This window comes from Bos taurus, chromosome 10, assembly GCF_002263795.3.
Source record: "Bos taurus isolate L1 Dominette 01449 registration number 42190680 breed Hereford chromosome 10, ARS-UCD2.0, whole genome shotgun sequence".
NCBI classification, from domain to species: Eukaryota; Metazoa; Chordata; class Mammalia; order Artiodactyla; family Bovidae; genus Bos; species Bos taurus.
In genome coordinates this window covers 59,304,928-59,377,016 of record NC_037337.1, presented here as the reverse complement: position 1 = coordinate 59,377,016, position 72,089 = coordinate 59,304,928, and the positions used below count along the sequence as shown (strand labels likewise).

General features: G+C 44.4%; 1 protein-coding gene across 3 annotated transcripts; it reads right to left on the bottom strand.

Moving 5' to 3' along the window:
* Window positions 1–16,957: 16,957 nt before the first annotated feature.
* On the bottom strand, window positions 16,958–62,450 carry TNFAIP8L3 (TNF alpha induced protein 8 like 3). 3 transcript variants are annotated; one of them, XM_002690926.6, is made up of 2 exons: window positions 62,219–62,450; window positions 16,958–18,478 (listed from the first exon to the last, which is right to left on the bottom strand). In XM_002690926.6, exons 1-2 carry the CDS (start codon window positions 62,268–62,270, stop codon window positions 17,916–17,918), a joined length of 615 nt encoding a protein of 204 aa, XP_002690972.1. In that variant the 5' UTR covers window positions 62,271–62,450; the 3' UTR covers window positions 16,958–17,915. The 3 variants fall into 3 exon arrangements, with proteins under 3 accessions (XP_002690972.1, XP_059746844.1, XP_059746845.1); XM_059890861.1 differs by lacking the exon at window positions 62,219–62,450 and adding an exon at window positions 49,434–49,611; XM_059890862.1 differs by lacking the exon at window positions 62,219–62,450 and adding an exon at window positions 24,534–24,651.
* Between the last annotated feature and the right edge of the window lie 9,639 nt (window positions 62,451–72,089).

The following is a 72,089-nucleotide window of genomic DNA, read 5'->3' as shown; positions in this document are numbered from 1 at the left end:
GGGATGCAAGACCCGTATCAGATAATTTGTAGATACTTTCCTTATTCTCTGAGTTTTTCACTTTCTTAATAGTGTCTTTTGAAAGCACAAAAGTTTTAAATTTTGATGAATCCAGTTTATCCCTTATTTTGTTTGATTGCCTTGTGCATTTGGTGTCATTTCTAGGAAATCATTGCCTAATCTAACGTCATGCAGATTTTTCATCAATATTTTCCTTCTAAGAGTTTTATAGTTTTTTATCTTAGTAATACTTCATTAAAAGATGAAAATTCCAGGACATATGCTAAAAAGGTGTGATGCTAGGACAAGTGTGTGTTGAGGTTGTCCTTGGCAAACCAAGGATATCTGGTCATCCTACCTCTGATGGACTGGGGGTGAGAGCCAGCTGGTATAGGCGAGGGTAAGGGCAAGGGTTGATCAAATTAATTTCTCTCCTGTTTATTTAAAGACCAGAGAGGACTCAACCTTTCTTTGATGCCTGAGGGTTCTGGACTGAGTTCACTGGGATACAGTAGCTTTCCTTAATCTTTTGTGTAATCTATAAAATCTTCACCCCCAGGCTTGGAGTCCTGAAGAAGGGGGTTACATGGAAATGGAAGTGGGAACATACCCAAAATCTACTTCAAATTTTTATTCAAACTGGATACCCTAGCTCCTGAGAGTTAGTGGCATTGCCTCCTGTAATGGCCCCTTCAGACTTAGAGATTGGTGGCATCTTGGGTTCATGTTATTGCTGATTTCTGGGGTGCATTAATATACCTTGTTAGGCTTCCTAGCCTACACCAACTTGATAATCAGTTCCCTGAACCAGATTCTCTCTGAAATGTCTGGAGTGTTTTCTGTTTTTTTGACTGAATCTTGATTGATTCAGAGCTTGCTTCTATTTTCTTTTTGCCATAATCCTTAGGTGCTTAATATTGTCCACTTCATTCCATGATGGTGATCTACTTATTGTTCTCTCCCTTTCTGAGTTTTCTGTATTTTATATACCCCATCCTCTGCTGCTGCTGCTGCTAAGTCACCTCAGTCATGTCTGACTCTGTGTGACTCCATAGACGGCAGCCCACCAGGCTCCCCCGTCCCTGGGATTCTCCAGGCAAGAACACTAGAGTGGGTTGCCATTTCCTTCTCCAATGCATGAAAGCGAAAAGTGAAAGTGAAGTCGCTCAGTCGTGCCTGACTCTTTGCGACCCCATGGACTGCAGCCTTCCAGGCTCCTCCGTCCATGGGATTTTCCAGGCAAGCATACTGGAGTGGGTTGCCATTGCCTTCTCCTCCCATCCTCTATCTCCTATCAAAACTTGCCACATCAGTATCTCATTACATTGTTTTCCAAGAAAATAGCTAGCTATTTGACAGAAAGCTATGCCAAGGTATTGGGGCATGATAATGGATTATTGTGTTATCCTTCTCAGAAATGTATGGCAATAGTTCCAGTGTTAGAATTTTAGACTCTTCCTAGGAACTCTTAAAATTTTACCAAGTATGTGGTGCTTTCATTAAGTTTGTCCTTTCTGCTGAGAGATTATCATTTTCTCAAATGGATCAGAGTTTGGGAAGCCAAAAATAAAACAAGATAAGCTCAGAGAGACCATTAGATTGGAAACAGCCAGAAGTTTTCTGTTACTTGCTTTTCTAAAGTGGGCTTCCAAGCAAAGTCTGCTGATCAATAGAATAGCTAAGTTCAATTTTCTAGGGGTAAAATTGTAGCATGGAGGAGGAATTTGGGTTAATGACTTGGGAGAGGGCAGGGATGGTTAGATGGAGAAATGACAGGGCAAGTCACTGTGTTTGAACACCAAGACAATAAAGTTCTGGTTCTTATAGTGAACAAGGATAGAAACCGAGGAAGCATAGGGGCAGCAGAAGCAGATGCGAAGCTTTGTGAATCCTCAGGGCAGCCCATGATAGGACTTGCTACAACCTGAGAACAACATGAACTACTCTTTCCCTGGGCAGGTGACAATGACCACAGCCCTTTCTGTGCAGCCTTGGCTACCTGCCTCTAGAATCAGTCTCCCCTTAAACAGTCACCCAGAAATTCCCCAGAGAAAGGAGGAAGGTCAAACAAAGTGACCTACAGTGAGGGATTCTTCCAAAGCTCTAAAAGACATTACCAAGACAGGCATCCAGCATAGTCATTTATGGCTTGTCTATCAGCACTAGCAGTATTATCTTCATATGAGGAGTTGACTTAATAGTGCTTTAGAATTGCAGCATCATACATATCTACGAATATGTTGTTTTGTCTGCTGTCATAATTTGTAGGCTCCAAGAGAGTTCTGACCAATTTTAGAAGTATCCATGTAAATGAATGAATATAATGATAACAAGATAATGAAAACAGAACAAAATAAGGTCAAGTATCACATTTACTCCACAAATATTATGATAGAATGAAATTGTTTAAGAGGAGGCTAAAGTAAATTTTGTGTGTGTTTGTGTGTGTGTGTGTGTGTGCAGAGATGGGATGGGGGAGGGATGATGATGTGTGTATAGCCACCAGGCTAAAAAGAGAGAAAGGATGCCTAAATAGGGAAGCACTTCCCCTGCTCTTGTTAATGGTGTTCATCTTTAGAAATGATTTGGTGGTGACCTAACAGACTAGACGCAGCACATTTATGTACGTATAATTTAAACTGGCACTTTAATAGCAACAAAAATATTACTTTATAACACTCAATGCTCTGTGACATGTCTGAAAGTGTGCCATTAAAGGAATTAATTCTGAAATGGAGTTAGTTCCCACCTATTTTCACTAAAAGTCATTTAGATGGAGATGAATAGTTTGAGGTTGACTCTGTGAGATGTTATTTAAGGGAGCAAATAAAGAAATGGGTAACAATTATTGCTCACTCCAGTTTTGTGTTTTTTGTTTTTTTTTTGGTCACTCCAGTTTTATGGAAAAAAAAAAAATTGCCTGGGGTCTGATCTATGATTCTTTCTTCTTTCCTTGAATTTGGAATCCTGTCTTGCTCCCAGTTACTTTTCCAGCTATTTGACACTCTCTGGGGAATGTTCTTGATGGCTTTGGTTCCCAGGTGTGTTGAAGGCAGATTTCAGGTTAGGAGGTTGAAGGTCATACCCAGGAGACCACATGCAAAGGTTCAGCTGCTGTTTGAATGTCCATATTGTACAGGTAAACTAGTGACAGAGTAGATTAAGAAATTACTGCTTAGTGGTTTGCTTGCAACTGATTTCCTCCAGACTTCCTCTCAAAGGCTCAAAGTGAACTCAGTAATATTATTTCTAGGGAAGTGTGGAAGTGAAGGTGGTAAGGGTATTGATTTGAGACTAAGAGAGACACCTGGGCATGGAAAACTGGGTTCTTCCATCTCTTGTTTCGTCGCTAAGTCACATCTAACTCTTTTGCCACCCCATGGACTGTAGCCCACCAGGCTCCTCTGTCCCTGGGTCCACCTCTTGAGACTTCTATATATAAGGTTGAGATGTGACTTTAGAGAGCAGGCGTCTGCCATATAATCTACTTTGGAAATAAGCAGCAACAGAGAGGGAATGAAAAAAAAGATCTAATGTACCATTTAGTCTAAAAGAAAAAAAAAAAAAAACTACACCTTTTAGCTCATCAATTCTTTAAATTTATTTTTATTTTTTTGTAATGTGGTAGCTCCAGGACCACTTTGGATAGTGAATACCAGTGACCAACACCTTTTAAATGCTTCCTGCTTGAGAGTTTGTTTTCTCTTGTCCCAATTTCAGTGGAAACTCAGTAACCTCTGGGCCCTTTTACAAAGCACAACTGGAGGCTTACAAAGAAAGAAGATGGAGTTAAGAACATTCACAAGTAAACCCACCCAACGACTGCTCTAACGGGTGGAGGTAAACACTCACTAGAAATTCAGGAAGGTTTGAAAGCTGAAGTAAAATGCATTGAGCTTATTATAGAACCTGGTGAAGCTCAAGGCACCAGTTCTGAGATAAACATCCTTATTCACATGCCACAGACACACTGTTTCCCTCAACAGAGAGCCTTGAGGCCCAGCACTTTTTATGCTAGAGCAAAAGATTTGGGTCAGAATCAAAGTTTTCAAGACTTTTTATTGAAGAAGTTAAAAGATTCGTTGGCCAGCAGCCAAATGTGGTCTGATTTGTTTGCATTTCCTCTGGGAACTCACAGGCAAGCGAGGAATTGGCTGGCCACAACTGTGAGGGTGACCCACTCCCCTGTGGGCCTTTTCTCCCTGGACATTTACAAGGTGGGGGAGGAGAGGCAGGGGGACCCTTTCCTTACAAAGGCCCAGTTCAGCAGCCCAGTCAAGCTGCAGTTCTCTTCAGGGTAAAGAGGCCTACAATCTCCCTTCCCTACAGCCCAGTGTTTACTAGTCCACAAATAAGACCAGCCTCACTCAGAGAGTGAATGGCAGCAAGGGGAGCAATGGGAGGCAAAATATCACCACTTCTCTCCACTAGTTATGGTCAGAGGACCTGCTCCAGGCTCAGAGGCATCAGACATGCGTGCTCAATGGGCTGGTTTTCCTTGTTTAAGATCTTGGAGATGTTGAGTTTTACAAAAAGAATTTTTAAAATAATCCTGTTGTCTGTAGTTAACTCAGAGATCTTGGGGGAAATTTGTCAACAGAATTTAACTTTAAAAAATGAAAACAAAAAACAAACAAAAAAACCCAACAAACTTGTTATGGTTTTGGAAGTTAGAAAAGAAGGTATGTGCACATAAACACAGAACATGAAAATCCCTCTCTCTTAGGAATTTGATCATGTTGGTAGAAAATTGGGCAAAAATGTAAAAGGGTACATGGTGAGGAGGAAGAGTTGAGAGATTTAAAGAGGTGGGTCCCTGGTTCTCTGGGACTGATGAATCCTGAAATGTGGCTGATGCCCCTTGTTGAGCAGAATTCATGACCTCTTTAATAGTCTGAACACCCAAGTAGGGGATGGAAATGGAAAACAGGAGGTAATACAGATATAGATGTGTTAGGGCATGGGGTGAGTAGGCAGGAAACCCAAGGGTGAATGTGCCAAGGAGGATTCTGGGAAGATGAAATAAGAAGCAACCGGAAATCTCACCACCTAGGACAACAATTGCACTGGCAGAATTTGTCTTGCGTAACTATTTTGAAACTCTGGAATTTATTGAATAAAGCTTGTAACTTCCAGGGGAAGACTTTAGGAGACTAGTATGCTTGTAAGGTCTGAGGTGGAGTTGGGAGGTGATAACTAAAGGGTACCAGGTTTCTTTTTGAAGTGATGAAAATATTGTAAAATTGACTGTGGTTATGGTTGCACATATCTGTGAGTATATCCAAAGCCACTGAATTGTATGTTATGTGAATTATATCTCAATAAAGCTGTTTTTTAAAAGGTGAGTTCATGACGTGGGGGTGCATGGAATACATCGTGTAAAGATATGTATTAAAGATGATTCAAACAGGGACACGAGGGGAGGTTTTGAGAGTTCTGTATAATGTCCCATTTGTTGGCAGAATGGCTTCATTAATATATTTAAAAATAATTCTGATCGTTTCCTGTATTTGGCTCAAATCAGTAATGACTTACTCATGAATTTGCATACTACCCTGTTATCTCTACAGAGATATCGATACATTACTGGGGTTGGACACGTGACCTTGAAATGTGTGTCTCAGTAGAGGATCAGTCCTAACATTGAATCCCAGTGGGCCCCTGGTGACTGGCTGACTACCTGGTCCTACATTGTGCAGTTCACTGGTCTTTGTAGTTTTTACTTTGCATTTTCTGACTTAAAGCCTTTCCCTTCTGTAATCATGAACTTAGATCTACACTCAAAAATCTTTTTTAAAAAACACTTAAGTATAGTTGATTTATAGTATTTTGTTAGTTTCAGGTGTACAGCATAGTGATTCAGGTTTGTTTTTTTGGGTTTTTTTTTTTTTGCAAATTATACATATTCAATTATAGGTTATTACTAGATAGTGAATATAATTACCTGGGATTTCTTTGGAAGGAATGATGCTAAAGCTGAAACTCCAGTACTTTGGCCATCTCATGCGAAGAGTTGACTCATTGGAAAAGATTCTGATGCTGGGAGGGACTGGGGGCAGGAGGAGAAGGGGACGACAGAGGATGAGATGGCTGGATGGCATCACTGACTCAATGGACGTGAGTCTGGGTGAACTCCGGGAGTTGGTGATGGACAGGGAGGCCTGGCATGCTGCGGTTCATGGGGTCGCAAAGAGTTGGACACGACTGAGCGACTGATCTGATCTGATCTGATACGGTATGTCCTTGTTGCTTATCTATTTTATGTATAGCAGTTTATATCTCTTAAATCCATACCCCTAATTTGTCCCTCTCACCCTCTCTCTCCCCTTTGATAATCATAAATTTATTTTCTGTGTCTATGAGTCTGTTTCTGTTTTGTTTATACATTCATTTGTATTATACTTCAGATTCCATATATGAGTGATATAGTATTTGTCAGGGACGGTCCTAAGATGGAGGAGGACTAGGACGGGGAGACCACTTCCTCCCTCACAAATTCATTGAATGAACATTTGAATGCTGAGCAAATTCCACAAAACAACTTCTGAATGCTGGCAGAGGACATCAGGCACCCAGAAAGGCAGCCCATTGTCTTCGAAAGGAGGTAGGAAAAAATATAAAAGATAAAAAGAGAGAGAAAAGAGGGAGGGATGGAGATCCATCCCAGGAAGGGAGTCTTAAAAAAAAGAAGTTTCCAAATACCAGGAAACACTCTCACCGGTGACTCTGTGGCAAGTCTTGGAACCTCAGAGGGCAACATAACCGGGAGGAAAAATAAATAAATAATTAAACCCTTCAGATTACGTGCCCAAAGGCAACTCCCAGCGGAGAAGCAGCGCAGACGCTTGCATCTGCCACTAGCAAGCGGGGACTGAACAGGAAGGTGCGGGCTGCATTGCTTAGGGTAAGGACCGGGTCTGAATGCCCCGAGGGCAATCAGAGGGAACTAACTAGAGAGAGCAACCCAGACTGTGGGATAGCTATCCCGAGAAAAGCCCTAACCTAAGACACCGCCAGGCCCGCTCACAGAACAAAGGACTGAGCAGAGCTAGCCGGCTGCGGACGGGCCCATCCCCCCGCCAGAGACAGGCAGGCGAGGGCAGCCAGAGCTGCAAGGGGGCAATTGCGGCCCCAGAGAGGCATCATCTACCAAACTGCAAGCAGGCTTCATTGCTAACCAAGACTCCTTGGGATTCTGGATGGTCGACATCCGCCCGGAGGATCGTACCCAGAGAGAAGCTCCCCTGAGGAGACACACGGCATGCAAGAGAAGGCACGCCTGTTGTACACCTAGAAAACCGAGCGGCAGGGACGGGGGAGGTGATAAGTCGCAGCCCCAACTGGGGCGACCATGCTTGCCAAGCACCTGGTCACCTGAGCTGCTCTGGCTGGGGAAGGGCACAAAATGCAGGCCCAATCAAGTCTGTGCCTTTGTGGAGTACCCAAGAACCTGAACCTGAGTGGCTTAGACCTAGGAAGTGCACTCAACCCAGGGCCTGCCTCAGACAGTTCCCGGCAGAGCAACCTAGAGCCTAAGTAGTGTAGACTGGGAAAGCACACACACCAGTGAGCGGGGGCAAACCTAAGTGTGGCCGAGACACTGGGAGCACTCCCCACAGACACCAGTGATATTTGTTTGCAGTGTTCCTCCCTCCCCACAGCACGACTGAACAAGTGAGCCTAAAAAAAGTGACCACCACCACCCCCTTGTGTCAGGGCGGAAATTAGACGCTGAAGAGGCCAGCAGACAGAAGCCGAAATAAACAGAGGGAACCGCTTTGGAAGTGACAGGTGAAATAGATTAAAACCCTGCAGTTAGCACCGACTACATAGGAATGGGCCTATAGATCTTGAGAAGTGTAAGCCAGATCAAGGAACTATCTGAAAATGAACTGACCCCACACTGTCCACAATAACACCAGAGAAAGTCCTAGCTATATTTTTACTATTAACATTTTTTAAATTTCTTTACATTAAAAATTTTTTAAGTCCTCTATTACTCCTTTAATTTTCATTTTAATAACCTACTATTACTTTGCCAAAAAAAGACCCTATTTTTAAAGCAAACTTCATATATATATATATATATATATCATAATTTTTGTGACTTTGTTTTTTTCTTTAATATTGTATTTTTGAAAATCTAACCTCTACTCTAGATTTTTAATCTTCGCTTTTTGGTATTTGTTATCAATTTTGTACCTTTAAGAACCCAATCTTCAGTACCCATTTTTACTTGGGAGCGAGATTAATGGCTGGATTGCTCTCTCCCCCTTTGGACTCTCCTTTTTCTCCACCAGGTTGCCCCTGTCTCCTCCCTCCCCCTTCTCTTCTCTACCCAACTCTGTGAATCTTTTTGTGTGTTCCAGGCTGTGGAGAGCACTTAGGGAACTGATTACTGGCTGGATCAGTCTCCTTTTGATTTCCCCCTTTATCCTCCTGGCCACCTCTGTCTCCTTCCTCCCTCTTCTCTTCTCTGTGTAACTCCGTGAACATCTCTGAGGGATCCAAACTGTGGAGAGCACATAGGGAAGTGATTACTGGCTAGCTTGCTCTTGCCCCTTTTGATTCCCCCTCTTCTCCTCCTGGCCACCTCTGTCTCCCTCCTCCCTCTTCTTTTCTCCATGTAACTCTGTGTACCTCTCCAGGTGTATCTCACTATGAAGAAACTTTACATAATTAACCTAGATGTTTTATCATCGGTGCTGTATAGATGGAGAAGTCTTGAGGCTACTGTAAGAATAAGACTGAAAACCAGAGGCAGAAGGCTTAAGTCCAAATCCTGAGAACACCAGAGAACTCCTGACTCCAGGGAACATTAATCAATAGGAGCTCATCAAACGCCTCCATATCTACGCTGAAACCAAGCACCACCCAAGGGCCAACAAGTTCCAGAGAAAGACAGACCATGCAAATTCTCCAGCAACACAGGAACATAGTGCTGAGCTTCAGTATACAGGCTGCCCAAAGTCACACCAAACCCGTTGACATCTCAAAACTCATTACTAGACACTTCAGTGCACTCCAGAGAGAAGAAATCCAGCTCCACCCACCAGAACACCGACACAAGCTTCCCTAACCAGAATACCTTGACAAGCCACACGTCCAACCCCATCCACAGTGAGGAACCTCTACAATAAAGAGGAACCACAAACTGCCAGAATACGGAAAGGCTACCCCAAACACAGCAATATAAACAAGATGAAAAGGCAGAGAAATACCCAGCAGGTAAAGGAACAGGATAAATGCCCACCAAACCAAACAAAAGAGGAAGAGATAGGGAATCTACCTATAAAGAATTCCAAATAATGATAGTGAAAATGATCCAAAATCTTGAAAACAAAATGGAGTTACAGATAAATAGCCTGGAGACAAAGATCGAGAAGATGCAAGAAATGTTTAACAAGGACCTAGAAGAAATTAAAAAGAGTCAATATATAATGAATAATGCAATAAATGAGATAAAAAAACACTCTGGAGGGAACCAACAGTAGAATAACGGCAGCAGAAGATAGGATTAGTGAGGTAGAAGATAGAATGGTAGAAATAAATGAAACAGGAAAAAAGAAAAAATAATTAAATGAGGACAACCTCAGAGACCTCTGGGACAATGTTAAATGCCCCAATATTCAAATTATAGGAGTCCCAGAAGAAGAAGACAAAAAGAAAGGCCATGAGAAAATACTTGAGGAGATAATAGTTGAAAACTTCCCTAAAATGGGGAAGGAAATAGTCACCCAAGTCCAAGAAACCCAGAGAGTCCCAAACAGGATAAACCCAAGGCGAAACACCCCAAGACACATATTAATCAAATTAACAAAGATCAAACACAAAGAACAAATATTAAAAGCAGCAAGGGAAAAACAACAAATAACACACAAGGGGATTCCCATAAGGATAACAGCTGATCTTTCAATAGAAGCTCTTCAGGCCAGAAGGGAATGGCAAGACATACTTAGAGTGATGAAAGAAAATAACCTATATCCCAGATTACTCTACCCAGCAGTACAGCAAGGATCTTATTCAAATATGAAGGAGAAATCAAAAGCTTTACAGACAAGCAAAAGCTGAGAGAATTCAGCACCACCAAACCAGCCCACTGCACCAGTTTACATTTCCACCAACAGTGTCAGAGGGTTCCCTTTTTGCCACACCCTCTCCAGCATTTATTATTTGTAGGCTTTTTGATGGTGGCCATTCTGACTTGTGTGAGGTAAAACCTTGTTGTGGTTTTGATTTGCATTTCTCTTACAATTAGCAATGGCACCCCACTCCAGTACTCTTGCCTGGAAAATCCCATGAACGGAGGAGCCTCATAGGCTGCAGTCCATGGGGTCGCGAAGAGTCTGACACGACTGAGCAACTTTACTTTCACTTTTCACTTCCATGCACTGGAGAAGGAAATGGCAACCCACTCCAGTGTTCTTGGTTGGAGAATCCCAGGGATGGGGGAGCCTGGTGGGCTGCCGTCTATGGGGTCGCACAGAGTTGGACACGACTAAAGTGACTTAGCAGCAGTAGCAGTACAATTAGCAACATCGGACATCTTTTCATTCACTGTTGGCCATCTGTATGTCTTCTTTGGAGAAATGTCTATTTAAGTCTTCTGTATTTTTTGATCAGATTATTTGTTTTTTCAATATTGAGTTGTATGAGCTGTTTGTAGGTTTTGAATATTCACCCCTAGTTGGTCTCATCATTTGCAAATATTTTCTCTTATTCCATAGATTGTCTTTTCATTTTGTTGATGGTTTACTTTGCTGTGCAAAAGCTTATAAGTTTGGTTATGTCCCATTTGTTTGTTTTTGCTTTTATTTCTTTTGCCTTGGGAGACTGATCTAAGAAAATGTTGCTATAATTTATGTCATATAATGTTTTGCCTATGTTCGCTTCTAGCAGTTTTATGGTATTTAGTGTGAGGAAGTATTCCAATTTCATTGATTTACACATAGCTGTCTAGTTTTCCCAACCCCACTTGTTGAAGAGATTGTCTTTTCTCCATTGTATATTCTTCTCCCCTTTGCTGTAGATTAACTGACTATGGGTACCTGGGTTTATTTCTGGGCTCTCTGTTTTGTTCCATTGAACTATATGTCTGTTTATTGTGTCAATACCAACTACTTTGGTTACTGTAGCTTTATAGCATAGTCTGAAATCTGAAAGGGGTAGGCATCTATCTTTGTTCTTTTTTGTCAGGATTTCTTTGGCAATTCTGGGCCTTTTATGGTCCTATATAAAATTTCAGATTTATTTATTCTAGTGCTGTGAAAAATGTTATGAGTATATTAACAGGGATTGCATTAAATCTGTAGATTGCTTTTGGTAATATGGTCATTTCAACAATATTAATTCTTCCAATCCAAGAGCATAGAATATTTTCCCATTTCTTTGAATCATCTTCAATTTTTTTATAAGTGGTTTATCGGTTTTAGCCTATAGGTCTTTCACCTTCTTGGTTAGGTTTATTCCTAGTGTTTTGGTTTTATTTTTAAGCTATTTGAGATGAGATTTAAAAAAAAAAGCTTTCTAACACAAAGGTCTTGAAGGGGTTCATTGATATGTCATCTCTCAGTGCATTTGGAAGTATTATTTCATTTAAATAATGAATAACTTATCTTCTAAGAAACCTACAGTACAGAAATGTCCAGAGCGTCTTCCCTTCTGTGGTGCTCAGAATGTGAAATTTTGGAGCTAGAAGGATTCTTGGAGATTTTGTGCAACGGTCTGCTTTTACAGTTGAGGAAACTGAAGCCCAGAGAGGTGAAGTATTAGGAAATCACCAGGTATTGGGCAAGCTGAGACTAAACCTCCTGACTCATGGCTGATTTCATGTTCTATATTTTCTGCTGCCTATGAAAGCTGAAAAGAAAACCCAAAATATTCATCTCCCCAGCCTTCCTCATCCCAGAATCAACAATCTGTTTCTAAAGTCAAGTTGTAACTGTTTCTGAATCACAGAGCAGGGGCAGCCCCAACCTATCACTGAGGTAGTATGACCCTCTTGGCAGGGATCCTGCTGCTGTAAGGGGTGCTGCTGCTGCTGCTAAGTCACTTCAGTCATGTCCGACTCTGTGTGACCCCATGGACAGTAGCCCACCAGGCTCCCCCGTCCCTGGGATTCTCCAGGCAAGAACACTGGAGTGGGTTGCCATTTCCTTCTCCAATGCAGGAAAGTGAAAAGTGAAAGTGAAGTTGCTCAGTCGTGTCCGACTCTTAGCAACTCCATGGACTGCAGCCCACAAGGCTCCACCATTCATGGGATTTTCCAGGCAAGAGTGCTGGAGTTGGGTGCCATTGCCTTCTCTCCTTCCATAACGTAGTCTAATTGCGGCTTCCCTGCTAGCCTCTTGCTCTGTGCCAAGCTCTGGCTCCCACCCAGCTCCTCTTAAGGCAGAGCCAAACCCCAGACTCCCTTGTCCCAGGAGCTGGTCCAGAAAGGTCTTAGAGTCAGCAAGAAGGAGCTCTATACCACAGCCTGGGGGGTCTGGCCACCCAAGCTCCGGCTTCCTGGGTAAGTGGCCAGGACTCCTCCTCTGTAGAGACATGCCCCAGCTCAGCAAACAAAGGACAAGGTAGAAGAAGGATAGGTTAGTCGTGGCACTGAGGAATATAGGAATATTGACTGTACCACCCCTGCTGGAGAGAGGTGTGAGAGTGCTTGCTCTGGCTTACCACTCTTTCTTCTGAGACTGGGAGGAATTCTGAGTGTCAGTGCCTTAAGTTCAGACAAGGAATAAGTCCCTGGGATCCTGGGACCACGTGTCTGACTAGGCCTCTGCACGCTGCAGGTGCTGCTGGAACTGGGAGGATGTGAACAGGTGCAGATGACTTCTCTTCTTCCCAAAGAGGCTTTGCAAGTTTTTTCCACTCTTCCCTTCCTTGGGAAGAGCAGTACCTGGTGTGTCCAGTGATGGCCTCTCTTGTGTCTTTGAGATTTATTATGAGAGTTCCCAGGATGGGTTGGTTAATTCTTTGATTATTTATGGTAGCTTTTTCTGGCCAGTTTTCAAAGGGCAGGCAGGACATGTGGGATCCCACCTTTTCCTGCAGAAGGCCTATGTATCCTCCAGACACAGGTTCACCTCTCAGTCTTTGAGTCCCCACAAATGAGTCTCCATCAAGGGTAGGGTAACAGTCATTCATTCTCTGCAAGCCTATATTTTCATAGGCTTTAGCAACATTTCTCAAAATGGAGAACTCATGGATGCCTAAGGTATGCCTGCAGACCCTTAGGGATGCTCAGGCCTGGTTAGAGAAACACATTAAGTTAAATTGTTTTCTTTCACTTGGGTTGGTCAATCAGCATGAACAACATTGTAAACACAAAGAGAAACTCGGACCCTGAAGTAAGATGGTACTACCTGATTATAAGGTAGTTTCCCATGACTCAGAAGGTACTGAGGCTAATTGTGATTTTTTTTTTTTAAGTTGTCAGAATGAGACAAAAATTTAAAAATTCCTTTTTAGAACTCATGGAATTTTACCTCCTCCAAACCACTCCTGCTTTCCCAGGACTTTCATGGATTTCCAGATGCTATTTTGAGGAAAACGATTGTAGAAGAGTCTTTCCTCTATCCAGCAAGACCTCCCTCTGCAGCAAGAGCAAGAGATGGCCTTGTTGGGGCTTTGGTCCCATAGCAGGGTAAGACTAAACAAAGGTCACCCACTGACCACACAGTTCTGAGTTGACAGGGCCTTGGAAACCCTTTCTCCCAAGGCCATCTGATTTATGATTGTATTGTCAACATCCCATTCCATTACTAGACACAGTTCACAGTTCAGTTGCTCAGTCATGTCTGACTCTTTGTGACCCCATGGACTGCAGCATGCCAGGCTTACCTGTCCATCACCAACTCCCAGAGCTTGCTCAAATTCATGTCTGTTGAGTCGGTGATGCCATCCAACCATCTCATCCTCTGTCATCCCCTTCTCCTGCTTTCAATCTTTCCCAGCATCAGGGGCTTTTCCAATGAGTCAGTTCTTTGCATCAGGTGGCCAAAGTATTGGAGTTTCAACTTCAGCATCAGTCCTTCCAATGAATATTCAGGACTGATTTCCTTTAGAATGGACTGGTTGGATCTCCTTGCAGTCCAAGCTAGACATTTCCTATTAATGCACGGTCTTTGCATCCCAGAGTTGGTCTAGAATTTTTACTAAGTAGTTTTGCTCTTGACATCTGGGACCATGTTGATTTTTAAAAGCCCCCAGAATATTGGGGATGAGGGTATATAGGTCTTATTTGAGCTCCTTTTTAAATAAATGGATGCAAGAAGTTCATTGTAGCAGACAGTGAATGTACTGATTTGCCCCTGAAAATGCACAGATGGGTGAAATGGGAATTTGGAGAAGAAGCACAGATGGAGAAATCTTTTCATTTTGATTTGTCACTGAGCAGAGACCTGGAGTTGCTGAGGGTGTCAAGACACAGATGCAAACGCAGGGAGGAAGAGTGATACAGACACATGGCAGGCACAGCTGGCAGGGAATGTGTTTCTGTAGGGTTCAGACACACGAAGAAGGATGCAAGCAGGGGTGGGATGGACACTTCAGCACAAGTTCCTGGTGTCCTCCTGTGGGGATACAACTGAGTGCTATGGGATGGATGAAGACTCAGTGATGTCTCCAGATCAAAAACTGCTGTTTCCTGTCTCTGCCCTTGATGTGCTGAGCCAGGCATTTCTCTCTGAATTTTGCATGGGGCTTGATCAAGTGAGTGTTTTAGTACTGTTGCTTCTCTTGAAATCAGTTTTCTTTAGGGTGCCACCTAAATGTAGATATCGTAACTTTGCTTTTGTGGGTTCTCGCTATTAAAAGTTTAGTACAAAGTTCTGAGCACAAGGACTTCCCTGATAGCTCAGTTGGTAAAGATCCGTCTGCAATGCAGGAGACCCCGGTTCAATTCATGGGTTGGGAAGATCCACTGAAGAAGGGATAGGCTACCACCCACTCAAGTATTCTTGCACTTCGGTTGTGGCTCAGCTGGTAAAGAATCTGCCTGCAATGCGGGAGACCTGTGTTTGATCCCTGGGTTGGGAAGGTCCCCTGGAGGAGGGAAAGGCTACCCACTCTAGTAGCCTGGCCTAGAGAATTCCATGGACTATACAGTCCATGGGGTTGCAAAGAGTCAGACAAGACTGAGCGACTTTCACTTTCTGAGCACAAATGTATACATCTAAAGAGTCTTGTTTTTAAAAGCATCTGCTGGTCTCTGTCACATTGTTTACAACCAAAACAGCTTTCTAGGGGCACTAAGTGATGTGGTTAGAGTTGTCAGATAAACCAGTAATGAGATTCCTTGGCCACTAGATTGTTATGTAAAATATTGGAAATGTGTAGCTTTTTAGTTGGTTGATGAAATTCACTTATCACTTGAATTTACATGCCAGTGCTGTGTTTGAAAGGTATACTGGGGATGGAGGGTAGGCATTGACTATTTTTAGAGTTGTGGTGGGTTACTTATGCCTGGGTAGCTCAGCTCCCTGTGGCTATTGTTGATAAGGTGGAAACATACCCCACTGGCCTTGAGGTAGAGTGCCCCTTGCTTGGCTGCCTCAGTGGGGAAGCCAGAGGTGGTAGAATGTTTTGGTCTACACTGCGTTGTGCTTGCCAAGATCTGCTCGTGGAAGTGCTGATCCTTTTCTGACCAGCACAAGGAGGACCCCTCCTTCTGAGGCTGGTGGCTCAGAAACTACTCAGCTTTGCTGTGCCCCCACCATGCTGTGACACGTGGAGTGGGGAGAACCTGCAGTCTTCTGTGACTGGGGAATCCCACCTTCTTTCCCTGCTGTCTCAGATGAAGAGGAGACAGTTCTGCCTATTCCTTTGGCAGGGTTGAGCTCTCTGGGTAGGTCCACCTACTTAGCGAAAAAGAACCTGCTTCTAGAGCCACCCGTCATATTAGAATGTGGTGCTTAATCAGACGAGTACACCAAGGCAGGCATGGAGGGCAATATGTGAAAATTTGGCTAGTGCTGGGCTGCTGGCTGCCTAGTTGGCATGTGGGCAAGAAGGAGCCTGTCACCTGCAGCTTCCATTGTGCTGTGCTTAGTCACTTAGTCATGTCCGACTCTTTGCGACCCCATGGACTGTAGCCTGCCAAGCTCCTCTGTCCATGGGATTCTCCAGGCAGGACTACTGGAGTGGGTTGCCATGCCCTCCTCCAGGGGACCTTCCTGATGCAGGGATCGAACCCAGGTCTCCTGCATTGCAAGTGGATTCTTTACCGACTGAGCCTCCAGGGAAGCCCTTCCACTGGCACTGCCTAAATGACCAATGGCCTCCCCAGCCCAAATGTGCACAGGCCATCACTGTTCGGTCCTTGGGACTATGAAGAGGGGCTGAGCCACGTTTGTCAAACAGAAAGACAGGGGCTGACTTACCTACTCCCTGTTACCCACTAGACATCTTTCCTACGAACTAATTTTGAGTGCTGGTGGCTGAAGAACTTAACTGGATGCTTTATACTGATGTTGACATGAGAGCCAGTTGGGGTTGAATGGCCACAGTATGTTCAGCTGCCATCTTTTCACACTCGCCTACAAACCATCTCTTGATGCTCCTGCCAGAGAGAGGCCATGGGGCGGGCATGAATCATGGGGCTTGAGCTAATGGTAGTATTTTTGCATTATTATCAGATATCAGAGAAGCATAACAGGACAGAGGTGATGCTGGATGGGCAAGTCTCTTAAGGTGATGGCCTCCAGACAACATTATAAGGCATTAAATACTTTGTGTGAATGTGAGGATTTAAGACACACGGGGAAGGAGGTCACAATAGCTCCCCACTGAGCAAGGGCACAGGTCTCAGCCTATACCTGCTCCCCCAGGGGCTACTTTCCCTTCGGGTCTGAGTGGAAAGCTCTTACTCTTTATTTTCTTCCTCCTTTCAATCGCATCATTCTTAACACCGTATCAAACTCCAAGGAATTTGACTTTTGAATCACAACTCAAAAACATCTTGTTTGAAGGATAATTCCAATTTATTAACAAACCAGAATAAACAGCACAAAATGACTGTGAAAGACCAAGAAAGACAGACAGGGGTTCATTCAGGCCAACTCTCCTGTGCATGCTGGGATAAACCTTCCCTGTGCCTCTTTGATGGTGCCCCTTAGATGGGGAAGGCCTGTCCTGCAGGAGCAGGGTGAGCACAGTTCTTCTCTGCTTCTGCCTCGTGGGTGGGAAACTCTCTCTCTACTCCCCCACCCCCCAGAAAGTTCCCCTCTGCAGGACCATAAACCTGCACATCTAAGACTTGAAAAACATTTTTCCACTTTGCTGCTCTACTTTTTCACACCTTTAGATTTGTTTTTATGAATGAAATTGTGTGTTTGAAACAGCACATCTCGACACAGATTGCAAACCCAGCCCATTAGAAACTATTGTTCTTTTCTCCACTGCCTGATAGTCTAGATCCAGGCTGATCCCCACAACATGCCAAAGAGAAACTAGTAAGACCTCATATTAGAGTTATTAAAAGCATGAACATAGTCTCACTTGATCCTCACAGCAACCCTGGGAGGTAGGCAGGCAGGCACAGTGGTTCCAGGATCCAGAGAACAAAGTCATAACTGATGGAGTTGCGAACCAAATCTGTGTACTCTGACCCCTGGTCCAGGGCTCCTTCCACTCCACAAGGTGAACTGGGCCCACCCTGGTGAGCAGGGTGGCTTTTCTGCTCAGGAGAGATAAGACGTCCTTTGGGCTTGCAAACAAAGGAGATTTTAAGTACATACCTCAGCAGATAGCTCAGAGGATAAACACACCTGAGCTCAATCTAGCATCAACATCAGAGGGATAAACAAAACAGACATAGGCATCTTTGACAAGGGTTTCTTCTTGTTTCCTGATTCTCATGTGGAACACACTGGGTGCCCTAACATGAATGCAGCGAAGTCCAGGAGGAGGGAAGGCATTCAGAGGACTTTTTCATCTATCAGTTTATTGATTCCCTCACAGATCTTCTTGAGGTTGGGCCTACAGTCTCCATCCAGGCTATAAAGGGTGGAGAGGAACTCCACATCGGCAAAGTGGTTGAAGACATGATTGATGCGCCCGTGGGTCCTGGGTGTCAGGTGTCGCTGCACCAGTTCATGCACCAGGTCCTTGCACTCATGTAGGAGCTTGGAGAGCACGTTTCGATCGAAGGTGTATTCCACTTCATAGAAGCTGACAATGGTCATGGCGGTCTGGTTCAGCTTCTTCCTAAACTTCTCCACTATAACAACTTCCTCTGGGCTGAACTGGTTGTTCCGGTAGAGGATCCCGATTTTGATTGCCACCTTGATTAAGTCCTTCATGATCTTGTGGGCTTCCTTTTTGTTATGTATGTGCTCTTTGGTGACTTTGTAGAGCTCATCAAAGATCTCGCTGCTGGTATCATCAATCAGCATGTTGGCCACAGTTTTGCTGGCTATTTTGCTCAGAATCTTCTTCTGGGCTTGAAGGGCAAGGTTCTTTGAACTAAAAACATCAGGACCTATGGTAAGAAAAGAAATAAGAGTTATATAAATAGGAGAACCTTTGATTAGGTTTCTACAAGTGAAATATACTAACTTGAACTTATGTTCTTAGGGCAAAAATTCATGCCTTCGTAACCCATGACTCTTTTACGAAACCCCACCCTAGCCTGGTTACTCCACTGTCCTTGCCACATGATATGCCTGTTTACCTTCTTGAACCTTTTAAATTGTCCTTTTTCCTTTCTGGACATGGTCTTCTCATGTCCAGGCCAGATCTCATTCTTTTGACCTACTTCCTGCAGAAAGCCTCCTTGAATCTATTTGCTCATGGAAAACTCCCTACAATAATTATTGTAATGAAAACCATTCAGTTTTGCAACTTTACAGGAGGAAATTATTGCTTAGTGATAAGAATGTAGCACCAGTGCCAGCCCCATTCCTAGGACAGACCTGGGTGGTTGATCATGGGAGTGTTTTTTGACTGAGTCTTAGAATCCATATTCATTGAGTCTAAGATGTATTTTTTCACATTTGATGTCTTGGAAATAGTGATCTGTCTTATAGTCACTGTTGCCAGGTGGTAGTTGTGCTATGGTTGCATTACCTGTGTGTGCATCAATTTACACAATAGGAGACAGAGATTTGAAATAAAAGTCATGAGTACTCTTGAAAGAAATGTTGCCTCACCAATGCTCTTGATGACCGAGAACTACACTGTGTGGGAAACACAGACATCAATGCTCTGAGCAAAGATGCTTCCGCCAAGTAGTACCCTGAATGTGAGGAAATGTAGAAAAACCAAACCCAGTTTATTTCCCATACTTTCCACTTTATGAACAAATGAGAATAATATATGTTAAAGGAAATAACACTATGTATAAGAAAGTCTAAAAAGAATCTTCTAATAAGAAATTGGACACAAAACTCTAACCAGTAAGAAAGCAATCATTTGTAATTTAATTGGAAACATTTTCTTCTTTCTTAAGAGTATATAAAATAGCCTCTTGTAATTGATGGGGTCTTAGACTGGATGGAATACGCCATGAAGTTACCAGTTAGCTGAAACTGGTATATGAAATGAAACCCATTGGCCATCTTCATTCAACAGTATGTATGTGTATCCTTCTTATCTTCCCAAGGAGAATCAAGTTGCCTGAGGACAGAGACAGCATCTCCCAAAGCACCTAGTTACGTTCTGGGCACAGGGATGGAATGGCATTTGTTAAATTAAATGCTAGAGAAATTCTGCAGTATAAATTTCCCTTTGAGAACTGAGGGCTGTCTAGGATCCCAAGAGTTCTTTTCCAGCACTCTGTGGCTGCATGGAAGTGGCAGGCAGCATGGACAGCCAGATGGCTACATATACCAGCTTTTGCAATCCTCTCTGGCCCCTCCTCATCTCAATCCCACCCCCTCTGCTCACCTTGGATTCATCCCTCAATGGAATGCCATTAATCCCTGGGTGCATAAGTCTCACAAACATGGACTCAGTAAATACTCAAACACAATTCAGACACAGGCCCCAGCTCTTCCTCCACCCGTATGCCCCTTCATAGACTGGCTCCTTCCCTCCCAGCTCAGCCCTGGGTTTTCCCAGGACAGCTACTCCTGCTCATGGACCTCTTCTAGCTGTCAGCCTCAGGAGCATGGCCTGGAGTGGGGTCACTAAAGTGGGATCAGTAGAACTAAAGAAGCAGGCACCATGGGTCTCCCATGGCCCCAGAAGGCTCTTCTGAATGTCTGAGAACATAGATTCTTCAAGTAACTTCAGAGTAAGTGACCCTGACACAGCCAGGATTTTCCCTTCAGCCTCAGTGTGAAGGGAAGAGATAGCAATTTTTGACTTTTCCTTACTGTGAGATTAATGCCCTTCCAGAGCTGGAGACAATATTCTTGCCCAGACCGATCATCTGCCATGGTCATCAGACCTTTGTGTAGATAACCTTTGTTCCAAAACATCACATTCCTCCTCCCCGTACAAATATTTACCAGCATTAAGGATATTTAAAAGATTGTGCTGCATGCTTTGAAGTCAATTCCACAGGAGAAACTTAAAGACTTTTAAGCTTTGGCTCTGTCACCAAAATAACTGTATGCCTCCCTAGGTGGTTATTCTGTTGGGGAACAATGGAATCCAGATGCATCTGTTCTGGAATATCAAAAAATGAGTCATTTCTTTGTAGACACAGTTCCCCAAAATTGAGAAGATATTTGAAGAACCACTATAGAAATGCAGCACAGAAGCAACTGACCAACTAACTATGTGTCTGCTGGAATATAAGCTCTATGGGAACAGGGGTTTGTGTCCAAGCCCCACTGACTCAGTGGGCCCACTGGACCCAGGCGGCCCTTGGCAGCCATTGTTGAATGAGGGAACACTGGCTCTGAGCCAGGCACTTCATGGCTTTATCCCTGAGAGCTGTGGTAAGCTGATGTATTTCAGATTCCAAAGGGCCATCACACCTTTTGCTCTTACATCCCCATAAGAATTTTGAAAAGCGAGTACCTCCTTGCATATTTTTTAACTTGACAACAAGTATTTTTCACCTTATGGTTAAACAGTTATACTTTCAAAATAGATTACATGTCTAGATATTTTAAATATTGATACTTTAAAATCAATGTGTTATTCTTTTAAAAGTGTCCAGTGTACACAGCACACACCACAGTGATATAACATCCATTATTGTCCATTTGAAATTGACAGGAGCAAGCTTTCCTTTAAAAATGAGAGCTGCTACACTGTTTTTTTTCCCTACTTAAAATTGTATATCTATGACATATAGAGAACTTTAACTTAGTATCTGTTTTTATGCTTGAAAATGTTTTATTTGATCAAGCCATCCATAATTCTCTATAACCAAAGGATACATAAAAATTGAGATTTAAATTAAAAGATAATTCTAGTGATCAAAATCTCCAATCCTTAAAGAAATTCCTTAAAAAGTTATCATTCTAATTATTTTGGGTAGAAGTATTAAACTGTTATAAATATTAAACATAAAAAGTAGTTTTATTGGACATGTACCTCCAAGTGAGATTAGTAGGGGCACGTCATCACTTTGACCAGGTTTTGCATGCCAGTGAAATGTATTCATATTTGTTCCAATAAGATTCTTTATGGGTGGGAACTCCATGATTGAACCAGTGGAAAGAAGGAAGGTTCCCTGCACTTTGACCTCAGATTGTTGTTCTGACAGTTGAATTTAGAAGATTATTGAAGTGAGAAAGAGGAGTTGGACTTAGATATCAAAACTCTCCTCATCTGCTCATTGCATGGAAAGTTTCTGGACTCTCCATGGTGCACACACCAATTTGAATCCTGCTCTTTTATAAGAGCAGGGTTGTTCCATGAGATGTTAAGTGCTGTTCTTTTCGGAGGAATAAAGAGTTTCTTTTTTTTTTTTTTTAAGGTTTTACTCCATAATTATAAAATACTGGTTAAATTTCCTGTGTTGTACAATATATCCTTGTAGCTTATTTTATACATAACAGTCTATACCTGTTAATCCCCCACTCCTATTTTGTCCCTCCTCCTTCCCCTCTCCCAAGGAAGAAGGTTACTATGGTAACTGATTGTTTGTTCTCTATATCTGTGAGTCTGCTTCTTTTTTGTTATATTCACTAGTTTGTTGTATTTTTTAGATTCCATGTATAATGGGTATCATACAGTATTTGTCTTTTTCTGACTTATTTTACTTAGCATAATACTCCCTGAATAAAGAATTTCTTGATCAAAAAAGGTTTGGAAAACACTAGATTAAGCAATATTAAACAGATTTCTTTACTATGAGACTTTAAAAATATTTCTTTAAAACATTAAGGTGTTTTATCAGCTGTCAGACAGGGGTGGGTATAATTGGTAGAATAATGACCCCCCCAAAATGTCCACATCCTAGTCTTGGAATCTGTGCATGTACTACCTTACCTGGTAAAATAGACTTCATAGATATGACTAAGTTAAGAATTTGGAGATGGAGAAATTACCCCATATTAGCCAGTAAACCTGATGCAATTACAAGACTCTTTATAAGTGAAAAGGGGAGAGAGAGTCAGAAGAAAGACTTGATGATGGGGGCAGAGGATCAAAGGGATGTAATGTCTGGCTTCAAAGATGGGAAAGAGAACTGCATCAGTCAAAGAACACAGGTGGCCTCTAGAAGTCAAAACGGGCAAGGGAACAGATTACCCTCTAGAGCCTTCAGAAAAAACGCAGCCCTGCTGACACATTGGTTTTCAGACCTATAAAATTCATTCAGGATGTCTGATCTCCAAAGCTGTGTGACGATAAATTTATATAGTCTTCAATCACTAAGTTTGTGGTAATTTGTTATAGCAGCTGTAGGAAACTAATTCAGGTGAGTAGAGTGTGGACGTGTTCTTGTTTAGTCACTAAGTTCTATCACTCTTTTGACCCCATGTACTCATTAGGCTCCTCTGTCCATTGGACTTTCCAGGCAAGAATACTGGAGTGGGTTGCCATTTTCTTCTCTAGGGCATCTTCCCAACCCAGTGATTGAACCCATGTCTCCTGCTTGGCAGGTGGATTCTTTATCACTTTAGCCACTAAGGAAACCCAGAGGGTGGTAAAGCATTTCCCAGTTTTATCTAGTTGCCAAACTCTGTTTTTTTGAGTAGAGTGACCAACTGCCCTGAGTTGCCAGGACTGAGGGGTTTCCTGTATGGTGGACTTCTGGTGCTAAAATTTGAAAAGCCCAGGAAAATTGGGACAAGTTGGTTACCCTCTTCCTGAGCCACTAATGATACATAGATCATTGACCTAAAAAATGAAGAACAATGTTGAAGTTGCTATCATCTCAGCAGGGTAAGATGCTTACTCTTGTTGGCACACACATCACACTTCTCTACTTGCTTTTTAATTCTAGAGTCAATCTTAACCTTTTTTGGTCTCTTTGGGCCAAGGTTTCCTTTGTCCCTTGGTTTCTCTGCAATTACTGAGCATTTACTCTTTGTTCAATTCTGTAGAAGTGCCATGGGGGATGTCCTCCCCTCTTTCCCCAATATTTAATTGGGTCCTACTCTGAATATGGTCCTGCAGGGAGGCAGGGTAGAGACAAATGAAACAAAATACTTTAACGTGTGAAGCAGCCCAAATTGGCATGAGTGAGAGCAGCTGGTGGAAGCTCTGGGCTCTGAAGGTGGACTTAAATGTATAGGTGGGGATGGCTACAATATCAGGAGGTGGTTTCTAAAGTCATCGAAATAGGCCAGCAATTTCCCCCAAATCACAAAGGCCTTGGGTTGGTTTCCCACATATGTTCTCAGCAATTTCTCCTGTAAAAGACCATGTTATTTACCTACAAAGGGACTTGTGGTACAAGCTTCTATGCTGAGCCCTCAGGAGGGTCACAGGTATTGAATCTCTGAAGCCTAACAATCAAGAATCTGGAGCAGAGGGATTACAGATCATCGAATTATAAGAGAAACTTTAAGAAAAAAACAGCAACCAAGCAGATTCCCACAGTCTACTCCAAACTGTCAGTACTAAAATCTTTAGAAGGAGGGCCAGCAATCACAAGCTCCCTAACATTTAGCATGATTCCAACCTACTGAAGGTAGGACCCACCAATCACGGCATGCCCCAACATGTATCTTACAGAACATTGGTCCTGTCAGATGTTGCAGGGGAGGAGATTTTGTGGTCAGCTAAATGAGTTTGTAGATGACTATATACTGTGGCTGGCTTTTGATGTTGTGCCACACCAGACAGCTTATTAAAGGCTCTGAAAAGTCCTGTAGTAAAGATAACTGTGTAGTTTTATTATTTATTTGATGAAATAGCATCAAGACACCAATCTGGTCAACTCTAACAACTCCCAGGGGGAGGGCTGGAGAGCCAATACTCTTTCCAACAGGCACGGGATTCAAGGGAGAGTGTGTGCACCAAGGGAGGGCTTGGGGGTGGGGGGCAGACTTTTTTTTTCAATTTATTTTTAATTGGAGGATAATTGCTTTGGGACAGACTTTTTTCATGTGGAAATCTTGGACTTGTTTCCTTCCACCCATCCTTCTGTCTCCGTCTTTTGCAGAGGGACCATGTTGGTGACTCACCAGGGAGAAGCACTGCAGGCTGAGAGGAAGAGCATGAACTTTGGAAGCCAAGGTCAGGAGTGCCCTGGGAATACCTGGGAAAACAGGTCAAACTAGTGTGCATGTGTGTGTTTGGGGGAAACACCAAGAAGATCTAGGCTAGGTCATGGCAAAAACTATTCTCTTTTTCCTGTATACAAGCCTTAAAAAGGCTCTTTTAGCCAGTGACAATTCTCTTAACCACATTTAAACAACAGTACCCATTCCCCAGTCATGAAAAGTAATGGATTGTTTACAGTACCTGGGAATCTTTGAGAACGGAAATAGAAAGGTGATTATGCAGTTTGTGTGACTAGCACAAGGAGATGAGACTGAGAAAGATGCAAAGTCCATCCTTGTAGAAAAAAACAAGAGCTTCCTTAAACCAAGATTGATAAAGGAGCTCAAATAAAAAGATTATAAAGTCAGTGCTCTGAGAATAAGCAACCTTGGAACATTACAAGGAAAGGAGAAATACCAGAACTCTGTTGGGAGAATGGCGTGGCAATGGGAATGAACTATTTTGAAGAGAGAATGCAAAAGTCATCTGAGTGGGCCTTTTACTGCATGGAAAAGTGTTGGGGCCAGTCTGAGCTGATGCGTCTATAAATGATGTTTAGCTGTAGCACAAGTGATGTTTCCGCGTTTCTAGAAACACTAAGCTCTCCTGGATGGTGAAATGCCAAGCTGGAGGTGATAAACAGCAGGAAAGGTGAGTGGGCAGAAAAGAGGCAGATGAGCTTCAGCATGGTAAGAGCAAGGTGATACATTCTGGGAAAAATAAATGATGGTTATGAAAGATGACAGGCTCTCAGCTGTCAGCTACAGCCCAGAGAAGAGCTCTTGAGCATCAGCCCAGGATGTACTGTGGCAGAGAGGGGCTGGGGGACAGACTCGGCTCTTTTCTTCTTACTCTCAGGACTTGGTAACTTCTCTACCTCTGATTAAAGACTGTGTGTAAAACATATATCAGAGAAGGCAATGGCACCCCACTCCAGTACTCTTGCCTGGAAAATCCCATGGATGGAGGAGCCTGGTGGGCTGCAGGCCATGGGGTTGCTAAGAGTCGGACACGACTGAGTGACTTTACTTTCACTTTTCACTTGCATGCATTGGAGAAGGAAATGGCAACCCACTCCAGTGTTCTTGCCTGGAGAATCCCAGGGACAGGGGAGCCTGGTGGGCTGCCGTCTATGGGATCGTGCAGAGTTGGACACAACTGAAGCGACTTAGCAGCAGCAGCAGCAAAACATATATGGCTGTATGGATAGCTGTGTCAAAATTATAAAATTATCTGTAATAGCTAGCGCTCACACAATCTCACTTCACTTCTGTAAATAGCTTAGGAAAATGGCAAGGAAAAAGTAGGCTAAAAATTGTTAAGTAGAAGTTAGGGGTGGAGAGGGTACCATGAGAAAAACAATCTGTGGTGCTTAATAAGCACCATCTGTCAAAGTAGGAGGCCCAGAGTACAAGGAAGAGGGGAGGGGAGTCCCCAGGGCCCGAGGAGGGGTAAGAGCTGGGCAGAGGGTGATCTGTGGTTGTCCAGGTTTCTGGCGCTCAATCACTTACACTTCACTGGGTTTTTGTTTTGTTTGCTTTATTTGAGTGTAGTTGATTTACAATGTTGTGTTAGTTTCAGGTGTACAGCAGAGTGAATCAGTTATCCATATACATATGGCCAGTCTTTTTTTAGATTCTTTTCTCATATAGGTCATTACAGAGTACTGAGTAGAGTTCCTTGTGCTTTACAGTAGGTCCTTGTTAGTTATTTATTTTATATATAATAGTGTGTATATGTCAATCCCAATCTCCCAATTTAGCTGTTAGAAATAAAGTTTGAGCAAGTCTCCTTGAGACAGAGCAGCCCCACAAACTACTCTGAATGTGAACTTTCACGATGAGCACCCATCTTCTGCTCACCTGCACAGGCACCCAGAAAAGCTGATTATACTAGTCATCTTCTCCTGCCTTGAGGACAGAGCCCCTGGGCTCACCCTTGCGTGCATGCATGCTCAGTAGCTCAGTCGTGTCCAGCTCTTTGCTACCCCATGGACTATGGCCCACCAGGCACCCCTGTCCATGGGATTTTCCAGGCAAGAATACTGGAGCAGGTTGTCATTTCCTCCTCCAGGGGATCTTCCTGACCCAGGGATCAAACCCGCATCTCCTGCGTCTCCTCTACTGGCAGGCAGATTCTTCACCACTTGAGCCACTGGGAGGCCCATGAGAAGACCCAAGGTCTCCAAATTTCCACCACCTGCAATAAGAAGCAAGCAGCTTGTGGGTCCCGTGGGTGAGTCACCATGGCTTGGAAGGGCAGCAGCCTCCACCAGGCACCATGAAGGGGTGTGAAAAATGAGAACATTAGAATTTTATTTCTGTTTCCTTTTTTTCTAATGAGATAGATTAAGCTTTACTAATATTTAACATTCAGGCTGACCCTGGGACCCACCGGTGTGTGGCAGTCTAAGAAAAGAGAAGAAGATCCCCCTATCCCCTAGGGGGTGGGCAAGTATTTAGTGTGTATCTCTAGTTTCTTTGTTCCATTTCAGCAGTTTTGGCTTATTTTGGCATATGTTTATGTGTGCTTGGTTAAATAGACTTACTGCTTATATTATTTAGTTCTGACTAAACTAACCTTTCAGAGAAGGCAATGGCACCCCACTCCAGTACTCTTACCTGGAAAATCCCATGGATGGAGGAGCCTGGAAGGCTGCAGTCCATGGGGTCACTAAGAGTTGGACACAACTGAGCGACTTCACTTTCAATTCTCACTTTCATGCATTGGAGAAGGAAATGGCAACCCACTCCAGTGTGCTTGCCTGGAGAATCCCAGGGACGGGGGAGCCTGGTGGGCTGCGGTCTATGGGGTCGCACAGAGTCGGACACGACTGAAGCGACTTAGCAGCAGCAGCAGCAAACTAACCATTATGAAATGGACCAATGATTTCAAAAGATTCTTGCAAGAAACAAAACTGAGGCCTGAAGACAATACACCAATCATGCCAGCACAAGTGAGTAGCAAGAACATGGCAGAGCTGATGATTATCTTCCTCATCAAAAGAGGTTTTCCACAGCCAAATTATAAGGTAAAAGTAATGATCTAATCAAATCAGACAAGAAACAAGCTATAAAAATTTCAAAAATTCTAGTAAGATTATTTGAAGTATTGATTTCATACACTTGTACTTGCCTCAAGATATCCCCCAAGGCAGTAGGAAGTCATGGCAATTTGGAAGACACTGAGTGCTGAGTGCTAAGTCGCTTCAGTTGTGTCCAACTCTGTGCAACCTTATGGACTGTAGCCCGCCAGGCTCCTCTGTCCATGGAGATTCTCCAGGCAAGAATACTGGAGTGGGTTGCCATGTCCTCCTCCAGGGGATCTTCCCGACCCAGAGATCAAACCTGCATCTCTTACATCTCGTCTCCTACCTTATATCATCGGGCAGGTTCTTTACCACCAGCGCCACCTGGGAAGCCCAGCAAGACAGACGTATTGTGATTTTGATCTTAGCTTGTACTGTGGTTGAGGGTAAGAGGCAATAAGGAACAGCCTGGGTGACTTTGGGGGAGATGGATGAGTCAGGGGTGAGGCTGAGTGCTTCTTCTAGCTTGGGAGACATGGGGTGGGGGACATTAAGGCACCACCAACTCAAACAAGCATCTGGGAGAGCATGTGTGGGGAGTATGACTTCAGGCCTGAGAATGCTGAGTTCTGAGGGTCCTGGGGGGCATCTGGGAGGAGACGGTCACACGAACCTGTACAGCAGGCATCTCCAGCTTGACATGTTCTGCCCTGAGCTTCCCATTTCCCCGTTCAGACCCAGTCCCTATCCATCAAGCAGTTGACAGTGAAAAGACCTAGCTTCCTTAAATAATTAGCCAATTAAAGATCCTGGGGATAAATAGGTTCTTCCTTTAAAATGCAAATTCCTCATTGAAGTGTAGTCTCTACTCACTGCTTCCTGGGGATCACATCAGAGCCGCATTGCAGCCCTCCTATGGCTCCTCCCCTACTTTGTGGTCCACCTCCCCACCAAGAAAACGGATTATTTTAAAATGAGGGTAGGAAGTGACAGGTAGCTTTGGGTACAAGGATTGAGGTGGAGGGTGGAGGAGGAAGGACTGATTTGTCAGAGACAACCAAGTCAGAGGAGAGGGCGCCTCAGTAGCCCGTCTTCACCCACCCCGAGTCCTGCCTCTAGCTTGGGCTTGAGAGAAAGTGAAGGGTTATTTGCTCAGTCGTGTCATGCTCTTTGAGACCCCATGGACTGTAGCCTGCCAGGCTTCTTTGTCCATGGAATTCGCCAGGCAAGAATACTGGTGTGGGTAGCCATTCCCCTCTCCAGGGGATCTTCCCAACCCAGGGATCAAACCTGGGTCTCCTGAATTACAGGCAGATTCTTTATCATCTGAGCCACCAGGGAAGGGGTGCCCTTAAAATCTTGCCCTTGGCTAAGGCCTGGGAACAGTCACAGATTTTTGCTTTGCCCTGGGTGGCTGCTCAGTCCTAGAGATTCATTCATCTAGCAGTCAGGAATGAGGGTTTGAGTGTTTTCAGGGGGAACCAGACATGATGGAATTTCCTAGCTATATTGGATGTTTTTGGGTGCGGAGAAATATACGAAAGCAGTGGTAGAGAAAACAAGATGTCTTCATAGGAAAGCAGGTTCAGACTGTTGCAATACCTTACACTGGATAAGTACACTTTAAAGGCAGCATTTAATGACCTTCAAGATGAAGAGTCTGTCTCATTTCCAAAAAAAAAATCCCTGGGCCTTGAAATAACATCATTTCAGGTGAAGAAATCTGGCAGGGTCAGCTGTAAGCTCTTCTAGCTCATTATCTCACTTTGTCTTAGACGCCCCCAATCCACCCACCTCAGCACTGAGGAATTTGTAACTCAATTAATAATCATGTCAGAGATAATGTTAACTACAAGCATAGATTATGTACCCCAGGTAGTGTATGCTATGTATTTGACCCTCACAAAAGGGCTGCAAAAGGAAGTCTGTGAGTCCTATTTTATAGATGAGGAAACTCAGGAACAGCAGATTTAAGTAATTCATTTAAAACTACGAGACTAGTTAAGTAAGACAGCTGAAGTTGAGCCAAATCAACTCTAGACAAAGCCTGCAATCTTTGCCTCCCTGCATCTGCTTTTAGAAAATTGGCCCTGGTTCCCTAATGACTGTGATTTCTCACTTATTTGAGAAATTAAATAGGTCTCAATTAAAATCACCATCTAGCACTGAGATTTACATTTCATCATTTAAAAAAAATATTATCCCAAAAAAGCCAGTCTTATGATGTGACAGAACAATACCACCTATTCATCAAAACTTGAAGGTAGATGTAACTTTCATTTTGAGAGGGCATTCTATATATTTGAACAGAGTTGCATTCTGGCTTTGTTTTTCATATTGATTTTATAGCTAGCTCTGAAAAGTGAATGAGTGATAATTTTACTTAACAGAACTAACTGAAGCAGATACTTGTGAAGTCACTGGGGTGGGGTGTGTGTGTGTGTGGTGAATCATCTCCAACTCAACAGGTTAATTTTGGAGATCTGAGAGAGATTTTTGTCTCACTGCAGTAGAAGAGCAACCATCACTAAAAACAACATCTATGGTATATGATTTCTTTAAGCAAAGCTTATTCACCCCTCCCCCAATCTCTCTTGCATCTAACGAATAGCTAGTGTCTCTCCCTGAACAGCAGGTCATACTCAGGCAGAATAAAATAATAAAAATAGAGTCTATGTATGTAGTGCATTATGCACAGTAACTCATCGTATCCTTGCAACAATTCAACATGCAGGCACTGATCACCACCATCATCATCATTTTACATACAAGGAAACCACTGCAAAATGGGGATCCCATGGATGGAGGAGCCTGGTGGGCTGCAGTCGTGGGATCGCTAAGAGTTGGACACGACTGAGCGACTTCACTTTCACTTTTCACTTTCCTGCATTGGAGAAGGAAATGGCAACCCACTCCAGTGTTCTTGCCTGGAGAATCCCAGGGACGGGGGAGCCGATGGGGTCGCACAGAATCAGACACGACTGAAGCGACTTAGCAGCAACAGCAGCAGCTATTTAAATGCACCATTTAGGAAGTGGCAGAGTTGGATTCGGGCTGCCCTAGAGTCTTGTGCTTCAACCCACCACACTAACCTGCCATTCATGAGGTGATAAACACCAATTAGTTTAAAGGCTTTTTTGAATTACTGCTCACTTTAACATGGAGATTGAGCTGGTTTTCTCCTCAGAAGAATGAATTTTTTACAAATCCATGGAGCATTTCAAATATATAGACAAAACAGAAAATAATATAACAAACTCTACTTGTATGGTCACCACACATATGGAATAAATCTTAATATTTTGCCCTCAAAGACATAGGGAGATGAAGCCCGCTTTGTTTTCAACTTTCTTTCCCTTCTGTCTCCTCGGATCTAACTGCTTCAGAAGTCCATGCGTCTTTTTCTCATCCATGTTTTTATATGTTTACCTCATGAGTATGCACACATCAGCATTATACTGTTCAGAGTGTTTTTAAACTTCAGACGAAGGTATAACATTACACAGATCCTTCTGCATCTCTTCATTCAACCTCATTCTTGCAAGACTGATCTAATTAGTCATTTCATTGCTTACACGAATATATTCTATATCCATGTTTCATCTTGATGGACATTTACATTATTTCCACTTTCTGTAAGAAAGTAAGTCCACAGTCGCATCTCCTTGTGCCCACACACAATAGCCTCCTGGGTTCTAAACCTAGGCCAGCACTGCCAGATCCTGCACCACAGCCGCCAATTGCTTCGAGCGAGACTGCACTAATTTTCACTCCCAGCCGCAGTGTATGAATTTCCTGTGGATCCACTTCCCCATCAACACTTCAGATCCACATTTAAAATTTTTGCCAATTTGTTAAGAACAAAATGGTACCTCATTTTAATATGCATTTCCCTGATTGTCACTGGGAGTCAATATATTTTGTGTATATTGAGCATTAAGGCTTTTCTCATCTATGAATTGCTTATTCATATAGTCATTTCCCACTTCCCCGGTGGCTCAGCTGGTAAAGTATCCACCTGCAATGTGGTAGACCTGGGTTCGATCCCTGGCTTGGGAAGATTCCTAGAGAAGGGAATGGCTACCTACTGCAGATTCTGGCCTGGAGAATGCCATACACTATACAGTCCATGGGGTTGCAAAGAGTCAGACATAACTGAGCAACTTTCACTTTCTTTTCATGGTCATTTCCCACCCAATTGGATTGTGTGTCTTTTTCCTGTTAATTTGTAGGAGTTTTTATGTATTATGGATTCTAAATCTCTGCTGATCACATTACTTGTGAAAATCTCCTCCCAGTCTATAGCATTACCCTTTAATTTTGTTTATGGTATCTTCAGCTATATAGAAATTCAAACTTTTATTATAGTTAAATTTATCAGTCTTTCCCTTTATGGTTAGTGGTTTTTGTGAAAGTGAAGTAAAAGTGTTAGTAGTTCAGTTATCTCCAACTCTTTGCAACCCCATGGACTATAGCCCACCAGGCTCCTCTGTCCACGGAATTCTCCAGACAAGAATACTGGAATGGGTTGCCGTTCCCTTCTCCAGGGGATTTTCCAGACCCAGGGATAGAACCCAAGTCTCTTGCATTGCAGGCAGATTCTTTACCGTCTGAGCCATCAGGGAAGTGGTTTTTATTTTGTGTTAAAAAAAATTATTTCCTGCCATGAGGCAATAAGTGAGTCTCATATATTTCCCAAAAGTTTTAAGGTTTTGTTTTTCACATTAAGGTCTTTAATCCATTTGGAATTTATTTGTGGGTGCTGTAGAAGGTATATTTTTCTCCTCATAATTTATTCAATTTATTGAATAGCTCATCTGCCTGCTACTGATCTGGCAGGCCACCTTTTTCTTATCAAGTTCCATATTGCAGAGGTCTGAGTATTTTACTCTCTTCTATCGATCATTTTGTCTATTTCAACACCAATACCACACTGTCTTAATTACTGTTACTCATAGTAAGTCTTCGGAGAAGGCAATGGCATTATTTCTATTTCTATTCCACTCTAATATTCTTGCCTGGAAAATCCCATGGATGGAGGAGCCTGGTGGGCTGCAGTCCATGGGGTTGTGAAGTCAGACATGACTGAGCGACTTCACTTTCACTTTTCACTTTTATGCACTGGAGAAGGAAATGGCAACCCACTCCAGTGTTCTTGCCTAGAGAATCCCAGGGACAGGGGAGCCTGGTGGGCTGCCGTCTATGGGGTCACACAGAGTCGGACACGACTGAAGCGACTTAGCAGCAGCATCAGTTCAGTTCAGTTCAGTTCAGTCACTCAGTCGTGTCTGACTCTTTGAGACCCCATGAATCGCAGCACGCCAGGCCTCCTTGTCCATCACCAATTCCCGGAGTTCACTCAGACTCAAGTCCATCGAGTCGGTGATGCCATCTAGCCAGCTCATCCTCTGTCGTCCCCTTCTCCTCCTGCCCCCAAGCCCTCCCAGCATCAGAGTCTTTTCCAATAAGTCAACTCTTTGCATGAGGTGGCCAAAGTACTGGAGTTTCAGCTTTAGCATCATTCCTTCCAAAGAAATCTCAGGGCTGAGCAGCAGCGTAGTAAGTCTTGATTGGCCATAGGGAAGTTCCCCCCATTTTATTTTCTTAGAAATTGTTTTGATTATTCTTGCCTTTACTCTTCCAAATGAATTTTAGTGTCATTTGACCAAATGAACACCTTGTATTCATCTGAGGTAAACTGATATGTTTATGATAGTAAGCTTCCCATTCATTAGCATGATATATCTCCATTTAATCAGAGTGTCTTCTCTGTCTTTGAATAAGGTCTTACAGTCACACCCATAAAGCTCTTGCATATCTTTCATTAGGTTTACTTCTAGGTACCATATAGTTTTGGTTGCTACTCTAAGTGTAATTTTTTTCTACTATATTTTCTAAGTGGTTATTGATAATGCATGGGAACCCAACTGATTCCTGTATTGTTGCTGTTGTTCAGTTGCTAAGTCGTGTCCCACACTTTGTGACCCCCATGGACTGCAGCATGTCAGGCTCCTCTGTCCTTCACTATCTCTTGAAGTTGGCTAAAATTCATGTCCGTTGATCCCTGTATATTTGTCTCCAATTGAAAAACTTTGTTGAGTTCTGAGTCCTAATAGACTTTATGTAGCACTGCTTGTAATTTTTAATGTGGATAGCTACATTGCCTGCACAGAATGATTATTTTTGTCTACCTCCTATTTCATTTTCTTGCCTTATTGCCTTAGTAGGAAACTGTAGTACAATACTGAATAGTAAGGGTGGTATTTGGCATCCCTGTCTCATTTCTGACTTTAATAGGGTTGCTTCTAATAATATTTCCCACCACATATACTTTCTGCTGTAGATTTTTTATGGATACTGCTTATGAAGTTAAGGAACCTTCCTTCTCTTCCTAGTTTGCTAAGGCTTTGTTTAAGGTAAAAATATGTATCTAATTTTATCAAACACTTTCTTTGTACCTACTGAGATGATTATATGGCTTGTCTCTCTTAATATGTGAACTTAATCAATTATTAATAGACTTTTAAATTTGAATCATCCCTGCATTCCTAGGATAAGCTGCTTTACTTGGTCATGCATTTAATATACTGTAGAAATCTATTAGTAAATATCACAGTCAGCATTTTACAATTATGCTCAAAGGTGAGACTGGTCTATAACCTTCTTCTATTATAGTTTTTGTCTTATTTTGATGTCAGAGTAAACTAGCCTCATAAAATGGATTGGGTTGCTTTCTCTTTTTCTGTTTTCTGAGACTGTACATGTCAGACAAGGATGAATGGTCTTTTGAAGGGTTAGTAAAGTGTGTCCATAAAAGCCACTTGTGATTAGTGTTTATTCTGAGAGTAGGGATGAATGAAGAATCAATTTCTCTAATGTTTCCTGGTGTAGAAGAGCAATAATTCCCTAAAACAGAACATTCTTGTAATTTTTTTATTTAACAACTACTTTAAGGTCTTGAATGGCACCCCACTCCAGTACTCTTGCTTGGAAAATCCCATGGACAGAGGAGCCTGGTGGGCTGCAGTCCATGGGGTCGCTAAGAGTCGGACATGACTGAGCGACTTCACTTTCAGTTTTCACTTTCATGCATTGGAGAAGGAAATGGCAGCCCACTCCAGTGTTCTTGCCTGTAGAATCCCAGGGACAGGGGAGCCTGGTGGGCTGCCGTCTATGGGGTTGCACAGAGTCGGACATGACTGAAGTGACTTAGCATAGCATTAAGGTCTTGAGAGCTTAAAATCTAAAATCTTAATCCAAAATCTTTAGAATTTTATTACTTTCCCTAGAGCATCCACAAAGTAGGTAGTCATTCTGAATGGTAGATCACTCTCAGGAGTAAAGAGACAAACACTACCCACTGGCATAATTTTTAATACTGTTCTCCTTGTTTTGTTTTAAGAGGGGAGACTGAGGAGCTGTTTCTCAAAATATTTTCTTTCTTTAATAAGTTTACTATAAAAATGATACATGAGCACTGAGAACCATCAGAAAAGGCAGATAAGCTAAAGGAAGAAAGTAAGCACCCCATGATACCATCATGCATAATGGTTAGCATGTATATATTTTCTTCAAAACACTCTCTCAGGCATATGCACTTTCATATTTACAAACATGGGAACAATGAACACTATTTTCTAATCTGTATTTTCACTTAACATTCTGAGGATATCTTTCTTTGTCAATAAATAGATTATATATTTTTTGATGATATAATTTCCCCCTGCTCCAATTTTCCCATTTCCTCTCCCAATTCTCTCTTGATAGACTTTAATTTGTTCAAAGTTTTTGCTACAAAAGGCCTGGAGACAGTAACAAATAACAAATAACCTAGCACCAGGGAGAAGGCAATGGCACCCCACTCCAGTACTCTTGCCTGGAAAATCCCATGGATGGAGGAGCCTGGAAGGCTGCAGTCCATGGGGTCGCTGAAGGTCGGACACGACTGAGTGACTTCACTTTCACTTTTCACTTTCATGCATTGGAGAAGGAAATGGCAACCCACTCCAGTGTTCTTGCCAGGAGAATCCCAGGGATGGGGGAGCCTGGTGGGCTGCTGTCTATGGGGTCGCACAGCGTCAGACAGGACTGAAGCGACTTAGCAGTAGCAGCAGCAGCAGGGAGCACAAAGAGGGGAAGGATGTCCAAAGGTGTCTCTTGGCAAATGGCAGTATTCCCTCCTAATGCTCCTTCCTGAGCCAGGATATGGCAGGTGACAACCAGAGGTAGCCCCACAAGCAGACTCCTTGGTCCACTTACCCCCATTCCAGCCCTCCCTGCTTTTCCATGTCAGTCAGCAGTCATACTGAAATCAGAAGCCACAGGGTGTCTTCACTAGGATGGCTGTGCCCTAGCCCAGCTGGCTGAAGAAAGCCAGGTAGATGAGAACCAAACAGTACCAGCAACACAGCTGGCTCTCCATGAGGGTGGAACCCGGGCCCCACATGCCCACAGGTGAATCCAATGGACCCCTGTCTGGGTGGGAGGGGCAGAGCCACAGCTTGTCTGTCCCAGCTGAAGGCCTCCTCCTACCCAGGGACGGTGGCCCTCACACCTGAGCCCAGCCCGCCTACAGTCCTTTCCCTGTGCTGCTGTGCTGTGCCTGGCGCTGGGCGCTAACAGGACTGATGCTCCGGAGGGTGTGAACCTCACACCTAGGGCAGTGTCCATCAAGCAGAAGTAGTCCAATAAATGTTACATGAATGTCTGGATAAATGATTTAGCCTGTTCTTTGCTCACACTTGGAGGCCTAGATTCTATCTGTTCAAGATACATTCTATTCACAAAGTGCAGGCTGAACTGATCTCACTAAAAAAAAAAAAAAAGTACTGAATTCAGCTGAGGGACTGAGTTCCATCCCTTGCCTGTCACACAGAGCTGTCTGCCTGATCCGGTCAGGCTCTGTCTGTGCCCCACAAGCAGAAGCAGCACCTGGGGCCCAAGATGCATCACCCCATCATACCCTCAGCACTCAATTCCAGCAGGAACCCTCTCTCCATGGCAGCAGCATCCACCCCTCCTGCCACCCCTGAGCCTCCCCAGATTCACAGCCCTTCACGCTCACAGGCTATTTTAATACTCAGGAGCTGTTGGGGATCAGAATAGCACAGGCCATGTCTGTCTCTCTGGGTGATTCTCTTTCTCTGTTGGCAGCTCCCAAACTGTTCACCAAGGCAGGCGCTCAAACACTCAGGCTCAGGCCACCAGACTGCTAACAAGGATGCCAGTAGGATGCCACATTCAGAGCCGTGGGAGGATGCCAACTTGGTAATATGTGAAATTAGTAAACAGAACAATGCAATAAAAACGTCAATCTTTGGAAATCTCCCATTTTTGGATAGCTATAAAGCCTAAAAAAAATTTTTTTTTTAAAGCAGGCAATAAAATGAAACAAACTCTTACCTATATTGGCAAAAATAAACAAAATATGGGCTGAGATGGTGGGTATTTAAGCCCAAAGCACTGATGCTCTTAGAAGGTGCTATAATGAGATTAATACAGTAATATGTTAACCCTCAGTTTAGTGAGCTTAAAAAAGATGAACAATTTGCTGTACTAGGGAGGTCGAAACACATGAGGGTGAAGAAACGGAAGGTACTTCTGGATGGGAGATGATTTGGCAGCCAGTGTTATGCCTTGCTTAATAGTCTACTTAATTTTTTTTTTTTTAGTGAAATAAGAATTTTGTACAATGACGTTTTTGGATTTCAGTCAATATGAACAGGAAAGGGGCATATGTAATATGACTTATAGTACCCCCTAACGGTATTCTAGAGTAACTGGTTTCTTCTTGTTGTTTATGGATCTGAGGTATGAGACATGAGTTGAGACACATTTTGGATATCCATTGGTGCCATGGTCCTATCTGGCCCAGTTTGCTGAAGGGAGTTGGGATGGTGGATAGCTTGCTCTCCTGCCAGGTCCCTGGAGGTTGGGTACCTTAGTTCTGCTGGTACCCTACCTCTGAAGGAACCATTCTGAACAAGAGAGTAGCTGTGGAGACTTGCCTTTCTGGAAGTTGCCCATAAGTGTGTCTTTCTCTGAGGCTTCCTTTCTAAATTAAACTTTTGCCATACTTGTCTCAAAGGCAGTAAAAGCCTCCAAAGAAAGTTATTTATACTTCATGGTAATATCCGAGAAGGCAATGGCACCCCACTCCAGTACTCTTGCCTGGAAAATCCCATGGACGGAGGAGCCTGGAAGCTGCAGTCCATGGGGTCGCTGAGGGTCTGACACGACTGAGCGACTTCACTTTCACTTTTCACTTTCATGCATTGGAGAAGGAAATGGCAACCCATTCCAGTGTTCTTGCCTGGAGAATCCCAGGGACAGGGAAGCCTGGTGGGCTGCTGTCTATGGGGTTGCACAGAGTCAGACACAACTGAAGTGACTTAGCAGCATGGTAATATAAGACAGTACCACCAAAAAGTTTCACTGTTTCAAATCAAGTCACTAGGTACCAGTCACTCTAAGATGCTGATAACTGCTGTCTTGGGGAGCCAGGATGCCAGGGCTGTGGCTATGAAGTTGATCCCCAAGTCTGGGGAATATCCCCAATACAGGGAAAACTGGGAGCTGACCTGGGTCCTGTTTCTCCATGAGCTCACAGCAGAGGAGTGGAGGAAAGAGCCCCAGGGTACTCCCTGTGTGCTGTGGGCCCAAGTCTTCACCTTCCTGGTTTATACGTCTGGGAGTTGGACTAGATGATTCTGCTCATTTGTTTTATAGTCTCAATTTAATAATAACCTCATCAGAATCAGAAACTGAGTTTTTAAGTCCATTAAAAAACCCCACTGGGCATGCTTGAGATAGAGCCCCTGCCAGTGGGAGAGACCCTCAGCTTTCCTTCTTTCACACTGGTTTCCCTCCAGCCTCCAAGCTCGCTCTCAGCTCTGCACTGCCAGTGGTTTCCGCAGTGGAATGCCTCCTGCTTTTCCGTCCTTCTGAAAACCTGGGGCATGGACCTTGGAGGCTCCAGCTTTCCTTTCCTGTGGCTTTCCTCCAAAATTACACCTTCCCTCTTCCCCCCTCCCCGCTCCAGCCCCAGGGCCCTTGACTTCTCTGTCAGACGTCAGCCTGTGCTTGCCACAGAGCGGCGGTCAGCAAGCTTTCCCCCAGGCTTCTCCCGGCGCTGACCTCAGCACCCGCAGACCAAGCTGCAGACAGCCAGTGCCGGCGGGCTGCCCTGTGCTGACGCAGCTGCACACGGGAGCTGTGTCCCACACGCCAGGCCCCGTTCCTATCACCAGGCCCACAGCCCTGTCATCCCACCTCTCTGCCCCCAAGAGAGATTGGCTCATCCTTTCCGCGGTTTCACCCATGGCTCAGTGCATCTTCTCCCCAGATCCAAGCATCCCTTGCTGTCCTCCTTCCCCCTCTCCTCTGAGCCCTCCTTCTCTCCAGAACAAACTCGGTTCTTGGGGCCTGTTCAGGGACCTTCCATTTGGCGTCACATGTTCATTCACTGCAAGTTCCAGGAGAGGGGGACTGGGACTGCTGTGTCCACCATGGTGTCCCCGGCACATAGAAAGAGCTCAATGATAGATTTAAGCCTCAAACCCCAACACTGACTGGGCAGCACAGGAAGTGATGTCATGGGGAAGAGGGTGAGCCCGGAGCCCCAGGAAGAGGCCTGAGGAGGGTCAGCCACAAGAGGACAGAGGCGCTGCGGTCCTGTCCTGTCCTGTCTTTCACCCCAGACTCAATGGCATTGGCTCTCACGAGGTCACCTTCTAGTTGTTCCTGGGGAGTGACTGGATATGGGAGGACATTTTGTTGTCATAGCATGGGAGTGGGGGGTTCTATGGGGCATCAGTGGGTGCGGCCAAATATGTTACCTCTGCTGTAATTTCTGGGACAGGGAATGCCTGTGGCACCCTGCGACACACACTCGGGCCTTGGCTCATCTGACCTTCAACAGCCTGTGATGCTCCTTTGGTCTCTGCTTTCTGGATTCCCCTGTCTTGGTCCTTCACAGCATCTTCCAGGCCTCCTCTTCCTTCTGCCCAGGCCTGAGGCCTAGGTGTTCTCCGTTTGCTCAGGACCCTTTTCTCTCTTGCCACACACTCTCCCAGAATGTGAGATGTCACCCCTTGCTCTTGCTGATATGCCTCCCAGCCCAGGTGTCTCTGCTGAGGCCCAGCCCCACATGTTACTGCTTGCCAGCCCTCTCCACCTAGATTCCCAGGCCTCATGCTCAGAGCTTCTCTCAGCCCCTTTCTCCCACCCCTCTGCAGCCTCCTCCTTGTATTATATGTGGCTTTGCTGCCTGCCCAGTGTCTGGACAAAAATGTGGGCGTCATCCTTGCCTTCACCTCGCACATCTAAGGGGACATTAGACTGTCGATTCGGTCTCCTTCACATCTTCAAATGTATCTATATGCCTTTCTCTGTCTCACTGACACCACCTTAGTACCAACCCTGATCATTTCTCACCCGAATGATTGTCCGTCTCCTCACTCATCTCTCTGCCCCAGCTTCCTTTCTGTTTTCCACACTGGGCTTAAGAGTTGGCTTTCATGATACTCCTCCATCAGGGAGAACATCAATTGACTGGCTGGCTTCCCATGGCCTTGAAGACAGAGGCCAGACTCTTGAGCATGGGATGCTGGTTGCTGAGCTCACCTCTCCAGCTTCATCCTCCACAGACTCTGAGCTCCTGATTCCAGGCAACGCTCAGGTTTCACCTGTCCTGCTCCATCATGTCTGGGTCCCCTCTGCACCTTTGTATATTCTGTTCCCCTGTGCCTGAACTTTGGCTCTGCCCTCACCACCAATTCCTATTCAATAACCTCCAGGGCTCCCCGAAGGACTTCTAACATCTCAGCAACTTTTCTCTGCAACTACTTTTCCCTTTGTTATATTCTTATCACCATGGAGAGCAATCATCCATTGGTTGAATGAGTGACTTTATATCTCACCAGTCTGTGAACAACTTGAGGGCAGGAATCATAGTTAATTTAACACTGCAACTTTAGCCAGGGATTGAAACATAGAGACTGTTGCATGCATGAATGGCTGACAGTCTTGACATTTTATTGAAATCCACTCACACTCACGTCAGGAACAATAATGATAACTGGAGCAGGTGGGGTCTCAGGACGCTGATGCCTGCTTCCTCCACACAGGGGCCTGAGGTTGCCACACTGCCCCTTCCCCACCTGGGCATGGTCACTCTGAGCTTACCAGTTACTATTATTTTTAATTTTATTTCTAAAAATCGTTTTTCAATGTAATATAGGTACATTATTTAAAAAGTTAAATCCTTCTATAAGGCTCATAATGCTGTAGACTCTGGCCCACTTCTGATCCTGGCTTTTTGGAGGCAAAACACTTTATAACCATTGCAACTAATAATTACTAGTTATTAGTAATTACTAATAATTATGTTTAACTTCCTTTCACAGAAGGTGAGAATTTAGCTGTCTTTTCCATTCATTTCTCCTTCCACCTTCCAATTTGGTTCTATTTCAATATTTGTTTAAATCAAACTTAAGTGATTACATTGCTGTGATAGAGATGCCATTCATAGCTGAGTCATATATGTTCTGTCACTTCCATGACAGCATTTCCTTTCTTATTCATCTTGTTTTCCCAGGAGTTAAACACTGCCTTGTATTTCTTTTGGTTAGTTTTCTATCTACCGGGCAGTAATTCACTCTGAAAGTGAAGTCGCTCAGTTGTGTCCAAGTCTTTGAGACCCCATGGATTGTAGCCTATCAGGCTCCTCCATCCATGGGATTTTCCAGGCAAGAGTGCTGGAGTGGATTGCCATTTCCTTCTCCAGGGGATCTTCCCGACCCAGGAATCAAACCCAGGTCTCCTGCATTGGGGGCAGACGCTTTATCATATGAGCCACCAGGGCCTTCAATTCACTCTCAGATCAGATCAGATCAGATCAGTCACTCAGTTGTGTCCGACTCTTTGAGACCCCATGAATCACAGCACGCCAGGCCTCCCTGTCCATCACCAACTCCTGGAGTTCACTGAGACTCACGTCCATCGAGTCAGTGATGCCATCCAGCCATCTCATCCTCTATCATCCCCTTCTCCTCCTGCCCCCAAGCCCTCCCAGCATCAGAGTCTTTTCCAATGAGTTAACTCTTCGCATGAGGTGGCCAAAGTACTGGAGTTTCAGCTTTAACATCATTTCTTCCAAAGAAATCCCAGAGCTGATCTCCTTCAGAATGGACTGGTTGGATCTTCTTGCAGTCCAAGGGACTCTCAAGAGTCTTCTCCAACACCACAGTTCAAAAGCATCAATTCTTCGGCACTCAGCCTTCTTCATAGTCCAACTCTCACATCCATACATGACCACTGGAAAAACCATAGCCTTGACTAGACGAACCTTTGTTGGCAAAGTAATGTCTCTGCTTTTGAATATACTATCTAGCTTGGTCATAACTTTCCTTCCAAGGAGTAAGCGTCTTTTAATTTCATGGCTGCAGTCATCATCTGCAGTGATTTTGGAGCCCAGAAAAATAAAGTCTGACACTGTTTCCACTGTTTCCCCATCTATTTCCCATGAAGTAATGGGACCGGATGCCATGATCTTCGTTTTCTGAATGTTGAGCTTTAAGCCAACTTTTTCACTCTCCACTTTCACTTTCATCAAGAGGCTGTTTAGTTCCTCTTCACTTTCTGCCATAAGGGTGGTATCATCTGCATATCTAAGATTATTGATATTTATCCCGGCAATCTTGATTCCAGCTTGTGTTTCTTCCAGTCCAGCGTTTCTCATGATGTGCTCTGCATATAAGTTAAATAAGGAGGGTGACAATATACAGCCTTGACATACTCCTTTTCCTATTTGGAACCAGTCTGTTGTTCCACGTCCAGTTCTAACTGTTGCTTCCTGACGTGCATACAGGTTTCTCAAGAGGCAGATCAGGTGGTCTGGTCTTCCCATCTCTTTCAGAATTTTCCACAGTTTATTGTGATCCACACAATCAAAGGCTTTGGCATAGTCAGTAAAGCAGAAATAGATGTTTTTCTGGAGCTCTCTTGCTTTTTCCATGATCCAGCGGATGTTGGCAATTTGATCTCTGGTTCCTCTGGCTTTTCTAAAACCAGCTTGAACATCTGGAAGTTCACGGTTCACGTATTGCTGAAGCCTGGCCTGCAGAATTTTGAGCATTACTTTACTAGCCTGTGAGATGAGTGCAATTGTGTGGTAGTTTGAGCATTCTTTTCATTGCCTTTCTTTGGGATTGGAATGAAAACTGACCTTTTCCAGTCCTGTGGCCACTGCTGAGTTTTCCAAATTTGCTGGCATATTGAGTGCAGCACTTTCACAGCATCATATTTCAGGATTTGGAATAGCTCAACTGGAATTCTATCACCTCCACTAGCTTTGTTCGTAGTGATGCTTTCTAAGGCCCACTTGACTTCACATTCCAGGATGTCTGGCTCTAGGTCAGTGATTACACCATCATGATTATCTGGGTCGTGAGGATTTTTGTACAGTTCTTCTGTGTATTCTTGCCATCTCTTCTTAATATCTTCTGTTTCTGTTAGGTCCATACCATTTCTGTCCTTTATTGAGCCCATCTTTGCATGAAATGTTCCTTTGGTATTTCTGATTTCTTGAAGAGATCTCTAGTCTTTCCCATTCTGTTGTTTTCCTCTATTTCTTTGCATTGATTGCTGAAGAAGGCTTTCTTATTTCTTCTTGCTATTCTTTGGAACTCTGCATTTAGATGTTTATATCTTTCCTTTTCTCCTTTGCTTTTTGCTTCTCTTCTTTTCACAGCTATTTGTAAGGCCTCCCCAGACAGCCATTTTGCTTTTTTGCATTTCTTTTTCTTGAGGATGGTCTTGATCCCTGTCTCCTGTACAATGTCACGAACCTCATTCCATAGTTCAATTTACTCTGCTGCTGCTGCTGCTGCTACTGGGCAGTAATTCACACCTAAAGTTCTAAGCAGAATATAAAGTGTTTCACAACAGGTTCAAACAAATCAACTAATCTTTCTTGGAGACTCCTCTCTGGGAGTGCTGTGTGCCCTGGCTCAAATCTGGGTGCAAAGGTCTCTTAGCCCGCTCCAGGCTGTCAGCTCAATTCTTCCTTCACTCTTCATTTCTTCTTTCCTGTATCCATCTCCTGTTTCTTGGTTCTCACAGCTTTCTCCTTCTTAACTTGCTCCCCATTTCAGTGTAACACTTTGTCCGGTATATGCATCAGCAAGCTACCTTAAAGGGCCAGAGAATTAAGGGCCAAAAGCACAAAAAAGTACCTATAAAACCATTTACAATTTAACCATTAAAAAAAGTAAACATGCTTCTAGCTTGTGGGACATACAGAAACAGGTGACAGGCTCGTCTTGGCCTGGGGATGTCAGTTGGCTGACTCCTAGTCTAGCAGCTCCCTAAGGAAGGGAGCACAGTGAGGCAATTTTTTTGAGATCTACCTTATCAAACAATGATTTAGTCTACCTCACACACTTGACTGGTAGTCTGACTGCGCTCAGAACTCTGTATCACCAATCATTTGCCTTGAGAATTCAAAGATACTGCAACACCGTTGTTTAGTCCTCAGCTATGCAGAAAACTAGTGCCTTGTTTTTCGTGTGTCTTTAATTTTTATTTCAGTATAGTTGCTTTACAGTGTTGTGTTAGTTTCTACTCTACAGTAAAATGAACTAGTCATACGTATACCTGTGCCTTGTCCCTTTTGGACTTCTTTCCCACTCAGGTCACCACAGTGCATTAAACAGAGTTCCCTGTGCTATAGAGTATGTGCTCATTAGTTACATATTTTACACACAGTATCAGTAGTGTATGTGTGTCGATCCCAGGTATCCATAAATTTGTTCTCTTCCTTTGTGTCTCTATTTCTGCTCTACAAATATGATCATCTATACTGTTTTTCTAGATTTTGCATATATGCCTTAATATATGATATTAGTTTTTCTCTCTCTGACTTACTTCACCCTGTATGAGACACTTTGGGACCATCCATGTCTCTACAAATGACCCAACTTTGTTCCTTTTTAATGGCTGAGTAATAGTCCATTCTATATATGTGCCACATCTTCTCTATCCATTCCTCTGTTGATGGACATTTAGGTTGTTTCCATGTCCTGGCTATTGTAAACAGTGCTGCTATGAACACTGGTGTGCCTGTATCTTTTTGACTTATGGTTTTCTCTGACTAGTGCATTGTTAAGAGCCTGGTTTTTCTCTCTGGAAGCTTTTAATATCTTTGCTTCATGACAAGTCGCCAGTCACAGCCACTTATCTTGGTGTCTCCACTGCCATAGTCCCTCTAGCACTCTGGAGGGCTTGTGGGATGGGTGGGAGGATCGATGGAGAGGAACACTTAAGTGGGAGGGGCTGCAGGGAAGCGAAGCACAAGGATGAAGCAGAGATCTGGGGCCAGGGAAACAGGCTGGAAGGGAGGTTAGAAGGACTTGCTCCTGGGGTGGACGTGAGAGGTCAGAAGGCCCCAGCTGGAAGCCAGCTTTTCTCAAAGTTCTGGGCTCTTTAATATTAAAGGGGGCTACTCTCCAGGTGGGGAGGCTCAAGAAGGCTGGGGCAGCCATGTGTGGCTGCTGCAAGCCAAGAGGCCCTCAGGAGGTATCACCTCACACCAGCCAGAATGGCTATCATTAAAAAATCCACAAACAGTAAATGCTGGAAAGGGTATATAGAGAAGGGAACCCTCCTACACTGTTGGTGGGAATGTAAATTGGTACAGCCACTATGGAGAATAGTATGAAGGATTCTTAAAAAACTAAAACTAGAGCTACCATATGACCCTGCAATCCCACTCCTGGGTATATATATGGAGAAAAACATGACCCAAAAGGAAACATTCATCCCAATATTTACAGCAGCACTATCTACAATAGCCAAGACATGGGGCAATCTAAATGTCCATTGACAGAGGAATGGATAAGGATGATGCGGTACAAATATAAAATGGAATATTACTCAGCCATTAAAGAGAATGAAATAATGTCATTTGCTGCCATGTGGATGGACCTAGCGAGTGTTACACTGAGTGAAGTAAATCAGACAAAGAATGAGATATATGACATCCTTTATATAAAAAGAAATACAAATGCACTTACTTATAAAACAGAAAGAGACTCACAGACTTTGAGAACAAACTTATGGTTGCCGGGAGGAAGGATGAGAGGAAGGGATAGTTGGGGAGTTTGGGATGGACATGTACACACTGCTATATTTAAAATGGATAACCAACAAGGTCCTACTGCATGGCACAGGGAAGTCTGCTCAATGTTATGTGGCAGCCTGGAAGGGAGGGGAGTTTGGGGGAGAATGGATACATGTGTATGTATAGCTGAGTCCCTCTGTTGTTCACCTGAAACTATCACAACACTGGTAATCAGCTATACCCCAATACAAAATAAAAAGTTAAAAAAAAAGAGAATCGGCCAGGCCTATGGCCCCTCTGGCTTCCCTGCCACATGACCTGACTCCTCAACCACGTGACCAGCTGTGCTTAGTCCTCACCCCTGCTCTTTATCCTGCTGATAAGACAGTCTCAGACCCTAATGACCACTGACCTTCACCCCTCTTCAGACTTGGCTCAGACCTCAGCCACTCTCATTGGGTTGTACCAATATAGCAGAGCTATTTTTTTAAATAGTTTTATTTTTGGCTTGAATTTATTTATTTTTGGCTGTGCTGAGTCTTCACTGCTGTGCAGGCTTTTCTCTCCTTTCGGCAAACGGGGGCTACTCTCTAGTTGTCATTCTCGGGCTTCTTATTGTGGTGACTTCTCTTATTTCGGAGCATGGGCTCTAGGCTGCTTGGGCTTCGGCAGATGTGGCTCCCAAGCTCTAGAGCACAGGCTCAATAGTTTGTGGCACACGAGCTTAGTTGTTTTTAGGCATGTGGGATCTTCCTGGATCAGGTATCAAACCTGTGTCTCCTGCATGGCAGGGAGATTTTTACCACTAAGCCACCAGGAAGCCCCGGAGAGCTAATTTATGTGGAGAGGTTGTTTTTTTTTTTTTTTTTTTAAATAAAAATGAAATAAAGAAAACCAAGGATGGTTGGAACCAAACTTCTTTACCCACGAGTGAGTGCCAGCCTATCACTGACTTCCCTCCTAGGATGAAGGGAAAGACAGGTGATAGTCTCTAGATATCCTGCTTGGGTGCTTATAGAACCTGCTGGTCTTAGGATGTACCATCCATCACTCTAGACATAAACACCTGCTTCCTCTAGGAATGTACTCATATCTCAATTATTCTTCCTCTCATAGTCTCTGATCTCTCCTTTAAAATCCACAGTTGTCATATTCACCCACTTGCAATTAATAAGATATGGCTTTTCAATAAGGAAACTGATATTGCTTTCCATTTAAAGATTAAGAAAGTGATTTTTTTAATGGAAGGAGGAACTTTTCTGGAAGGGTGAAAATGCTTAGTTACTATATGTTTTTATATCTGAGAATGAGTAAAATAATCATCAGTATCAATATAAGTTCAGTTCAGTCACTCAGTTGTGTCCAACTCTTTGTGACCTCATAAAATAATCATATTTTATAATATAAATGAAGAAAGTAAAGATAGACAAAATTCTAGCTGATGGGGAATATCAGTCATTAAGGGTGAATGGGGCTAATTTAAAACTAGGTTAAAAACGCTAGTTAATGTGAGTCTAAAGGGTGAACACCTTTGTTTCCTATAAGTTTCCTGACTGGGCTATTCCTATTTGATGGACTAGAGTAAAATAAGGTGGAGATAGGGAGGCAGCAAATAATACTGGGGCCATGATATCTCTTATATCAGCTCCAAGATACACACAAAATCCAATACATTTCTTCTTTTTCTTTTATTAAAGTATAGTTAATTTACAGTGCTATGTTAGTTTCAAGTATTCAGCAAAGTGATTCAGTTATATATATTCTTTTTCAGATTCTTTTCCATTATAGGTTATTATAAGACCTCAATAATTTCTAATTCCTTCAGAAATAGATACATATAATACTTAATATCATATTAACTTTTCAATGGGCTTCCCAGGTGGCTCAGTGGTAAAGAATCTGCCTGCCAATGCAGGAGATGTGGGTTTCAATCCCTGGGTTGGGAAGATCCCCGAGAGAAGGGAATGGCAACCCATTCTAGTATTCTTGCCTGGGAAATCCCATGGACAGAGGAGCCTGGGGGGCTGAAGTCCATGGGGCCACAAAGAGTTGAACATGACTGAGCGACTAAACAACAACAACATTTCAATAATGAACTTTTTTGGAAAGACAGATCAAACCTGAGGGTGGAAGACCAATACCTCCCAGAAGCTAATAATCCTGTTAAAATAGAATTTTAAATGCCTCTTCTTTTTTTCTTTTATTTTAATTTTTATTTTTTAATATAAATTTATTTATTTTAATTGGAGGCTAATTACTTTACAATATTGTATTGGTTTTGCCATACATCAACATGAATCTTCCATGGGTGTACACAGGGTGTTTTTTTTCAAATTGTAAAAGTAATAAAGACAAAATCAGTGTGAGGATGAACAAGTGGAAACTGAAAGTCACTCATGTTTGGGATGGGGGTTGGGAGGGAGCAGGGTCAGGGATAGAGGCTGTACACACTGCTGGTCAGCAAGCAGCAGCAAGGCCACAGTCTAGAGCCATAATGGCTGGGTCAGCAAACTCACCCAGCAGGTCCACTTGGCTTGCAAGGTTCCGAGGCTCTTGGCCTCAAATCTATAAGCTCTTTATCCACCCTGAGTATTCATACTTCCTATACCTGGCATAGGGGCTCAGGCCAGATGGGCTCAGAAGGGAGGGTGTGATAAGGTGGAGGTGCAGAGCACTGCCAGGGCAGTGGGTAAGTAGGAAGGGGGCTGAGGAGAGAAGTCCAGAATTGCCCCCACCAGCGAGCCAGCAGGAGCCCATGAAAAGAACCCATGGAGGCCTGGTCTGATGGGGAAGAGGATCATGGGGAACAGAGGGAAGAATGAGTGTCAAGGAAGAAAATAGAGGGACCTGGGACAAACCTGCAAGAAAGTCAGAAGGATGAGCAGTGGACAAGTCCACTGGATCTCATTTCGGGTGGTTTTTAAAATAAAAATCTGCTGCAAGTTATACATTCTCATTGAGTATGGAAGGAAAGCAAAAAAGATGGAAATTAAAATTGCCTACAAACTCATCACACAGAATGGTTAATTCTGCTCCAGGATTTAAAAAAAAAAAAAAAGTTCATGAATGTGAATGGAGGGAGAGTTTCTTCCCCTTCTCTCTATAAGAAAAAAGGGGTATGTGATCTATGAAACCAAAACAGACTCACAGACATAGAGAATAGAACTGTGGTTGCCAAGGAGGAGAGGGCAGAGGGATGGATTGGGATTTTGAGATTAGCAGGTGCAAACCATTATATGTAGGATGGATGGACAACAAGGTCCTACTCTATAGCACAGGGAACTATATTCAGTATCCTGTGATAAACTATAATGAAAAAGGATGAAAAATAATATGTATATGTATAACCAAGTCATTTTGCTGTACAGCAGAAATTAAACAGGACGTTGTAAATCAACTATATTTCAATACAAATTTTTAAAAAGGGATGTATTGATATGTAGGTACAGGTGTATGGGTGTACATGTATAAATAAATATACATGTATATATGTGTACATGTATGTATATAGCAAAATTGCGATCATAGATTATCAAGCTTTCTTCATATATTATAATACAAACATCTATATTTTTTCCAAATTAATTTTTCTTAACAGCTGAGTAATATTCCACAGTATAGAAATGTCATTATGTATTTAATTATTCAGTAATTATTTGATTGAATATTTACCTATATGCTTGGGTTGAATGGGGCTTCCCAGGTGACTCAGTAGCAGAGAATCTGCCTGCAATGCAGGAAAGGCAGGAGACTCCAGTTCAATTCCTGGATCAGGAAGATCCCCTGGAGGAGGAAATGGCAACCCACTCCAGTATTCTTGCTTGGAAAATTCCATGGATAAAGGAGCCTGGCGGGCTACAGTCCATAGGGTTGCAAAGAGTTGGATATGACTGAGCAGCTGAGCACACATGAAAACCTGATAGCCACCCCAGGGATGTGAAGAAACAGATTCTGAAATGTTTCTAGGCAGTGCTTCAAGTCATGTGTGGGGTGTGAACATATACCCATTTGACCCCAAAGTCTGGGCTTATATATTTTTAGGTTGAACATTTAGATTTGTTTCTGCCCCTCCCCCCCCCCTTTTTTTTTTTGGAGGGGGATGTAGCTTTAAATAGTGGAAATCTACGACTTATTTTGTGATTTGGGGTAAATAATCTCTGTGGATGTGTTTCTTTATCTATAAACTGGGAATAATGCCTGCTTTCTCCATGTCCTGGTTTTGCTATGAGATCACATGTATAGGAGATTTCACTCTTCTTGCTGCTGCTGCTGCTAAGTCACTTCAGTCGTGTCCAACTCTGTGCAACCCCATAGAAGGCAGCCCACAAGGCTCCCCCGTCCCTGGGATTCTCTAGGCAAGAACACTGGAGTGGGTTGCCATTTTCTTCTCCAATGCATGAAAGTGAAAAGTGAAAGTGAAGTCGCTCAATCGTGTCCAATTCTTAGTGACCCCATGGACTGCAGCCCACCAGGCTCCTGCGTCCATGGGATTTTCCAGGCAAGAGTACTGGAGTGGGGTGCCATTGCCTTCTCCGTCACTCTTCTTATGACTTCACAATTTAATTTTGAATGACTTGGTGGCTGGTGAGGCCATCAGAAGAGCTGAGAGAGGGTGATGGAAAGGTAACAGTCCAGGTGTAGCTATGCTGAGTTGGGGTGTCTCCTGGACAGGAAGGAGATGAAACCCAGATGACTTTGACGGGCAGGATTCTTGCTCTGGAGAGAGGACCAGGTTAGACCACAGCTTTGGGAAACTTTAGCTTCATGCTGGAAAAATGGGCGGGCTTTTCCAAGTGAAAAAGGGCTTCCCTCATGGCTTAGAGGGTAAAGCGTCCCCCTGCAATGTGGGAGACCCGGGTTCAATCCCTGAGTCGGGAAGATCCCCTGGAGAAGGAAATGGCAACCCCCTCTAGTACTCTTGCCTGAAAAATCCCATGGACAGAGGAGCCTGGGAGGTCGCAGTCCACGGGGTCACAAAGAGTTGGACACGACTGAGCGACTTCACTTTTCCACTTTCCAAATGAAAAGTGGGCAGGCTTTTCCAAATGAAAGTGTATTGTTAGAAAAGAACAAGGCCAAGAGCAAAGCCTTAGGAGACACAGGTAGAAAAAAGGTATTAATGAAGGATGGCAGAAGGGGAAATTGAGGAGGGATACAGGGAAAAGGAAGTGGAAGAGGAACCAGAGATCAAACTGCCAACATTCGCTGGATCATAGAGAAAGCAAGGGAATTCCAGAAAAACATCTACCTCTGTTTCATTGACTACGCTAAAGCCTTTGACTGTGTGGATCATAACAAACTGTGGAAAGCTCTTAAAGAGATGGGAATACCAGACCATCTTACCTGCCTCCTGAGGAATCTGTATGCAGGTCAAGAAGCAACAGTGAGAATCCTGCATGAAACAACTGACTGGTTCAAGATCAAGGAAGAAGTACGACAGGGCTGTCTGCTGTCACCGTTGGTTTAACCTATACGCTGAGCACATCATGAGAGATGCCAGGCTGGATGAGTTCCAAGCTGGAATCAAGACAGGTGGGAGAAATATCAACAGCCTCCGATATGCGGATGATGCCAGTGTAATGGCAGAAAGCAAAGAGGAACTAAAGAGCCTCTCGATGAGGGTGAAGGAGGAGACTGAAAGAGCTGGCTTAAAACTAAACATTAAAAGATAAGATCATGGCATCCAGCCCCATTTCCTATTCTTGGGCTCTAAAATCACTGTGGATGGTGACTGCACACATGAAATCAGAAGATGATTGCTTCTTGGCAGGAAAGCTATGACAAACCTAGACGGTATGTTGAAAAGCAAGGTCCGTATAGTCAAGGCTGTGGTCTTCCCAGTGGTCATGTACAGTTGTGAGAGCTGGACCATAAAGAAGGCAGAATGCCGAAGAATTGATGCCTTTGAACTGTGGCGCTGGAGAAGACTCCTGAAAGTCTCTTGGACAGCAAGGAGATCAAACCAGTCAATCTTCAGGGAAATCAACCCTGAATACTCATTGGAAGGACTGATGCTGAAGCTGAAGCTCCAGTATTTTGGTCATCTGATGTGAACAGTGGACTCATTGCAAAAGTCTCTGATGCTGGGAAAGATTGAGGGTAGAAGGAAAAGAGGGCATCAGAGGATGAGATGGCTGGATGGCATCACCGATGCAATGGACATGAACTTGGGCAAACTTCAGGAGATGGTGAGGGACAGGGAGGCCTGGTATGCTGCAGTCCATGGGGTCTCAAACAACTGGACACGACTGGGCAACTGAACAACAACAGCAGGAAAAATCAGGATTACATACGATCAGAGAAACCAAAATAAAAAAAAGTCAAGAAAATTCACATTTAATTCCCATCATGTACTGCTCTGGGCTCGCTAAAAGTTGAATGTATTAACTTAGCTCTGCCTGCTTTGTTTGACTGAGATTGAATCAATGAATTAAATCTTAAGGGTGAGAGAGAGGCTAACACAGGTGAACAAATTTACCTCTTTCCTTATAAAGTAAAAAATCAATCTAAACAGAGTAATTGGAGAACTAGAAACCAATAAATCTATTCCCGAAGCTGGAAGTTATTAAACTCAAAGTAAATTAACCTTTGCAATTGTCGCCATGCATCTATAAAACCTACCAAATTCTTCCTGGGTATAAAAAAAAATGTAAAAATATTCTAAGGGCTCCATGTAGGGCTCTCCTGACTGGTGAAGTGGGCCTGGTACATGGGAAGGGCCTGGTGTGGGCCTGTGGTGTCTGACTTCTGGGCAGCTGTGCTGGGAGGGAGAAAGCTCAGGAGAGGAAAAGGGGAGGGGATGGCAAGAACACGGTGGAAGGTGTCAAAAGGAAACATGGAAGCGGTCCTTTTGATATCCGAACATCCAGAATAACTCTGATCCTTTTTTACAATTACATATGTTTTGGGGGACCAATAGAGCCAGAGTATCTGGCTTCTAGCTCTGGTGCTGATGCTGTCTGGCAGTGTAGCCAATGTTCTTACTAAACATTTCAGAAGTGGGGCTCTGACTCTGTGTGACCCCATAGACAGCAGCCCACCAGGCTCCCCCGTCTCTGGGATTCTCCAGGCAAGAATACTGGAGTGGGTTGCCATTTCCTTCTCCATACAAAACTTCCTTCCTCCCTAAATAAAGGTCTCTTGCATTTTTCAGGATGGCTTTTGGACTACACTCTTTTGGAAAAGCCCATCTATTCTTGGGACTCAATCTAATTTTCTTCTTTGTACTGTTTTTGCATATTCTATCATGAGCTTGTACTCCTTTGGTTGGAAAATAATGTTACTGGAAAGCAATAAGTAAGAAACCCAAACCCAAGTTGTTCAGCTCAGTATCTCATCATTGTGCCATAGTCTCAACTTCGAGTTTTTTCTTGCCCTTGAGTCCAATTGGTCACCATGTCCTGGTGATTCTATATCTAGAATGATTCTAAATACTGGAGTGGAAAAAATGTCTAAGCGCACTCTGATAGAGGCAGCATTTGTTTGGCATCTCTCTTGACGCTGCTTTTCAACCCTCTCTCCTCTCTGTCTCCTCCTCCACCACGTTGCCAGGACCTTAGACATATACATGGCTGCAGGGTCCTTCCAGGGCCTTCTCTCCCTGACAGCTGCTTTGTGCTGCTCTCCTCTTCTTCCCTCCTAAACCAACCCTTACTAGCTCCTGTTTTGGAACCCATGACAGCCCCTCTTTGCCCATGTATTATTGGGCCACTGCAGGAAATGTCTGCAGCTTCAAACAGGGCCTTCTGGAGGTAGAATGTCCTAACCTACCAGTAGGTGCCTGAAGAAGGAACGTTGTAGTCCAAGGGCCCTGTGGGAGCTGGTGGTGGATATAAAGGAGCCTGGTGGCATCTACTGATCTAACAACAGAGTTTACCTGGTAAAGAGCACCATGTTTGGAGTTTAGACCAGCTTCATATCCACTGAGAAACTGAATATCCCTGAGCAAGTTACTTAACCTCTCCATGCCTCAGTTTCCTGGTCTATACAATGGGGCTATTTATAGTACCTAACCTATAAGGCCTGTGTAAGTCTTAAATACCATATAAATAGTTAACCTGGTCTCAAATACATTGCATGTGCTTAAATAATATAAAATTAAGTACAAATTCAAAACATCACTATTATTTTACATTCAGGACTGGCCCTCTGGGACTGGACTCTGGCTGGCAAAGACCATTTCTCATCTTGTTTGGTATATGCCACAACTTCTTAAATCTACTTTCTCTACCTTGTGACCTGGGCCCCAGTCCTCTCTCCTGACCTTCTTGATGTCATTCCAAGCAAACCAAGGAACCAGACTCAAGTGGGGTAGGGAAGAGCTAATGCAGCGGCCTGCCAGGCAGACAGCCCCCTTCACTTCCCTCCCATATTGTTCCCCCAAAATCTGGCTATATCTTCCTAGCATAACCCTCAGGCTCCAAATTGGGAATGCGGGATGTGTGTGCTCACCAGAACAACCCTTTACAGAATTTCCTCCCGCACATGAAACTGGATGCCTCTACCATAAAAACATTAACTGCAAGTTTCCATAAAGCTGTGTATCACCAAAATACTTCCTTTCCAGGCTAGAAAATGTTCTCAGAAAGCATATTTTATTTTCAAGAAGACAATCTAGAAACTAGTGGCTGCTTCTGTGGTTTTTCAGCTGTTTAAACCAGTATTTGGATACCACCAAAGTGTCTCTCTCTCTTTTTTTTCCCCGGAGAACTGAATTACAAAATACTGGTTTCTATTAGGGTGTGTCTAGCACTTTCTTTGCGGCCAAGCCTTCCATTTTTATAGTCTGCACACTAGATTTTCCATGAACAAGCTCAATTTTATTCCTAGGCAATGATGTTTAGAAAATCCAATATGAACATGAAGACTGTTCTAAGGCAGTTTCAGAATTTGTGCTATGCAGTTGCCTAAAAAGAACACTTCTGATGTATAAAAAATATGTTTGGGGGCATGTGATAATATATGTTGGGGAAAAGGGTTCTCACTACTCTTTATGTTTTCTGAGACTGGGCTATCTCAGAGAACTTATCTGCTAAATTCTTCTTCTCAAGCCTTTATATTTATACTTGTACACAGTACAGCCCAAACACCCACCTACACAGGCATTTTACAGTAAGAGTTGGAAGCCAAGTGACTGAAAAACAAAACAAAATTATGTATATAGTGTCTTTACAGAGATCTACATGTGAATTCAGATGGAACCAATGGTAACTCTGGAGGAAAATGAACCAATTAAAGAAAAGTGCTAATGGAAAGTGTAACTATTATTTGGTTTTGCTGACAAATAAGAAAGCAGGTGCCATATTTTTAGGGAAAAATAACGTAGAAAATAGCTTTATATTTACATACACATAGACATTCTGTCTCCATCTCCAGAAATTTACACATTGGCCACAAGCACCACAACACCCAATTTGACATTCTGAATATGTCCACCCTCTCTTCCTTTTGGCCCTCTAAGGGGGCCCCCCGGGCTACGCCAGGCTTCCCACGGACTCCTGTCTGTCCCTCCTTCTCTGAGTCCCTTGGCTCGTTCTTCTCCCTGTCGAAATCTTTCACTCCTTCAAGGCTGTCCTCAAGGCCCATCTCCACCATGAGGCTTCCCCTAGAACCCCAGACCATCACGCCCCACGCTCCAAACCTGACACTATTTAACAAATGTATTTCAACTAATTTCTTTGGCTGCACTGGGTCTTAGCTGCGGCATGTGGGGTCTAGTTCCCCAACCAGGGGTTGAATCTGGGCCTCCTGCATTGCGAGTGCAGAGTCTTAGCTACTGGACCGCCAGGGAAGTCCCTGAATCCTCCACTATTTATTGCTGATGCTGTCAATTTTACAGATTCATACTGGGTAGGCATTTTCTCTCCCTATGGCTGCAAGCCTCTTGAGGACAGGGCCACATCTAATTCCATTTCTTTTTTAAAAAAAGAAAAAAAAAACCAAAAAACAAGTTTTATTTAATTTTTGGCCACACCCTATGACATGTGGGATGGATCTTAGTTCCCCTACCAGGGATCCAACCCACGCTTTCTCCATTGGAAAGTGGAGTTTTAACCACTGGACCACCAGGGAGGTCCCTAACACCATTTCTGTCTGCTACCATAGTACCCCTCACCTACTGAACACAAAACAGGTGATGAACCAATATCTATTGGGTTGTATGGGTTGAACAGCTGGGTGCAGATCTGTGAGATCTAGAATGGTTAATTTCATCTGGCTATCTAAATTGCTCTAATTAGGTCCAGATAATGTTCATAGTTGCCCACAGGCAGGGCTGCCACCCCCATGAAACATTCCTGGAGAACTATGGAAGCCACCCGTGGTAGATGCCATGGTGTACGCTCCAGGTCCCCCTTCAGGAATGAAAGGCCAAGCACTCCACAAGCTGCTGAAGTGCTGCCTGCAGACAGCTCTCAGCTGAAGGGGACAGCTTTTTCCAAGATGCAGGGATGGCCTGCATGTAACGACTGATCATTAAGCCAGGTGATATAAAAGCCTAGTCCCTCACCTCAACTCAGTTCTGTAGGGCTTTCCACCTTCAACTTGTTGTTGGGCCTGCTCTGCAGCTCAGCTTCTCCCTCTGCCCAGCCTGGCATCCCTCCTGTCTGTTTGTCTTCCCCAGGTATTGATCCCAAGACCCTCTCCCAATAAACACACTTCATGCTAACCTCCATCTCAGAGTCTGCTTCCTGGAGAACCAACTTATAACAGCATTTGTAGATCCATCCATCTATCCAAGCAGCCAGCCAGCCAGGCAGTAACCTACCACTGTGTTTAGGGCACACAGGTGGTGTTGATGAGAGGCGATACAGAGGAAAAAGGCCCAGTCTTTATCCTTAGGGAGCTAAGACCAATACCAGAGATAAGACATGTACAGGAATAACTGTAAAACACACAATGGAAAGTGGCTGGTGTCAAGAGAAAACATATAAACAGAGACGTGGCCAGGATCTAACCTCAGGGCAACGGTGTGAGAGTCTTCCTGTACTGGCTTAAGCTGTGGCCATCAGTACCTGCGTCCTATCTGCCCATCTGATCCCAAGCCCTCCTGGAGACAGAATGGACTGTATCCTTGTATCTCTTTTCATGCCCCCATACTTTCCAACAAGAGTCCCAGATAGTGCAAGTGATCTTAAAACACTGAAGCAAAGCACTGAAGGAAAGCGTTGGCAGCCCTACTTTATAGGACAGGTTTTTGGCTGTCCATCTGGCCTTTTAGTGCAGAGCTCTCAGGAGGCTCCTCAAATTTCTCATTCATTTATAATGTCCATAAAACCTTGGAAACATGAAAGCATGAGACAAGGTCCTGATCCTCAAAGCAGCCCACTGTGTGTTGGGGCCGAAGCCCCTGAAAATGTCCAAAATAAGAATGAGACCTGGGACTATGACTAATAGCCAAGTAGTTCATCTTCCCCAGGTGGTGTCCTTGCCTGTGCTTGTTTGGTTGTTCAGTCCATCGATTGTTAATTTGTCAGGCGACAAATGTTACTGAATAGCCTCCACAAATAACCCAACAATAAGAATCAACAAACTCCAGAACCCCATGATCCTCCAAAACCAACGTCCCAGCATAATTTACTATGGGTAGGGGGAAGTGCCTTTGAGCAAAACTTTGTTGCTCTTCACTCCCTAAGTCATTTCTGACTCTTTGTGACCCCATGGACTGCAGCATGCCAGGCTTCCCTGTCCTCCACCATCTCCCGGAGCTTGCTCAAATTCACGTCTATTGAGTTGATGATGCCATACAGCCATCTCGTCCTCTGTCATCCTTCAATCTTTCCTGTCTTCAGGGTCTTTTCCTCACTATTAAGTATCTGATGGAAAGAAAGGAAGCACTGGTGGGGTGGGGAAGTCTGTCTCCTGCATTTCCCTGCCTCAGCCCAACTCCACACGCCAGTCCCTTTCCACTGTCCCTCTCCTTTTACTGCTTTTGTACAATCTGTCACCAACTTCTGTTGTTGTTGTTTCTCTGAAATGGCATTTGCATCCTTCCTCTTCTGCCTCGCTTAAGGATACCATCCCCTCTGACTGTGTGGTCACACCCTGGTAGCCGTGGCTCCAAGCCTAGGCCATCTCCCTACTTCATGTCTGTCAGACGTGGCTTCTGAAAACACAGCTCTCAGTCAGGGACATCTCTGCTCTACTATCAGCTCAGCTAGGGCTCCTTCAGTGCTGCCAGGACCAAGTTATTAAGACCCCCTCTAGTAAGTGGCTCTCCCTACATTCATCTAACTTTATTTCCCAGTACACCTTAGTATCCCAGAGGAGGGCATGGCAACCCAGTCGTATTCTTGCCTGGAGAATCCCACAGATGAGGAACTTGGCAGGCTACAGTCCATGGGGTCACAAAGAGTTGGGCATACTGAAGCAACTTTTAGCACACACACATGCACACCTTAGTATATGCCCTCCACTCCAATTTCTTCCCTGTTTATCTGTGCCTTTGCTCAATGGTGTCTGATTTCTGGAACACCTTACCTCCTCTTGGCTAACTACTGAATCCTATCTACTCCTTTGCCACTCTGTCTACCTGGACCAAGCTTAGGACCTAGGGAATGGGAAAGACAAGGAGGGCAAAGTCAGGAGCCTGCTGTTTTCCCACTTCTTTTATTATCTTGAGGTTTCCTGATCACATCCCAACTCTATCACATGGAAACGCTTTTCTGTGGCACTTACCCAGCCACAGGGATGCTCCATCAGTGTGACTGCTTGGCGCTACCTCTGGGTAGAAGGAGCTTGTCTGTTTCAACCGGGGTAGACGATCTCAGTTTTACAAGTCAGAAAGGAAAGAAACTGACACTGCTAATGTTTACTCGCTTGTTGCTTCTTAGGAAAAACTCTGAATCAGTGCTGAGTTAATATACCAAGCTCTAAGATTCCTGAGAGATGGATGGTGGGTTTGTAAAAGGAGAGACTGCCAAGTTGGGTCTCTGGAAAGAATCCAGTGTTCCATAAATGCTGTCTCTTTCCTAATCATAGAAAGAACCATAAAACTACAGAGAGGCAAAGGAGAGCTGCAGGCAGCAGAATGACATGGAAGCACCATCCTGTGCTTCTTGAAAACCAGAAAATGCAGATTAGGACAAATCTCATCCACAATCCCCCTTTGACCTTCCTATGCAGGGACTGCTCCATGAGAGAGCAGTACAGCAGATACTGCGGAGATCTTTGGAAAAGGCTCTTGAAAGGGGTACAGTAAAAACATTTCCTCACTCCTCTGCCAGTTTTTGACCAGGAAGGTTATGAGATGGGCAAAAATGGACAGCAGAATAGTGACTATCTCCCCTGTCTCCTGTTACCTTGACGGGAAAAGGTGAACCAGTGTGTGTGGGGATTAACCACTCTTCTATCGGAAGTGGCATAAAAATGGCTAACCTCCAGGTTAGAAGGTAGACTGGATAAGGTGTTCTCTACTTTGTGCAAATTTCTCTAGAGCTAGAAGAGATGGATGGTGAAAGCAGTAGTTTTGAAGGTCCCCGTCTTTATGCCTTGAACTAGAAGATGAGGATGAGAAGAGGTAACTTAAAAATAACCTCTCCTAAACAAACACATGTGCACACACACACACACATACACGAGACAGAGTGAAAAGGAGAAAATTCAAAACAAATCTTCTCAGGCAATTACATTAATGTAATAATAATGACAATAATACTAATTGTTTTATACATGTTATAAATGTTTTATACATGTTTTATAAATGTTATAAAATGTTATCCCCATTTTACAGATGAGGAAGTTAACTTGCCCATCAGGTGGTGCTAGTGGTAAAGAACCCGCCTGCTAATGCAGGAGATGTAAGAGATGCTGGTTAGATCTCTGGGTTGGGAAGAACCCCTGGAGAAGGGAATGGCAACCCACACCAGTATTCTTGCCTGGAGAATCCCATAGACAGAGGAGCCTGGTGGGATATGGTCCATGGGGTCACAAAGAGTTGGACACAACTGAAGCAACTTAGAGCACACGGGGGTAGATTGAGACCCAGGTCTTTCTGATTCCAGAGTCCAGGCTCAGGACTTTAATACAGTCCATCTTACAGCAGGGCTTCTCTACAAGTTCAGGAAGGAGAGGGCATTGAGGAGGAAGCAGCCCTTCATCTCAGCTCCCTGTGAGGCGGGTACACACAAATACACACATTAATACTCCAAGATGCCCCACTTTCTCTGCTGTCCTCAGTTACAAACCCACTCAGCTTGCACAGTTACAGGTCCACAGATGGATGTCATGTTACTTACAGGGACAGTGATCACCCCTATGGATAATTTAACCTGTATCTGAAGCTGCAACAGGAGTTTCCTTTCGATAGGATGTAGCCACAGCTAGGTGATGAATTAGCACTTAGTTTTGAAGGTGTGTCACGAAGACTTTAAGACTGAAAGTAATGAGTGATACTGAATGCCATTTAGCAGAATGACTTGTGACATTCAAATAAATGTTCAACTTGTGAGATTCAAGCACACAGAGGAAGAAGAAATGACTGTATAAAACAGTAAGGCACAAACAAATGGTGACAGCTCATAGAACTGGCTGCCCTATTCTTCACGGGATCCATCCAACCTTGGTAGTCACGGCTCAGCTGCTGTTAGCCGTGTAGAGGTCTTCCACACAAACAGACATGAACCCTCAGGGATATTCCTTGCAGAGCAGGCTGCCCGGAGAAGCAACCAGACCCTTCAGAACTCTTTTCCTCCCCTGTCATCCAAGTACCAACTCTTCTGAGTGTCTCTTGCTACCCGCCCCCCTCCCCCTTTTCCTCCCCTCCTCTTTCTCAAAGCCTCCTATCCTCCTTCCCTTCTCCATCAACTGACATAAAAGATCTGAGGGTGGGAGCCGGGAGAGCACCTTAGTTCCTGAGATTTTGAGAGAGTAAAGTTTCAGTATCAATGTATCCACCTCCCCTCCTCCTTCTGAACTCTAGAGATATACTTAGATACACACAAAACACCCACTGGAACTTTTAAATGATGGGAAGAGATCCACAAGCCACCTGTGAAACAAAAGCTTGGTGCTTCATAGTCATGGGAACACACAGGTTGGAGAAGAGCTCATGTTTATTAATTAGGTCCACACATACCTACAGAAAGCAGGTGGCCCTTGCACAGAGATAGGAGTCCTCACACATAGGCATCTTGACGATGCCACCTTGCTTCTCTGCCATCCTCTCTTCCCACCCAGCTGCCCTGTGAGGTGCAACAGAAAGGCAGTCACTCCGCCCTTGGCTAGGCCCTGGCTATGATTTATGGGTAAGCCACCTAACCCAGTTCTGGAATATGGAGATAATAACCACCAGGCTAGGTGCTGTGAGGATGAAGGAGAATAATATATGCAGGGCCTTTGGCACAGCTTCTGGCGCTGACTTGCCTGATTCCTGAGCCTGACTTTCCTACAGGCACGCCTGGGCTGATGGTGCCTCCTGACACTTGGTCCCCACCCTGGGGACCCTGGTCTGACAGTGGGAAGAGTGGGGACTAGTCTGGGACCTCCGATCTGTACCCGAGGACCCCAGCTCTCAGGTCACAGGTCTGCTGGCCAGGGCCAGCCTGCAGGGTGGCGTGGTGCGAGGGGAGCCACGGGTATGTGTGAGTACCATAGGTCTTCTGCCCCTGGACCCGTGGGCGGCGGGCGGAGCTGGCCAGTGGAGGTGGGCAGAGCCCGGCGGTAAGTTGACTCAAGGCTGTGGGTGGCTTCCTCCTGTTGCTCAGTATCAGGGAGAGGCGGGGGAGGACATTCATCTTTTTCCTAAGTAAGCATCCACCCATCGTTTCGATTAACTATCGATTGTGAAAAGCCGGCTGCGCCCCTTAAAGGCGAAGCTCGGCCCCCGCGCGCCGATGTGTCTGTCTCCCTGGACCCTTGGTGGGGGACCTCCTCCGCGTGTGCAGGGCAGCGATGGGCCAACGCTTCTGCACCGGCTCATCTAGCAACCTCGGGAACCGCAACCACGAGCTGTGGTTTGAGTCCTGCCTGGCCACCCGCGGGGGCATTTTCTTCCCCGAGTGTCCTGTCACGCCCTCGAGCCGGTCATCTGTTCCGCAGCGTCCCTGGAGCCCGGGGTTCGAGGACCCGGCCGGCTCTTGGAAAGTTATTTCAAAAAGCAGATGTGTTGCAACCCTCACTGCAGCAAACTACAGGGTACGGATTTCCCGAACCACCCCCCCTCCCCAACCCCAGCCCGATACCTCCCCACCTCCTGCCCCGGCCCGACGACCCGAGCCCTGCAGCGCGGAGAGCCACCCTCAAACGCACCTACTCTCCCTCCAGCGCCCAGATGCAATGGGGAGAAAACCCCAAAGCAAAGTCAGAGCGCAGAGCCGTCCCAGTCCCGGCCTGGAAAGGATCGGACTGTTGGGGATCGGCCTCCCGCCCGGCAGCTCCGAGAAATACTCGGGATTTCCCGCCCCGGCCTCCCCTCCTCAATGCCCCACTCTTCCTAGCGGGGCTGCCCCGACCCCTCGTACCTGCGGCGGTCCCGGGCTCGCCCTCGCTCTGCTCGCCGGAATCTGAATCCATGCCGCCGGCTGGCGTCCACAGCCGCCCGCCGGTCCCCGGGGCGTCCGGGGCCGGCGTCCGGACTCGGGCAGCCGCGTCGCACTCCGGCCGGGCGATGCGCGGCGGCCGCGGCAGGGGGCGGCTCGGAAGAGGCCAGCGCGGCCCGCTCTCCGCTCCCCGCGCCCGCCGGCCGGTGCCTGTGCGCGAGGCGAGCGCGGGGCGGAGGGTGGGGCGCGCCGGGAGAGCCGGGAGGAGGGCGGGGAGGCGCTAGCTGGGAGGAGCAGGAGCGTCCGGCGCCCCGCGGGCTCCAGACTGGGGTTAAATACCCGGGGGAGGCGCCGCTCCTCCACCCGCGCCCCGCGTCGGGCACCCGCAGCCCTGGACCTGCGGAGCCCGGCTAGGTCGTGCGAGTTGGCGATGCCGAGCCCCTTCCCTTGGGGGTGGCCAAGTTTGGAGAATTCTTAGATGAAAAACCAAGTTGGAAAAGGAGAGGTTCCGAGTGGGAATGCTGGAGCTGCCCAGGTTCGAGTCTGACTTCACAGTTAGGAGATCTTGGGCGAGTGACTTAACTTCTCTGTGCCTATTTCCTCACTTGGAAAATGGGGAAAATGAGAGTTCCCTTTTGTCCCGAATGGTGTGAGGGGAGTGTATAAATCATGCATGTGAGGGGCCGAGAGCAGGGCCTGGCACCTAGCGAGGAGGTAAACAGCGTGCGGCAGGTACAACTAACGCTGGTGGCTCTTCTCCCGGCGTGGGTGCGGCGGCCGTGGTCTGGAGCCCGAGCTGCCGTCCAAGGCAGGACTCCCCCTCCTGCTGGCCGAGGAGCCAAGCCATTTCCAGGCACAGACTCTGGCAAGAATGGATTTAAAAACCTTTACTTTAACATAGAGTGCTAAATTTCCTCAATACTCTCCTCCTTCCACTTTATAAAAGGAAAAAAAAAAGAGAGAGAAGCAGTTGTATACTGATCTAGTAATTAAGAGACTAAACTGGGGTGGGGGGGGGGGAGGGAAATGCACGGAGCACTAAGGCCTGAGGGGATCCTTTGTTGTTAATTCCTGATTATCCACGCAGTCATATTTTCTTCCTGAACTGTCAGTTCCAACACTTACATAACCTTAAGCCGGCTTCTCAACATGTAAAGTGTGGGCAGAGAACAGGGACACACTTTATTGACCTGAGCAAAATGAAATTGCAAAGAGAAAAGTCTGCCCAAAAGAGCCATTTATTGTTTCCTCTGTGCACTCGTTTTAATCTCTACAATGACCCAGTGAGGAATTTGAAAAAAAAATTTTGTTTTGGAGGTCAAAAATGGTTGAAAGTTGGCAGTTTCGAAGATAACTTAAACTGTTATCTCCATTTTGAGATGTGGAAACTGTCTCTGAGCCTATGGTCTCAGGCTCAGTATATGTGGGTGAGCTGGGCCTTGAAATCTGATCTGATGTCTGGACTTTCTACTGACCACTAAGGTAGTGTCACAAGTGAGTCTGGCCTCTTGACTGCCTGGAGTCTGCCTCTTTTGGAGGAGGTCTGGACTTTTCAGAATGCAAATACAGTTCTCCTTTGGGTTCTCAGAAAACGTTTTCTGGATGGCAAAACTCATGGACTTAAGCTAGTAAGAGCTGGATGGATTTTATTGGAAGGGTTTAAAGAACCCTCGCTAGACATAAGATCTTGGGCAAATGGTGTAACCTCCCTTAGTTTTCTCAGGTGATGGCATCTCCTTCATAGGGCGGTTGTAAGGGAGTGAGTGAAATAATGAGTGTGGAAGCTAGTTAGTACCCAATGCCTGGCACACAGTTCATGTTTGATAAATGGAAAGAACGCTCTTAGATTTAATGGATTCCATTTAGAAAAACAAAATATTTTAAAATCACAATTTTAAGTGAAAAGAAAAAAAGTCATAGCAACAGTTGGATAAAAGTTGACACTCAAAAAACAAATAGCTGGGTCATTAAAAAAAGTTTGGCAACATGGCTTTGTAGTCCTAAGGAAAAACAAGGATGATAGCATCAGAGAACAGAGCATATTGGATTGAAAAGTCATCCAGCTTCCTCTAAGGGCCATGCCTAAATTCAGCAACAGGAAATGTGAAACTTTCTCTGCCCCCCTAGACCTACTTTTCTGGCACTTGGTGGAAGCTTTTTTTATTTTTCTTTTTTGTTTGTTTTAATGGACAGGTGATCTGGGTTGAAGACAGAAATATCACTGAGACATCCACACATCTTAGCGCAAACAGGGAAACTGACTATTGGAACTTGATCAACAGTAAACAAAGTACTGGGAGTGCAATTAACAACAGAGATATGTACGTCAGTCATCAGCTCTTTACTGAGTACATAGTACATTTTAGACCAGAGATTCTGAGGGCAGAGGGTATGTGTGTGTGTGTGCTCAGTCATGTCTGACTCTTTGCAACTCTGGGGAGAGAGAGGGCTGGTCAGAGTGCTCCTGAGAAGTCTACGAAGTGAGTCGGCAATAAGCAACACCAACTCGTTTAGCCATCCCTGTATTTAATCATAGTTGCTGCTAAGTCGCTTCAGTTGTGTCCGACTCTGTGCGACCCCATAGATGGCAGCCCACCAGGCTCCCCCATCCCTGGGATTCTCCAGGCAAGAACACTGGAGTGGGTTGCCATTTCCTTCTCCAATGCATGAAAGTGAAAAGTGAAAGTGAAGTCGCTCAGTCGTGTCTGACTCTTAGCGACCCCGTGGACTTCAGCCCACCAGGCTCCTCCGTCCATTGGATTTTCCAGGCAAGAGTACTGGAGTGGGATGCCATTGCCTTCTCCGACGTTTTAATCGTAGTATATGTCTGCAAAAGGAGGCAGATGTAGAATGAAAAACTGAATGTGGAATTAAACAATGGAGAAGAGAGATCCAAACCAAATAAAATCTCCATTCCAATTTCCTATGATATGCAATCTGTTGTCATGGGATAGCAAGACAAAGGGAAATGACTGCTGGCACGCAAGTGGGTTTAATCAGGAACATTAGTGGAACATACCTTATCTGTCCTCCCAGTGTGGAAAAATCTGTATAAGAGAAGGAAGTCCTTAAAATAGTATCGCTTGATCATCATCTCGACAAAAAAGGGGAAATCTGAGGTGTTGAATCTCAGATTTACAAACCAATCCTAGTATGTTTCTTTAAAAGAAAGAAAGAGAAAGCTCTTAGAAAAGGGGAAAGGACTTCCGTGGTTCCTCTGTATATTTTTAGAAGAATGGCATCACTTTGCAGACTTGAATCTAGACTTATAAACCACTTTCCTCAGTGTTTCCACTACATCTTTTCAGCTTGGCTACTCTTCAGACATGAACATTTCTAACTCATATTGGTCATTTCTTAGCTTCAGCTAATGAAATCGGTGGCTTTTTAAGGAAATCTGTCTGGTGGGAAAAGCATATTTATTTGTAAGGCGACAAGAAACAGATAATAAAGTAGATCCATTTCTTCTAACACGATAATACTCCTTTAATCCAAGCCAGTTCTATGACTCATCTGCCTGTCTCCTCTTGTGGGATGGAAAGGGAGCCGTCTGCAACCTTCGGCAGGCAGCCGGGAGGAGAGAGGGAGGGAGGTTCCTCTCCCAAGCTAGGGCTGCTGTTCTGCTTTGAAAATTCACAGGGTTCTGGAACTGCCATTTCTTTGGGCTGAAGTGGCCCTTGGTACTTTAGAACCAGATCTCGCCTGGGACCGCCTCATTTTTAATAACTCGTCTCGAGGTGGTTGCTGGCACCAAGGAAGCTTCTGCCCAGAGCCAAGGTGACCTCCATGGGGCTCTGGGCAAGCTGGACCAGTGGGGTTTGAGCTTGCTTCCTATCCATCTGGCAGAACAAGATGCTGGAAGACAGCCTTGAAAGAAGGGGATTTTCCTATTTTTTTTTCCTGGCTAGCAAAATAATTTTTATTGTTACCCATCCCACCTTGCCTTATTTCAAAAGCAATGCACATCACTGTAGAAAAAAAAAAGGGGGAAAAACTTACAAGCAAAAGAAGATTTTAAAATCCATTCATAATTCCACCAGTGGCATTAATTATTAGCATATCTTTTGAAAAATATCCTTCTTTGTGTGTATAGCAATCTGCTTTTGTAACTTGCTTTTTCCTTTTAACAGTGGTGAACATCACTCCATCTACTGTCTGACAACATGATTTTTAAAAGCTGCACGATATTCTATTATATGGGTGTACCATAGGTATTTAAACATCCTCTATTGTTGGGCATACAGGTTGTTTCCAATTTTCTGCTAAAATAGCATCAGTGAATATCTTCATGTCCAAATCTTTGCACCTGTCTTTAATCAGTGTCTGTCAACCTTCAGCAGCCTCCATTGTTCTTGGGAGGAAAAAACAAGACAGAAAATTATGGCTAACAAAATAATAGCTGTATCTATCCTGAAACATTAAGGTTATCAAGAATTTTAATGAGCACGATCCCTCTTGGCAGAGGATGGGTTAGTTGAGTTCATTCTTGAATTTATCAAGCATTGATTGAGCTCAGAGGGCATTTTTATGGGTTGAAGCGAGGAATAGAGAACATCCTTCTGCATTTTTTGGTGGGCACTGTGTCCTCTGCACAGTCCCATCCATGTCCAGACACCTGTGGGGATGCAGGGGTGGAAGAAGCTGGTCATTTGGGCTTCAGGCTGTTCTCCCAGGCTTTTAGTTCTGCCCTCATGAGCTGCCTACAGGACAGCTTCCTGAGCAGCAAATGCAATGATAGCGACTCTAAAGCACAGATTCAGAGGGAGAGGGAAGTTGAAAAAGAGGGAAGAGGAAGAGAGATAAAGAGGAAAACTCCATGGCCCCAATCTCTGTTGTGTTTTGGCTCAGCTTCCTATGGGGCTGCTTGTAAGCCTTTTAAACAGAAGGAGCAGGATCATAGGTTTGGCCCCGCTGGGAGTCCCCCTGATTACATATGGTATCTTGGGCCCCATGTGGCATTCCGTCTGGGGGCTGCAGGATGTGAGGGTGCTGTATTGGAGCTGTTCTTATAACCATCCGCAAGGCTTGTATATGGGCACCCTAAATGAAGGATTTTGCTGTGCTATATGTGTTCCCATCTTCTTGGATCCTTCCTGGTGTGGAAAGGGTCAATTTATTCCTACTGGGGAGAAGGGTGGTCTCAAGACCCATGAAACTCAAGCAGCAACTAGAATCCCTCCAGTTTAGGGACATAAGAGAGTACCCAAAGACTATATAGGGGCAATATTGCCCCAGCTTTCTAAAGTAAGAAAGGAGTAGATTTCAGGAATCACAGATCCATAACAGGCCTTTTTGGCCACTCTTTAGAAAAAGTCTGGAACAAGTAGGTTTATTTTTGTTTAAAGAAGAAAGTGGTGATCACCAGCAGCCAACATGGGCTCATTATGATGTTCCATTAAGATGACCATGTTAACTTTCTTTAAACAGTATCATTAGGTGAATCAAGATAATTTTATTTAACTTTAAGGCAGCAAGTATTAGTTAAGCACTCTGTACTTGAAGTGAAGAGAGCTGACTGCCGTGGATATTATACATTGTGATATAAGTAAAGAATTTGATAAAGTCTTGCATAATTCCTTTGCTGTTCGTGGATCTAGAACTGGTTGAGCAGCACCACCCGGTGAGGCTTGATTCATAGTTCTGAGTTAACTTGAAGGGAGATCTCCGGTGGAGTGACACAGAGCTCTGTCCTTTGCTCTGGTCTAACTCTATTCTTTTTCTTCCTCCTCCTCTTCTTTTTAAACCAGCGCTTTGGAGGATGAATTTGGTTGTGCTTATCAAATGTGTGGTTACCCTGCTAAGACAGGTCAGGAAAGACTTGAAATCACATAGGAAAAAAGTACATGGGTCTTGATAGTCCATAGACTCCACATGAGTCAGCAGTGGGATGACTGCTGCATTGCTACACGAAGGGCGGGATTAGTCCTCTGTTTCTGAGCTGGTGTTCGGGTCACCAGGGCTCTTGTGAACATCTGGTACCACATCCCAGGGAGCTCCCAGAAGGAGGGATACCAGAACAGTGAAGGAGGTTTGGGAAGTATTCTGTATACGGGAGTTTGAATGTCAGGCTTGGGAAAGAAAGAAAACAAGACATGACAGGATGGATGTCCTCAGACGTGTGAAGACCTAGACTCTAGGCTGATAGGGAACTAGAGATCAGTGTTATAAGTTACACACTGTTATAAGTTACACACAGTATTATAAGTTGCACGCTGATCTGTAACACTATGGGTCCGTGTTACAAGAAAGCAGAATTTGTATTTAGGGCCATTCCTGGCCTGCTTGTCCTCAGATCCATCCTTGCACGTTCTCTGCTCTGTATGGAGGAAGTGCTGGCCGTTGCAGGTTGCATTTGCCATCCTGTGATATGAGCTAGTTGCTAGCTGGATCTAGCAATGTGAAGCACTGGCAGAAGACTGGAGGACAGGGCAAGAAAGAACCGGGATATTCTCTCCAGCCCTCCATCCTTCAGTCCTGTGACTGTTGCTGTATCTCTTCCCTGGCTCCAGCTCCCACTGATGGACCCACTGTAGTTCCAGCTTCCATCAGGTGACCATGGCCTCTGGGTTCCAGTAATAGCACATCCTCTCTTTTTTTCCCTCCAGCCCAGGATGGCAGTGGCTTCCTGCTGTTGCTAATATCTAGGCTTCCTTGGGGTTCCCCAGGTGGTGCTAGTGGTAAAGAATCCATCTGCCAAGCAGGAGACACAAGAGATGCGGGTTTAATCCCTGGGTGGTGAAGATCCCCTGGAATAGGAAATGGCAACCTGCTCTTTTTGAGACAATCTTATAGACAAAGGAGCCTGGTGGGCTACAGTCTATGGGGTCACAGAGAGTCGGACATGACTGAGCACAAACACTCCAGGGCACAAACACTTCCCTCTGGCTTCTTAGCTCTTCCATCCCCCTGTAACTGGTCCCCTGCATTATTCTTTTAAAAATTATATATTTTCAGAATTGGGATTAGAACTCAAGGCTCCTGACCTGAGATCAGCACTCTTTTCATTTCATGTTGGCTCTCTCCTCCTGTACAGATTTTTATTAACCATCCACCCATGGTTTCTATTAGTCACTCTTTTGATCTATGGGAGGGAAAATTGAGTCTCCTAAATCCTTTTTTTAAAAAAATTCTCTTGTGATTATGTGACAACCTAGTTCAATAATACTCGCTAATTATTTTACAGAACAAATACCGCTCGCCAAGTGTTGAGTGGAACCTTTTTTTCCTCCCTTCAAAGCATTTTGTACTTAGAAAAGCTAAATACACATTCCAATCTGGAAGATTCCATTTATATAAGTCTCTGATTTCATAATGTCTATGTTGAATTGAGGGCTGTAGAAAAGGAAAGGAATGCTCAAGGCCACCTAGTCTAACCCCATCACTTTAAATGTAAAGAAACAGGTTCAGAAAGATGGAGTGGCTTTCCCAACTTTAGGAGCAGAGTGGGGCAAGAACCCAGGTCTCGGGTCTGAGTTCAGGATACTTATACCGTCATGCTCATTTATGGGCTGTTTACTGTCATTTACTACATCCCGTTTTCAATCTGCTTCTGCCTTCAGTTCCCAAATCTCTTCCCAGTGCTGTCTTTCCCTTCTTTTGAACTCCTGCTTACCAGGGTTTCAGTAGCCCATCTCCACTTGGAATGGAATTATCAAAGTAGGAGTTGACTAAGCCCTTTTTCAAATTTCTTTATCTCATTAAAAACTTACTTTGGCTCCTTCCCCTTCCCTTCTTTCTCCTCCACTCCCCTTCTTTCCTGGATTCTCAGATTTTCCATTCTTCTCTCCTCCCTAGCCAACATTTTTCCTTCCCACCAAATCTTCTCTTGGCATGGCCCGTTAACTGGTCTCTCCCTTTTGTGTTCAGTCATCCCAGTTGAAGCCATCAACACTTCTAAGAGAGGAATCTTTCAAGCCCTGGATCTTATTCCTGGTTGCCATAAACCTTTGATCATTCTCTGAGGAAAGCCATAAATTAATGCCATTCCTTGGCAGGCCCCCTGGGCCTGTCCAGATCACTTCCCTGGCCTCTCAGTTACAGATGTGATCATCTTAACACCTCAAACACTATAGCATAGATGGGAAATCCTCCCCTAGCCAAGAATGTAATATTTATTCTAGGTCAAACTATTAACATGTATCATCCCATGGGAATTTCCATTGTTTCAACAACTTTCTCTTTTGGCTGTCAGTATCAATCTTAGCTGGTTTTTAGATCTTTCCAAATTTATGTTATCTGGACAGTCATGAGTGATCAGATTTACTGAAGCTCTTTCAGGATAACATCATTACAATATAATATTTGAGTTACCGTGACCCTGTTCAAATAAACTAATCCTACCCCCAAACAGACACGTTGACAACATATTTCCAGTTGGCTTAATTATATTCTTCTATCCTTCCAGATTTTGTGTTACTTTCTTCCAGTGTGGATTTTGTCAAGTCACATACTTATCAAGAATCCAGGAACTCACTTTACCCTTCACATTCCTATAATTCATACTTTAATTTCTCTTGATGAAGTTGATAAGTCCAAGGATCAAGTATTGGATTTCTGTCCCAGGAAACAAGTGTAGGGAACACCTGTCTCCTTCCTTGGTCCAGGTGATACTGCTGTAAGAGTTAGCAGGAACAGGAAGTGGTCCAAAGGAAAGAGGCAGCCTTGGACACCAGAATCCTAACCCCATTGTGCTCTCCTCTCCTAGACTGGACGGTGAGTCAGAGCAACACTAACTCTCAGTTCCGGAAATCACATCTTTCCAAAATCTCCACAGTTACCTAAGGTACCAACAGCCTCCCAGTTCCCCACATTTGTCTTCAAATTAGTTCTGTGATTTTTTTCGGGGGGGGGGGTCTTACTTCCACTTTGGCGTTCACAGTTCTATCAAATTCTAATGCTATTTCTTCCACAGATCTCTTGATTTTATTCTTTCATTTCCAAATCCACAGTCTCCCTCCTTCCAGCTCTTTACCCATGTCTTGAATGCTGCAACAACACACTTCCTCCAGCCTTGCCCAAATAAATGCCCTGTACCCAAGCCAGAGCTCAGGCTCCCTCAACCATCACTCTTTTTCATCTGAGAGCTTGTGTCTTCACCATCCTGCTCTACTCCCTATGCCCAGGACAGCCTTGAATTTATGTCAAAACAAAGAACTTGCCAGAGTATCAGCAATGATGGTTTGTCCCAGTGCACCCTGTTTCAGTCTCTCTCTGCTTCCTGCCTTAATTTCTCTGACTCTCTGCTTGCTGAGGTGTTGGCCCCTTTTCCTTCTTCCCCTAGCATAAGGCCTGCCTCCTTCCAGCCAGCCGGGATGCTTTGCTTTGACAGCTAGAGGTTCTGACTCCCTGGCTTGGCCTTAGGCCCTTGTCCCCAGAATTACCCTCATGAGAATTTTGGGCCAGCAATCCCTGGTGTTCCTGGAACCCACATCTTCTTGGCTTTGCTTCCGGACCACTAAGTGTTGGGTAATTTCTGGCATGTCAGAGTGAAGACACCTGGATTTTTGTCATGAACTTGATGTGTGAGTTTAAATAAGTCAGGGCTGCCTGCCTCAGCCCTCTTCAGATGCCAGTTCTGAGGACCTTCAGCTTGCCATCTTGCATGCCTTGAACATATCCACCACTTCCCTGCTAATGTCCGAAACTGTCCTGACCAAGCCCCTTTCTCCCGGCACAAGACGAGGAGTGGGATGAGTCTTGTCTGTAGCCCGGCACTCAGCATACCCTGGGTCCCTGCATGTTCACTGACCCACAGTTTCTCCTTTGGCTCTGTCCCCCAGACTGTGTAAACAGTGTGCTTGGGTCTTACCTCAGTGTAAGAGGTAAGAGGTAAATGGTTTGATATTAAAACTCC

Excerpts from the sequence above, each read along its gene's own strand:
- TNFAIP8L3 (XM_059890861.1), bottom strand. The coding sequence starts at position 49,596 with ATGGAATTTTCCAAGCAAGAATACTGGAGTGGGTTGCCATTTCCTCCT. Across the intron at positions 18,479-49,433 it reads CATTCAACCCAAGCATATAG|GTCCTGATGTTTTTAGTTCA; the intron begins GTAAATATTCAA and ends TTCTTACCATAG.